At 46.9% G+C, this 72,089-nt stretch overlaps 2 protein-coding genes and 2 pseudogenes across 3 annotated transcripts; 3 read left to right on the plus strand and 1 right to left on the minus strand.

Moving 5' to 3' along the window:
• The first annotated feature begins 4,632 nt into the window (after positions 1–4,632).
• Positions 4,633–5,403, plus strand: LOC136514127 (uncharacterized). Its single transcript, XM_066508115.1, has one exon. The coding sequence runs from the start codon at positions 4,742–4,744 to the stop codon at positions 5,087–5,089; it is 348 nt and encodes a 115-aa protein (XP_066364212.1). The 5' UTR covers positions 4,633–4,741; the 3' UTR covers positions 5,090–5,403.
• A 5,532-nt stretch (positions 5,404–10,935) lies between these two features.
• Positions 10,936–11,826, minus strand: LOC136509872 (protein AUXIN-REGULATED GENE INVOLVED IN ORGAN SIZE-like; annotated as a pseudogene).
• Positions 11,827–37,389: 25,563 nt separating this feature from the next.
• Positions 37,390–42,091, plus strand: LOC136510095 (guanosine nucleotide diphosphate dissociation inhibitor 2-like; annotated as a pseudogene).
• A 1,418-nt stretch (positions 42,092–43,509) lies between these two features.
• On the plus strand, positions 43,510–49,633 carry LOC136512414 (guanosine nucleotide diphosphate dissociation inhibitor 2-like). 2 transcript variants are annotated; one of them, XR_010773083.1, is made up of 14 exons: positions 43,510–43,782; positions 45,682–45,744; positions 45,883–45,966; positions 46,342–46,449; positions 46,560–46,732; positions 47,396–47,507; positions 47,625–47,705; positions 47,795–47,857; positions 47,939–48,040; positions 48,237–48,361; positions 48,489–48,699; positions 48,788–48,862; positions 49,276–49,403; positions 49,486–49,633. XR_010773083.1 is itself a non-coding variant. In XM_066506380.1 (13 exons), exons 1-13 carry the CDS (start codon positions 43,696–43,698, stop codon positions 49,327–49,329), a joined length of 1,338 nt encoding a protein of 445 aa, XP_066362477.1. In that variant the 5' UTR covers positions 43,510–43,695; the 3' UTR covers positions 49,330–49,633. The 2 variants fall into 2 exon arrangements, 1 of the variants encoding a protein (XP_066362477.1); XM_066506380.1 differs by having other exon boundaries at positions 49,276–49,633.
• The last annotated feature ends 22,456 nt before the right edge of the window (positions 49,634–72,089 follow it).

The raw sequence follows: 72,089 nt of genomic DNA on the forward strand, positions 1-72,089 counted from the left end.
TACTAGTACAGGTCGAGTAGCTGCTATGCTCAGGATATCGGTAGCGTGAGTAACCTGCCGTTACTCGCAAATAGGTGATAAAATATGATCAATTATGGTAAAATGGTGGAAAGGTAAATGGTGATCCGGGCAGGGATATGGTTTGGGTATTGATGGGTGTAAACGGTTGTGTCCTGCGGCCAACTAGGGCATAGCTCAGGTTACACTTTTTTTCCTGTCCGTGTTGATTAAGGACCGGTCGTTGCATATGACTCTAGGCAAGTCACAGATTTATTGTCCTCGAGCGCATACTTGGGTATGGGCGTAGGGAAGACTTGTTGCTCTCTTGTCACGGATCCGGCTCTTTCTAGACCGACTGATTGGAGGCGGAGATGGTGGAGGTCCTTGCACCACACTGAGTCCGGAACTCAGGAGTGGGGGCTTGTAGTCCAAGTTTGGACGGGGACCTAGACACTCGGGACAGGAGAGTGATGGGTTAGTCCTGCTTGTGCTTGGGATACAAGCAGGGCGTGTGTTTTTAGGGCACCCAGCTGGGCACATTGATTCACGAATCGCCGGGCGATCCGGTACGGCTTGTCTACGGTTTAGCACCGTAGTAAGAACTGAAAGTTGAAAGGAGAAGAAATGGAACTGATTGCTCCACTCTTGCTTGAAAATAGAACAGGTGCTTATATAGATGGGCTAGGTGATAACTTAATACGGCTGATAATAATACATAAATAAGGACTCACTATTAGTATGGCTTTCTGCAAAAAGAAACCAGCAAACCATAAAGCTTATCATATTCCTTGGAGTCGGGAAATTATTTCCACTAGTCGGATAAGTCTTGCGAGTACATTGTGTACTCAGGGTTTATTTACCCCCGTTGCAGGTGATGCTTGAGAAGTACCTTGTGTGGAGGATTCTTCTGGTGGGCTCAGACGGATCCTCGTCCCTATCGCTAGATGTATATTTTTAAATTCTGCTATTTATCATTCCGCACTCTGATATTTGGTATTGTAATAATGTACTTTTTAAGAAACTCTGATGTACAAAATAGACTTGTATTGTAACTCGTTCTCATTATTGGATCCTTGGGAAAAATGTGGATCTTTTGGGTTCTCCCTTGGGGTGTGCCCGACGGATACCGCCCGCTGTAGCTTGCGTTCGGAGTACTTAGTGTCTGGTGGAAGACGAGCGCCTCTGTAAGTGTGCTAATTTGGACGGTTCTGCCACACGCACTATGTTCTGGATCCCACTCGCCTCCTCCTGCCACACCGCCATCGCCCCCAACCACCCTCAGCCACATCCTAGCCACTCACAAAATGGATTCCTCATCGTCTGGCAGCCACCACCCAGACGCTAGGAGCCTCTCTAGTCAGCTAGGGGCAACCTCTAGTTGCCCAATCGATGGCCAGTCGAGACACCTCATACTTAGAGATAATAATCATGCTTTCGACTTGCTATAATAAACTTAGTTTATTAGTCATGGGTGACCCTTCATGGTTTAATAATATGATTGGAGTAGAACCTTTCTTAATTATAGTTTTTTTGTTGTGTTTGTTTCTGCTATTTACACTATTTATAGGTTTATGCCGCTGGATTTTATACTTTGGTTTGTGGGAAGCGACGTTTAGTGACAGCCTAGGATTTTTTACGCCTCGGGTGTTACAGGTTTTGGTAAGTAGGTTTTAGAGATCATTAATTTTTAAGTTGTCTAATTCGCCTCTCCCCTCTTAGTTAGCGTCACTGTATCTTCACCTATGGTTATTTTACTAAGAAAGGTGACTACTATGTTGGCCTCTAGGGTTGCATGTCTAAGGCGTAGCAAAATTCATTAAGTTTTGGTCAACGTGAGACTAGGGAAACCAATCTTGAGGTATTATGGCGTGGGTCCTTTCTTCTTGCTTCTCCTCCTTGTGCATCTTCTCCAGCAAATGGAATGGGGTGAAAGCATTCATTGCTCTCCCCTTTGCTCTAGTACCACTAAGCCTCAAGCCTGGCTCAAAATCTTGCCATAGCAATATTAGAGAAGATGAACAATTTATAGTACATGGAAGCTCGTCCACGCAAGAATGAAAAATATGCGTGCGCGTGTGTATATATGGATGGGTTTTATGTGGGTGTTGACAAGGGTGTGTCTGTAACATGATTCAAAAAAAAATGTCTTCACCATCTTATAAATTTGCCCCGTTTTGTTTTATCATTTACCAAGTTGTTTGTTTAGCAAGTCCCTACTCACAATTTTGAGCTGTGATAACTATGCTTTAGTTAGGTTCCATTTAGATGTGCTTTTACTTGAGTAGTGTTTGGTTCAGGGCATCATTTGGGATGGACTGGGACGGTCTTGGGATCTCTGGTGTTTGGATGAGGGGCAGTTGGGGTGGAAATTTTTGGGTCCGAACGGCCGGACCCGAAGCTCGCGTCGAACGACGCGCGGGAGCCCAAGGATATTAGTACGTTAGTTTTTCTCTTTTTTCTCTTATTCTTCTCATTTCTTTCCTTTTCTTTTTCTTTTCTTTTCTTTTCTTTCCTTTTCTTTTCATTTTTCTCTCTCCTTTTTTTGTGCTTTTATTTTTATTTCTTTTATATTTTATGTGATTTTTATTATTATTTTCATTTTTATATTTTTATGTTTCTTTTATTAATTTTTTCTTTTCTTTTCTTTCCTTTCCTTTCCTTTCCTTTCCTTTTCTTTTCTTTTCTTTTCTTTCCTTTCCTTTTCTTATTGTTTTTTATTTCCTTTCTTCAATTTATTTTTAATTTTGTTTATTTTTTGTTTCATGTGATTTTCATTATTTTTTCATTTTTATATTTTTTTATTTTCTTTTCTTTTTGTTTTACTATAATTAATTATTTTGTTTGTCTTATTTTATTTTACTTTTCATTTTTTTTATTTTTTGTTTCCTTTTTTGCCTTTATGTTTTCTGTTTATTTTTTATTTTCTATTTTACCTTACTTAATTATTTTTTCATGTTTTCTTTTTCATTTTCTATATTCAATGAGATACTTTGTTCATATAATATATATGTGATGTTCTATAATTTATTTTGCGATATTAAAATGGTATGTAGTGTCATGTGCTTTGATGTTTTTTTTTGTGATGTTCGTGTAGCATACATGTGATGTTTTTAAGATTTTTGATGTTCACATGTTATACATGTGATGTTCTATGATGTTTTTTGGTGATGTTCGTGTAGTATACATGCGATGTTCACGTAATATAGAATGATGTTTTATGATGTATTATGTGATGTTCACGTAGTATACATGTGATGTTTTATGATGTTTTTTATAATGTTCACGTGTTATACATGTGATGTTCTATGATGTATTTTGTGATGTTTGGGTAGTATACATGTGATGTTCACGTAGTATACAATGATGTTCTATGATATATTGTGTGATGTTCACGTAGTATACATGTGATGTTCTATTATGTTTTTTATGATGTTCACATGATATAAATGCGATGTTCTATGATGTATTTTTATAATCTATTTTATTTTCTTTTTATTTTCATGTTTGCTTTTTTATTTTTCTATATTCCATTTCTTTTATTATATAATTCTATATATTTATATTTTTTGTATTTTACGGATATTATAGTACCAATCACTTAAATCTATAACATTTTTCTCTTAGATCTGGAATATTATTTTTCTAAATCAAGAACATTTTTCTTGTGAAGGCGGAACATTATTTTTTGAACCTAGAATATCACCTTTGCTCAATAATAAAAGAAAATATTCAATCTTTATGAAATAAATGTTCGTTAATGAAAGTTTTTCTAAATATATTCATGTGCCATTTGTTGTAAGAAACATAATGGTGCAATTGAAATTTAATTTGGATACACGGTTGAGGAGTTACGACTTTTTTTAATTTATAGACCATTCATTATATGACGATGTTAGCAATTCTGTTTCTTTTGTCTGTTGGTGCACATGGCCCACCGTGGCTTCATGCTTGCGCACGCTGCTTCCTGCCAGACCGCGAAAATTTTGGCACGAACCTACTGGCGCGGGGAATCGTCCGAACGCACGGAACCTAGGAGCTCCCGTAGTCGAGGCGGGTCAGTCCCTGTGGGGAATATACCCCTTAGATTCGGGGCACCCTCGTCCCACGAAATCGAGGGGACAGGGTCATCCCCGGTACACGGCATGGTCCTCCGTCTTCGTGTTGGGGGAGCGGGCAGGCGGCTACGTCTGGAATGGGTAGACGTGGTCCTAGGGCGAGCGGCGCCGACGCTTGAGCGGGTGGACACGGCTCTTGGGGCAGGTGGCGGCGGTGCCTGGGGCGGGTAACCACGGCGTGGGTGGCTAAAAGCGAAGACGGTGCAGGGAAGATAACCTTGTCTTGTGGGGCCCACTGCTAAGGTGTTAAAATTCCTTTCATCCTCTAACCCTTCGATCCTCCTACTAAACAGAACGATCCCGTCCAGTCAACCAAACAGATAACAAGGGGCTTGTTCGGCTAGTATTAAAATCGGCTGATAAACCGGCTGAAATTGTTTTATTGTGAGAGAAAAATATTGTAGAAGCCGACTGATAAGTTCAAGCGAACAGGCCCAAGGACCGTGACATTCCTATAATCTGACCCATAAAAACTGACCTCATATGGAATAAGAGGAGTGTTGCGAAGAAGGTCCGAGCCAACCAAACCAAACTCCCCCTGGACCGAGACCAAAAACTGGTGAGTAGTGATCGAACACAACCATTTCCCACCAACTACCTTTCACCTCACACGTCGCGATTCGCTGATGGAAGGCCTCATCCCGCTCCTCTACAAGGCCATCAAAGACCGGCGGAGCCACGCCGGTGGCGGCGGCCGTGCCTACCGCACCGGAGGTGCCCTCCCCTCCTCCGCGGCGCCCGTGGACCTGGACGACCCCGAGCAGAGGAGGCGGTGGCTGCAGCAGGAGCTGCGGTCCCCAGTCCACGCGGCGACGACGGCGGCCGAGGCAGAGGGGTCGCTGCTGCACCGGCGGACCCTGTCGCTGGAGGAGCTGGCGGGCGAGGTGGGGCTCTCGCCCGACCGGCGGCTCATCCGGGTGCCGCTGCCCAAGGCCCGGAGCGTCCGCGCCTTCGCCTGCATCGGCGCCGCCTGATCGCCGCCTGAATCGAGCGCGCGCGGGCGCTGGGCGGAGGCATACGTTAGGATTGTTCATGAGCATAGCAAGTTCGTCAAGTTTACGATTACGTATACAGTATATAGGTGTTGTTGTTAATTGTGTTGGAATTGGAGAACTCGAGATTGTATTGTATATGCAAACTAGTGCCCTTTTATTTCGGTTTGTTTTCACGTTCTTGATGAGAGCAGCTGGTAGCTGTGATCTTTTCGTGATTCTTCTCAGTTGTTAAGTACTGTAGTACTCATTGTTAAAGATGGCAACTTTTGTTCAGGCTTCTTTGATTCGAATTGAAGCGAGCCTGCCAAAATCTTGCACCCAGACCCAGCCTGGCAAAGTTTGCACAACAAAAACAAACAGCTTGATTTAATTTGCAGTATGTTTCCACTGGGCGGTGGGCACACCGATCTCGAGTTCTCGACCGCGTATGAATAAACACCGATTTCATCTGGCTGTGCAACACTGGTAGAGATTTCTCCCAGACTCAAAACGCCAAAGCGTTACCAGTATAGCAGTAAGCAACTTACTTTGGCCCTTTCTGGAGGAAGTTGCAAAACCTCCACTCCCTTCTCATTTGCTTCTCTCTTATTTGGCGTGCGTGAAGCTAACGTAGCGGCGCAAGTTTGCGCCCAACAAGCAATTCATACTCGTCGTGTCGTATCTTTAAACTGCCATACCCATATCTCATATCTCTTAGATAGAATAGAATACGATCATGAGTTGAACACCGATTTCCCCTAGAGAGAAAAAAAAACTTTCGAATTTCCAAACACCAGTCTGGCCAGATTTGCGTTTGCTGAATTTTCAGAGGAATTTGCGTCTCTATACAACTTACATGTAAAAATACAACTGTACCTGGCTGGTTGGTCTTGTTCTGTGATGGAGAAGAGAAAAGGAGGCGGCGTGACCGGCCCAGTGAGCCCAGCAGCCGCTCCAGGCGCTACTGGGCCTTGATGACGAGCAAGCCAAGGGCCAACCGGTTGGTGGGTTGGGGATGAGCGACGCGTGAGCTGGCTCCCAGCAAAACCAGGGGTGGCATTGCATTGGCAATGGCATTCAGTAGCGCACACAAGTGTCACACCGCTTGCAGAGTTGGAATTGCAAGGCTCATGTGACCATCTCAACCGTATTTGTCGACATACGGGGAAAATCCCAGTGACACCCTCCCCGGTTAATTACTTTCCGCGTAACGGGGTACTAGGCAAACTTGCATTGCAACCCAAAATATCACCCGTAGTTCCCATTTTACCCCTTCCCCTCCTAATTCCTATTAAACCAAGCCATAGACGGAGGCTGGACCAAAACACCAGAAAAGAAGATACTTTGCAGAGAGAGAGAGAAGAGAGACAACGGGCGTGTACCTGTGTAGGGCTGGAGGTAGGGATCCTCCTGGTGAACGAGCATGTCGCCAAGGGAGTGGATCCACCATGTCGGCAATGGTCCTTTCATTGGGGTCATGATTTTCATCGTGGCGATCACGGCCGGATCCGTGCTCTTCGCCAAGTACTGTGTCGGGGACCGGGCGTTTATGCACACTGGTTATGACTTCGAAGGCTATATGATGCGCAAGTGCCCCGTTTGTGTCGGCCTTCCCAAGCGAACACATCCCCATGTAATGGAGGTAGGCCCTCTTGAGGTTGAGGTTGAGGTTGAGGTTGTGGGAGTAGAAGGGGCATCAGAGCCCCTGCTGCTGCTGCTGCACCTGCTCCTCCTCCTGCTGCTATAGCAGTAGCAGTACCAGCAGCCGCCAGGAGGAGGAGGAGGAGGAGGAGGAGGACAACAAGGACTGGGAGGAGGACGACCACGAGGAGTTGATTTTGAGGCAGCGGAAGCTCTAGGTCTATGAGCTAGGTTTGCATAATTTCTGGGGTCCCTTGAAACTAGTCTTCATGTATTTCTTAAAATATATCTTTTTGGAAGGCATTCAAGGGCCAACAAATCTGATCTTGGAGGATCAAGAATAATGATAAGAATTGGAAGTGTTATCAATTTCCTTATGCATGTGTTTGGGTCATGAAATGATTTGCCTCTTTGTATTCATCTATCGCTTAATTCAAACCGCGAGAGGTAGGTTCGCGCCATCTTGATCTATTTAGCGCCGTTGGATTAAGATCTGGATGGCTAACGCGAGCGCGGGAGGGATGCGTTTGAACAATATATGCATACATGGAATTTACACTTCCCCCCCTCCTCAAACCATAAATTCTAACTTTGAACCACATAGACTTCTTAATCGATGCCGCCTCACACTCCGAGTATGCAACTAAGCTCGTATTATTATACAACACATCTAAATATTGTTTGAATTTGATCTTGGATCAAGAATAATAAAAATTGAGATGTTATCAATTATGTTTGCAGCTAAACTCTGAAAAATATATTTCATCATATATTTATTGAAGCTCATTTGGTACTGAAAATATTATTGTTCTCTTCTACAAACATGGTTAAACTTATGATGATTTAATTTAGGACAATTGAAAAAATCTATTATATTTTAGGACGGAGGGAATATGTATCTATGTGCCATAAATCGTTTATATTCTAGTGTTCATGTGTTGCACCTTGATCCGTTTTGCATTATTTGGATTAAGATGGGTGACTAACGTAGGTGCCCAGGATCGAGGCCTCGCATGTAAACTCCACATATGTGTTGCACCTACACTTTCTTTCTTTCTTTTTTGAAACAAGCATCTACACTTCTATTTTCACCCTACTAAGGTGTTTGGGATCCGGTGACTAAAATTTAGGAGATGTCACGTAAGGGTGTCGTATGGGGTGTTCGGATACTAATAAAAAAATAAATTACAGAATCCGTCAATACTCCACGAGACGAATTTATTAAGCATAATTAACCCGTCATTAGCGCATGTTTACTGTAGCACTATATTGTCAAATCATGGACTAATTAGGCTTAAAAGATTCATCTCGTAAATTAGTCGTAAGCTGTGCAATTAGTTTCGTAATTAGTCTATATTTAATACTCCATGTATGTGTCAAACATCCGATGTGACAGCGACTAAAATTTAGGAGGAGAAATCAAACACCCATAGGCTCTGGTTTTGAGTCACCTACTATTTTTTGCGAGACCTAACTTCTTAATTGATGCCACTGAGTATGCAATTACTACCTCCTTGCCTAAAATAAAGTTATTCTAGTTATTCCTACGGAAGTGATGCTAGTGGTGAGCCCTGCCCAGGTGAATACGGAAAGCATTTTGTTCCCACATAGCCGATGGTGTTAGGAGGGGCAAGCCTTACACTTACTCACCAGTATATTGCCGATTTCTAACGGTACGTGGAACATAATAAAGGTCATGTTTGGATCCTGGGGCTAGAGCTAGTTTGTGCTAGTTTAAGCTCAACTAGCCCAAAAGTATCTAAATAGAAGGGCTAGAGTGGGTTATTTGTAACTAGCTCACCCCAAAAAACTATCCCCAAAAGAGGTGATTATTTGGGCTAGTTCTGGTGGGGCCCACTGAAAACTCTTATTTTTTTTATTACTCCACCCGCACCGGATCCTCGCGACTCCCATCCCCCCGTCGCTTCCCACGCCGAGCGCACCAACGGACGCCTTTGCGACGCTTTTTTGCGGTGACCGGCCGTCCTAGCCGAGCGACCAGAAATCCGCTGGGTTCACAGTTTTCACCTCGCGTTGCCGGGCACGCACAGGCTGCTCCTCGGGCTGTGTAAGCATGCGTGGTTCATGCCGCTACAGACTAGAGTGACAGACAGGAGCCGTGAAGGCTGCAGTTGCTTTCCAGCGGTTCGCGGGCCCCCCTGCCATGCCTGAGATGCTGCAGGGGGCGTTTTCTGATAGCGCTGCGCGGCTGCAATTTGCTTGTGTTTGGTAGAACGTGTGGACGGCGGATTTCGCGCCTCCAAGTGGGTCTCCAGCGCCCGCAGGTCAGTGTGCGGGAGGAGGCCACACAAGAGCCTGCCACACCAAATCCGGCTGCAAAGATGGTTTAAATGAGCCAAATGATTAGAAAAGTACATTTATTGTTAATCTAACCCTTGCATTCAAACACCTCTTGGGCTAGAGTTAGTTCAGGGCTAGTCTAAAGCTAGAAACTAGCTCTAACCTCTAGCCGAGCTAGAGTATCCAAACAGGGCCAAAGTCAAGTAATAGTGGTGATAGAGAGGTAATCACGAAAGTAATATTAATTATAAGAAAATAACAAAGAATAACCAATTTGGAAGGTAATTAATGCATTGAGTGGCACCCAAAGCATGATTTGGAAATTGTAATCAACATGTGGTCAACACAGTAGTAACATAAGTGAGTTGGAAGGAGTTATGATGATCCAGCATCCAGGGCCATCAGATTTGAGGAGACTGCGCGGCCATATCCCAGAAAATCATCTCAATACACGTGGCTTTGTTCGGCTGCTCTAATAAGCCGGCTTATGAGCCTGCTTATCAGTCATGGTACAGTGTTTTTCTCTTTCTACAAATCAGCTGTACAAATCAGCACAAGCGGCTTATAGACCAGCCGAACAGAGCCGAGTCATTTCATCGGTGAAATATTCTTGGGTTAGAAAAAAGAGTGCACATTAAGGATAGACACTTCCATGCTGGGTTTTTCTTTTCTTTTTTCTTCTTCTCGAATACGCAAAAGATTTGCATATCATTGCATTAAGAAAGAAGAGTTTAAACATACAGATAACACACTTCTACCGAACGTCGAAGGAGGTCGACTTAAAACAGCCACAGCTGGACCATACTAGCAAAAGACCTCTAGTTTTGATATTACATAAATGAAAAACCATCAAAACCGACGTAGCGGTGCGAACTAGAAAGTGGCCTTGCATCTTCGTGGCTGTGTTTTTTTTTTCTGTTGTGACAATATTGTGAAAAACTACTTCTAAAACCTTGAGCTTAAGGTAGAAGATTTCAGCCTTGCATGCCCAAAAAATCCACAACGTTTTGATATGGAGTTGGGCCTACTAAAGCTCGTGCAACCACTATGCACCTTATTCAAATAGTTTCTTTTTTCTAAAACTTCTTATATACTTATTAAAGAAAAATAAACGGTGGGTGTTATAAATCGGGTTTGTTTGATATAACTTATAAGCTGCTTAGCCAGATGATGCATTTTTTTTTATAGATTTTTTTAGCCACATTTGTCCCCACATTACCTATCTGTACTAAAACACATGAGCTATGTTAGGGCAGTCCCAATGGTGTATTGATGATGGTTTCTATTCTCATTAAATGACTTGCCACGTAGGTAAAATGCTGACATGGCAACGTAATTAATGAAGAAAGAGAGCACAAATTTTAGAAATGGTTTCCTCATGAAGAAATCAGGTCTTCTCTTGACCCAATGCACCAAGAAACTATGAAATCGTCATTGGGGAGAAACCACCAGTTTTTAGCGGGCTCGTGCCGCACTCCCATTGAAGAAAGAAGATAGAGTTGGGAGAGAGAAAGAGAAAATAATTATTGCTTATAGAAACCATAGGTTGGAAAACAGTATTTTTTTAGTGCGGTATCCTATGTTATAGAAACTACTAGTTTCTTTCATTGGGACGGCACTTAGAGTAGCTTATTTTAACTGTGGTTTTACTTTATTTGACCGCTCTCCTAAACAGCTGGGCATGGGACACTAGTTGCAGCGGTTTAGCACAAAGTAGCAACCGGGAGCAGTAATAGTGGGACCGAGCTTTTCAGAGACGTGGCGTGAAACTATGGTACTACCGTTTCATCTTCTTCTTTTTTTTTTTGAGAGAGGATACTGCCGTTTCATCTTGGAGCAATGAAAACCGCGGGACTGCCTCAGGATTAACAGCTGAAAGATCATTTCGAACCAAAGGGGGAAAAAGGAGGAAGTTGCTATACCTTATATCAAAATAACAAATAACAAAAAAAATTAAAAAAGAGAGAAAATGTTAAACCCCCACATTTTTACAGTACACACTCTCCACGTGTCTAGCGCACGTGCGACGCGTCGCGGCGTCGGCCGTCTTCAGCACACGCACGACGACGCGACGGCGCCCCGGCCGTCGGACGGCACGAGCGCCAGCGCCAGCAGTACGGCCATGAGGCCCACCGGCACGAGCAGCAGCAGCAACGGTGGCGGCGGCAGCGGGGGCAGCACGAGCGGCAGGAACACCAGCAGCGCGGTGAGGCAGAGGAACAGCGCCGCCAGCCCCGCCGTGAAGTACCCCTGGCCCGGCGGCGCCAGTACGGCCCTTGCCTTTGCCTGATGACGGCCCCGCAGCTTGCCACCCTCGGCGCCGCGCATTCGCCCGCCGCCGCTGCCGCCGGCGGGCCAGCGGGAAACCGCCTTCCTCTCCGCCGCCATGCACGGACTCTCGCTCGCTCGCTCGATCGGTCGGCTTGGTCACCTCGCTCACCTCGCTGCCGCCGACTGCAACTGCAGCCCCGAGACTGAAACTGAAGTGCTGGAGCAGTGGAGCTGGGAGGCGGCGGCACATATAGAAGTTGATTGCCTCGCCTGTAATGGCTTTGTTGGAATCAAGCGAAGGCGATCTTGATTCGAGTGGCGCGGTGGCCGAGGATGGATCCTGATGTGGCTGCAGAGACAGACGAGGAAGATTTGGAAGGCCGGATGCAATGTATGCAGATCAAATGCTGGTGTAGCAGTACGAGTGGGTGGACCGTTTCAACAAAATAACAGTGTAACATCCGTTGTTTTTCCGAGCCAGCCGAAGACTACGTACCTTCGTTGGTGTTCCAGGTCTAGGTGTGGTGCACCTTGGTGGATGCTGGACGACATCTCGACAGGCTGGAGGCCAAGCTGGTCGTCTTCAAGAACGATCCAAAAAATACTTTTCCTGCTGAGTGTGACTGTGTGAGGCAGGCAGGTCATCAGTCAGACTGGTGATACACCCTCGATTCGCATGCAAATTCGGGGATTTGGTCCAAATTCCAAGGACTTAGGTACCTACGTGCGGAGAGAAGAGAGTAAAATCTCGTATTATCACTTTTAGGCTTTTCAGCCTATGCTAATAGGCTAATGGAGTGACATCTTCTTTTAGCCCTCATGTTTGGATCAAGAACTAAAAAGTGGCTAAAAGAGCTGGGGTAATCTTTAGCCTGTTAGATCAAATAGGGCTTGAGAGAGCTCCTTTCCGCTATGGATTCACTTGGAGATTTATTATTGGAAAAAGAATAGGGGCCGTAGTGCCGATGAGAAAAAAGAAAGAAAGAAAAAAGCAAAAAAAAAACAAAAAAGTGAACAGCGGGGTGGTTAAGGGAAGTAATTATAATTATTAATATATTGTTTATATCACTGTATATTTATTAGATCTATGTTACTAAGTTAAACTGTTTTCTTTTTTTTCAAAAAAAAATGTTTTCCCTTTGACTAGCAATCGTTGTGATTTCACGCAGACTGATAATTGTCAATGCTATTACACTTTACTCAAAGAAATAATGCTTGAATTGAGTTTTAAGGTGGATATATATAGTTTTGATCTAAATTGATGTGATTATTGGTCTGATTCTCTTGGTCATAATGGATGAAGCCGGTTTTTTATTCCAATGTTAGAGCTAGAGGAGCAGTATCAAGCGACAAGAGGTAGAAAAGCACTTCTGCACTGCACCAGTGGAAAAAAAAAAGAATCAGAGCTATTTTATATAAAAGAAGTTTTTTTTTTGCTTCAGCCGAGTGCTTCAGCTACGTCTGGAGCTGGTGAAGCTAGAGCAAACCAGCGGGAAAGTGCACTTGCGTTGTGGGTATATAGATATGTTGTGCATATATAATGGAATTTTAGATATAATTACTATTTTTGCATTATTTAGTTAGGGGGTTGTATTTCCACCTCTAATCCACGTGTAGCTTCGTCTCTGGATGGAGCCGGCAAAGGGGGCACTTGAGCAAAACAAAATCTGCTTTTTATTATTAGATCTACTGTGATCATGGGACGGACGACTTATGTACGCAATCGACGATCCATCTGCGCTGAGTGTGAGTAGCCTCAAGATGAAGCAAGATCGATGACCACACACAGTACAAATCTCGCCTGCGAGACACGCACGCACCACATATTTGGGTCAGTTAAACAATACAGGACTATGCCCGCACGAGGGTGCCTACTATCTTCTTTTTTTTACGGGATCGGATCACCAGTCGATCGATCGGCATTTGCATGTCTGCTGCAGTCTGCACGCGTATCATCACTTTTGGGAAAAGCGAGCGTAACAAGTTGGCCTGCCGCTCTCAGCTCTCTGTCTCTGTCTCCGGTCCGGTTCCGGCGCGGCCAAACGCCCAAAGGTGTCGTGCACGCGTGGTTGCCACTTGCGACGGCGACTGGACGCCCACCGTGCCGTAGGTTCACAAGACAGCGAACCAAACGCGAACCGTGCTGCCGGCGCGCGCTCGATCGTCTCCTCTACCTCCCACAGTGCCCATGCCTGCGGAATGGCGGGTGAGCGTTGCAAGTTTTTTTTTATTGGCACCATTACGATTTTCAAAGTACGGAGAAATACAATTATTATTCACCTATTTTGAAGCATGCCATTATAACATTTCGGTTGATTCAAATACGCCATGGTGTACGGTTGGGAAGGACTTGGACCCACTTGCAAGCGTACGGGACATACCGGTATTTTCGTCTGGACGATATTGCCCTCCTCTACTTCCCTCTCTTTAGTCACTGACGTGTAGGCCCCACTTGTCATCCCCTTCCTCTCATTCTCTTACCAATGGTCGTCGCTAGGGGCTGCACATCTCAGGCCAACTGCTCGCCTGCCTCCTCACCGGCGGCGGCGGCGGCGTGCCCCTGCCCGTGCTGGGGCCAGCGTCGGCGCGCTCCGGGGGCGTGCTCATGGAGTCCGTGCTCACCTTCTCGCGGCCATGGCGGGCGGAGCTCTAGGCGCACGCGCTCGCCGTTACCATGGGCAGCCGGGGGCGAGGCCGACCACCATCTGCGCGAGGCCAAGCGTCTTGGGGGTGTCCGCGTTGTCGTCGTCCTTAGGGGAGTCCTCGGCTGCTAGCGGCGTTGACGCCGTCCTCGGTCCTTCTAGCTATGCCGCGCCGCCATCTCGCACCTACTCCGCCCGCTGTTGCGCGCTCGCCGGTGATGGCGCGGCCGCCTCCTCGTCCGGTGGCGCCATAGCCCCCCCCCCCCTCCCCCCCGCGCGAGCCAGGCGGCGGCTCGGTTGGACCAACGTGGAAGCTCTCACGCTCTTGCCCCACAACAGCGCGCGCGGCCGGCTCGCATGCGCTCGCCAGCCATGGCGCGACCGCCTTCTCGTCCGGAGTTGGCGAGGGAGTCACAGCGGCGTCACCGACAAGCAGCTTCTTCTTGGTCTTCCCTGCTGTAACACCCTCGGTGTTACATTGTACAGTCTTTTGGTAAAACACTGCATGAGTATCATACTTATATGTAAATGTATGAAATATAATGTGTAAATAAATTCCTGTGACTTGAAACATTTATCGGAAACGCGAAACAAATGTTATATTTTATGTCGCGTTACATCGATTAGAGTTCTAAACGAATTTTTATTGAACGAAAATGCTATAGAACGCATACCCGACACTTTAATAAAGTTTGTAGTACAAACTTCGTAGGTGGCGATGAAATACTTGCGGTCGAGAATGAGATTCGCTAGATAGCTTGCTTAATAGCTTGGAAATCGAAGTTGACGCGAATCCGAACAAACTTAGCCATTTTCTTAAGTCGGAGAATGGGTCGACGAAGCTAAGATCAGCAATTTTCGTAGAAGAATCAGGCTAAGTAGTGTCATGGTCTTAGGGTTTGTTTTAGTAGCATGATATGCCATCTCGAGCATAAAATAGTTGGTTTAGCAATTGAAGCATTGAGGTGGGTTTTGGGACGCTTTAAAAAGCATGCAAGACACGTTGATCGGTGCCAGCGTCTAACCACGGTCACCGGGTTTGGTTCGGCTTGGGCGCTGCATTAGCCTGCACCTGGCGCGCATGCGCGCACTGCCGCGTGGGTCCACACCACTATTGCCATGCCCTGCCACACGCTCATGCACGCATGCGCACCGCGCTAGCGAGCCTGGCTGCTCTGCCCGCCATCGCATCCGCCTGAGCCACGTTGCTCGCCATCATGTCGAGCTATGCACCCGGTTGCACTGTGCTCCGACCGTCACTGCCGCGCGGTCACTGCTGTCATTGACCCCTCGTGGCTCCACACGCGTGGCTTACCTGCCTGCCCTCGCCATCACGTCCGCCACGCTACTACCTCCCTGAACCGGCGTTAGTCTTTGCAGCGCGCTGTGTCGAGCCACCGTCGTCTTGCGAGTCATGGCACTGCGGTCGCACGTAGTTGTGTTGGACTCATATGCGCACGTGGAGCCATCGCCGTCGCGCTGCCGTCCTCTCTCAATTAGAAAATGCGGCACGCCAAGCTTCCCGTCCCATCGCTTTGAATCGCGCCGGCCGAGCCGCGCCAAGGCAAAACCGCAGAGCTGGCCCATCTCCGTAATTGTGCATGTCTAGAGGTCAAGTTGGAGTCCTACTTTGCACCAAGCTTGCCACTATTACCACCGTACGGTGTCGGGGCTTCAATTGGAGTTCCCCCCCCGCCGTTGACCCCTTAAGTCCGAACACCATCATCCATCCAATTAGCCTTGCGTAGTCCACCTCCTTCCAATTAACCGTGCACCCAACTAGCCATGTGAGTTAGCCAGCGATTGGAGTCGTCCCGGTGAGCTTCCATCCTACAGTGAGATAATGCGGGGCATTCTCCTCGTGGCGGTCCGCCATGGCCGTCGAGGTGGGTGCTCGGCCAGGGCATCGCACCTTGATCCTTTATCTCAATTGAGCGGTGCAATTACATCTCCTTGACTCGGTTGACTTGCCCGTGCAACAGTTTCGCCGACGGAGCAGTTGGTCGCCGGGAACCAGAGCCACCCCGCGCTCGAGGCCAACCATCTTGCCGAGCCCCACGACGTCTTCCAGTCTGTCCTACACGTATTTGGTGAGGTCCTCTTGCTCCTAGGGTAGGTGATTGAGCTGGTTAGGGCCAAGGCTCGTTGGAGCGCGTGGTCGCCTCCGGCGAACATAGTGTAGATGCGGTGTATGTGGCCGGCTCGTTTGGGAGTTTAACGGGAATGTCTAGGACCTCTAGGATGTTACCAGTACGCTAGGCATGGAGTCTAGGTAGTGATGGTAGTGTGGTGTTAGGTGATTTCGTCGGCGTTGGTGTTGCCGCGGCCAGACCCTGCCGCGGTGTATGGCCACACCTATGCGTTGCACCATTTTTAGTGTATAATACCTTTATCGATGGTGCTTCACTCGTAGAGTGCTAGGGAGGTGTTGGTTGAGGCTGAGGAGGCCCATGCTCATCGGTGTTTGGCCGGAGATGCCGCGGCCTCTGTTGAGTTCCGGCCAGGGACTTTGTAACGCGAATTCAAAGTGAACCGGGGGGTTAAGTGCGAGAGTCAGTGAGAGAGGGGAATAGTGGAAAGGGCTGCAGTTCCATTTGATTGGAAGCCGAGGGCTCTTTTGCATAATGTGGTGCGCGCGGGTCTTCCCTCCGTGGGCCGCTGTCGCGCGTGGGTCGTGCCACGCTGGGGCACGCCGGTGTGTTGCACGTGTGCACGCGCGAGCATTGCGCTGGAGTGGGCCAAGCCGCTCGCTCACGGGCCGCGCGGGTAGAAATCGCTTTTCATTTTCCAGTGACTTAACAATATTTATTCAATTTAGTTTTGAGCTAAACTTTGAAAAATGATAGTAAATTCTGTAGATGTCCAAAAATAGTGAAACAAAATTTGTTAGATTCACAAAAATGCCATCTATCTGTTAGTGTAGTTGGTTTACAGTTAGTTGCGATAATGATAGGTTCATAAATTCAAATTAGAGAGCTTAGAATTATATAGATTAATATTTGTAGGAATTTTTGTGGCAAATTGATGATAGCTTTAGCCATAAAATTTTTATAGTAACATCATTAGATTATTATGTACTCACTGTAATTTTTGTAGCCCTAGAGTAGGTTGATAAATAGAGTAGCTAGTACCCCTTATTTTATCATATATAGAGTAAATCGGTATTAAGAGTAAGAATACCTTTAGTTGCTAAGATAATATATGTCATGCTTCATACTTGGTAGTGGTAACAGTAGGTAACTTAGCACCTTAGTCGGTAGGACTAGCTTTCTAGCTTGATAGATGTATTTTATTTTAAGAGCTGCTGTTGCCATATTACTAAGTGTTGCATCATCATTTCATGCATATAGATCACGAGTTGGTAGAGTTCGTGCCCGTGGACGAACAGGACTACGAGGAGGTCATTAAGGAGTACAAGGAGGAGATCCTCATGTAGGAGGGAGCCTCGAAGCCTTTTGGTGCTGACTTTGTTGACCCATCGCCTACCCAAGGCAATCCCTAGTGCATAACCCGTATTTTTAATGATCACTGAATATATATATGATGTGCATTTACGTTATAGGCATTTTATGGAAACTACATACATAAATATATCTACATATGAGTCCTACTAGTATAGGTCGATTAGCTGCTATGCTCAGGGTATCGGTAGCGTGAGTAACCTTCTGATGAGTACAGGCCCGATCTTCCGAGAGGTAGCCGGTAAGTTTGATTTGTGGAGATCTCGACGTTGGCGATCCGGCTTCAAATCAGACACGATTCGAACCCTGCAACCGTTACACCATTGCTCCGTTGGTTATAAACCAAGCACAACTTGATTGACCTCGCCAAGAAGGCTTTTCCTGCAAGCGAATCGAAGAGCACAAGCAAGAAGGTAAAACATGCAATCTGATATTGCAAATATGAATGACGCGAATATCAATAGAGGGTTCTAGAACTCGGTTCCAAAGAACTAATCGACACAGTGGAGGAGATCAAGAACGGGGGCCCTGGATCACTGTAAAAGGATTTGTCACCACAATTACAATGAACGATTCAGTTTCTCGATGGAAAACTAAACTCTAAACAAAACCCAATTGTGTAGCAGCGGTGACGGCTGTGTTTATAGTCTAAGACTTGACCTAGGGTTGGGGACGGCCAGGGGTTGGGCGCCCACAACTTGGGCTTAAGGCCCAACACGATACATGGCCAAGTTGGCCCAAATAGGTGACGCAGCACCTTGCCGTGGTCACACAGAATTATCCACAGACCTTCTAGAGCTGGGACCAGATTCAAAACGATGGCGTCGTCGTCCCCTTTCCAACGCATCCAAGAACGGCCCGTTTCGATGTCGTATGAGAAAGTTATGACCGAAACAGTGACGACGTGTCTGCTGAATCCGAGGGCGACGTGGCAGCTGAGTTGGGAACGAATTGCAACTTGGGGAAGACCATGGCGTCGGTGTGTCCAGCATGGCAATGTCCTCATCATCCTCCCCTTCTCGAATTGGAGTCGTCCTCGACTCCATCCCATCATCAGCGAACTCCTGCAAAAGGTTAGTGAAAGCAGGCAATGCACCAGACATAAAAGGTTGACAAAATATAGTATAACATGGTGCATCAGGATTATCACATAACTCAGCAGTAGCAGAAGTTGTAGCAAGAAAAGCACCTCCTTTTAACTTAATCCCATTATTTTTAGCAATGTCTGTTGGAGGTTTATTTTTAATCTCATTAGCATGTTTAATAATATCCGTAGGAGACAAAGGCAGCAATGTAATTTTCTTGTCCTTATGTATGATAGTGTATGTATTAGTTCTACCATGGTGTAAATCATCATTATCAAATTCCCATGGTCGACCTAACGAAATGGAACAAGCTTGCATAGGGACAACATCAAAATCAGCAGTATCATGATAAGAGCCTGTGAAAAAGCTAATGCGTGCTGATTTAGTTACCTTAGTCTTACCACTATTATTGAACCATTGAAGTTTATATGGATACGAATGTTGTCGTGTGGTCAAGCCAAGCTTGTCAACCAAATCTGAACTCACCAAGTTGTTGCAACTCCCGCTATCAATGATAGTGAGAACACGACAACCCTGCACAATGAGATACATATGGAACAAATTATGGCGTTGGATCTTCATCTCTTCTTCATGTCCCACACGTGTACTCAACACACGCTGCACAAGAAGACTAGGGTAGTCCACGGCAGCAGCCACGGAGTCAATGGTGATGGCCTCCTTGTCTTGATCGCCCTCGGTGGGATCTGCATCAATGTTAGCAGCAAGGGCTAAATCATCTTCAACATCACTAGCACTTACATATCCATCCTCGGTAGCAATGAAAGCGCGACGACTGGGGCACTCCTTCATGACATGTCCCATGCCTTTGCATCGGTGGCAAATGATTTTAGAGCTGGACGAGGAGGAGCTAGTAGAAGCACCCGGAGTGGCACCTTTCTTCAGTTGTGGAAACTGCACATTAGACAATTTACTTACCCCGGAAGAAAATGGAGGTGTAGATGGCTGTGGTGCAACAGGAAGCTTGGGCGTCTCCGGCTCGAAACGCTGCTGAAAATTCCTCCCATTGTTAGACCTGAAAGGCTGGTGTTGTTTGCGTCCCTGTACTTCTCGTTCTGCCTTAATAGCAAGATGATACAATTGGGAAAAATTGCGCCATTCTTTGTAATCAAGTATGTTCTGTATATCATGGTTTAAAGCACCAAAAAATCTAGCACTAGCATCATTATCATCTTCATTTATACTACAACATGCTAAACCAATAAGCAATTCTTGATAGTATGCTTCTACTCTTTTATCACCTTATTTTAAAGTTTGTAGTTTCAAACGTAAATCACGTTGGTAATAAGGAGGAACAAAACGAGATTTCATACGTTGCTTTAAAACATTCCAAGTTTGAGGCACAACTGCAGCATTATTGGCATTGGAAAGATCACTCCACCAGAACAAAGTAAAATTAGTAAACTCACTAGTAGCAAGTCTAACTCTATGCTCAGCAGGAACATTATGAGAATCAAATTTTTGTTGAACAGCAAACTCCCAATCTAAATATGCCTCTGGATCAACATTACCAGTAAAAGGAGGTAGACTAAATTTAATTTTAGCAAAAGGATCATTATTACCATGATTATTACCTTCCATACCGCGACGATTGAAGTTGAGACGGCGACGGGCACCACCGTCAGCATACGCATCTTCATCACCAAAAGCATCCGCATCTTCATCATCAGCACGATAAGGTGGAGGGCGTTGCTCAAGCTGTTCAATGCGGGTGACCAGATTGTTCACGTTGCGCGTCAGCTCGGTCATAAGATTGCGTTGTTCAGTCATGAATGTTGTAAGCTCGCCCTTGGACACGCACTCATTGAAGTCCGTCGGAGTTCCTGCCATGGTTAGAAGATAGAAAAAGACAACACCAAAGTATTATCCCTATCAACTAAAAGGAAACAAGTGGTGGTGGTGGTGATGGTGGTGAAAGTGGAATGCAAAATCACAAGCGGCTTACCACCGTCTTGCCTGTATTCTTACCAACGCCAAACAGGAGCAAAACCAAAGTGGCGAAGCAATCTGTTGTTGAGCGTGGGTAATAGTTGTAAGATGAACCTGTGCTGACAGAAGAATATGTGGAGCTATGGGTAGGCACACAATATGACAGCAAGGATTAGCAATTAACGAGTGCAGATTAATGATTGTTCAATCCGGATCCAAAGGACAAATCATAGGTGCTGGCTAAGACGTGTCGAGACATAGCGCAACAAGGTGAAAACAAAGGACGATCGAAAGAACTCACAGAACAAGCAAATAGCCCGGATTTCTCCTTTTTTTCCTGAATTTTTTTCCCAGATTTTTCCAAAAGGCACTAGTAGGAAACAAACTTTTTTTATTTTTTAACTATTTTTTATATACTTTTCTCTGAACAAGGATCACAAAAGATGCAGCCACAAAAATTGGCACCTACAACTGAGGTGGGATGTGGTCTACAGAAATTCAGCACGTTCTCTGAAAAAGCGTGCAAAAACTTTGACAATTTTTTTCTATATTTTCCCGAATTTTTTTGGCAATTATGATGAAACCAAACAGGGCGAAGCCGAGTTTGGGTCGGCTCCAAATGGTGTCAAGAAGCTGCTGAAAAAATTTCAGATTTTTCGGATAAACGAGCGAAAAGTTATGCCTGTTTTACCGAAGGTATCTCAAGGTATGTTTTCCGGGAGGCACAACACGGCGGTGGCAGTTAGGGCAAAGCGTCCCAAAACTCTAACACCGATCACAGGATCATCACTGTGACTAACAGCAGTAGGTATTCGCCTGATGGTGTAAGGAGGGCTGCGATGCAGGCAAAATAAGAGCGGCTGGCAACCTGTCTAGGGTTTGCGCGGCGGCGAGAAGTTACACAAGGCGGCTAGCGGGGCAAGTCGAGTAATGTGGTGGCTTCGACTTGTTGTTTGGGAACGGTGGATGGGATAGCGGCGGAAAACAAAAATCACAGCAACGGGCGATTGAATTATGACCACGAACACAATCCTAAACCAGCAACAAGACTCGACCACGTACACAAACTCAACAACACGAATCTGAAACGAAATTGCAAAGGCACAAAGGGCGATAGGACAGCGGAAATTGAAATATTTTTGGGCTTTTTGTAGACTCTAGGTAATGAACAAATATGAATCTAAGGCAAACGAGATTATACCTCGCAGTAAACCTGAAATATCTGATACCAATTGATGAGTACAGGCCCGATCTTCTGAGAGGTAGCCGGTAAGTTCGATTTGTGAAGATCTCGACGTTGGCGATCCGGCTTCAAATCAGACGCGATTCGAACCCTGCAACCGTTACACCACTGCTCCGTTGGTTATCAACCAAGCACAACTTGATTGACCTCGCCAAGAAGGCTTTTCCTGCAAGCGAATCGAAGAGCACAAGCAAGAAGGTAAAACACGTAATCTGATATTGCAAATATGAATGACGCGAATATCAATAGAGGGTTCTAGAACTCGGTTCCAAAGGACTAATCGACACAGTGGAGGAGATCAAGAACTGGGGCCCTGGATCACTGTAAAAGGATTTGTCACCACAGTTACAATGAACGATTCAGTTTCTCGATGGAAAACTAAACTCTAAACAAAACCCAATTGTGTAGCAGTGGCGACGGCTGTGTTTACAGTCTAAGACTCGACCTAGGGTTGGGGACGGCCAGGGGTTGGGCGCCCACAACTTGGGCTTAAGGCCCGACACGATACATGGCCAAGTTGGCCCAAATAGGTGACGCAGCACCTTGCCGTGGTCACACAGAATGATCCACGGACCTTCTGGAGCTCGGACCAGATCCAAAACGACAGCGTCGTCGTCCCCTTTCCAACGCATCCAAGAACGGCCCGTTTCGATGTCGTATGAGAAAGTTATGACTGAAACAGTGACGATGTGTCTGCTGAATCCGAGGGCGACGTGGTAGCTGAGTTGGGAACGAATTGCAACTTGGGGAAGACCATGGCGTCGGTGTGTCCAGCATGGTGATGTCCTCATCACCTTCTGTTACTCACAATAGGTGATAATTATGATTACTCAGGATAAAATGGTAGAAAGGAAAAATGGTGAACGGGCAGGGATATGGTTTGGGTACTGGTGGGTGTAAGAGGTTGTGTCCTATGGCCAACAGGGCATAGATTGGTTACCCTTTTTCCCTGTCTGTGTTGGTTAAGGACCGACCGTTGCATAAGTCTCGAGGCAAGTCATAGATTTATAATCTCGAGCACATAGTTGGGTATGGGCATAGGAAAGACTTGTTGCTCTCTTATCGTGGGTTCTGGCTCTTTTCGGACTGACTGATTGGAGGTGGGGATGGTGGAGGTCCTTGCACCGCACTAAGTTCGGGACATAGAAGAGGGGGCTTGGAGTCTAAGTTTGGACAAGGACCTGGACCCCATGATAGGAGGGTGATGGGTTGGTCCTGCTTGTGCCTAGGGTACAAGCGGAGCGTGTGTTTTCAGGATACCTAGCTGGGGGCATTGATTCATGAATCGTCGGGCAATCCGGTATGGCTTGTTTTGGGACTAGCACCGTAGTAAGAACTGAAAGATGGAAGGTTATGAGATGGGACTGATTGCTCGACTCTTGCTTGAAAGTAGAATAGGTGCTTACATAGAATGGCTAGATAATAAATTAATCATGGCTGCTAATAATAACATCAATAAGGACTCACTATTAGTATTGCTTTCTGCAAAAGAAACCCAGCAAACCATAAAGCCTTGCATATACCTTGGAGTCGGGAAATTATTCTCACTAGTCGGATAAGTCTTGCGAGTACATTGTGTACTTAGGGTTTATTTACCCCTGTTGCAGGTAATGCTTGAGTAGTACCATTGTGTGAAGAATTCTTCTGGTGGGCATAGATGAATCCTTGTTTATTATCGCTAGATGCTTATTTTTAATTCTGCTGTTTAATATTCCGCACTCTCGACATTTGGCAATGTAATAATGAATTTCTAAGAACTCTGGATGTATGAAATGTATTAAGTATTGTAACTCGTTCTCATTATTGGATCCTTAGAAAAAATGTGGATCTTTCGAGTTCTCCCTTAGGGTGTGCCCAACGGAAACCGCCCGCTACAGCATGCTTATGAAGTGCTTAGTGTTTGGTGGAAGACGAGCGCCTCCGTAAGTGCGTTATTTTGGGCGGTTCTGCCACACCTGTCGTCGCCGTGATGGCCGTCTTGGAGAAGATAGGAAGAGGAGGAAGAAGATAGGAAGAGGAGGAAGAAGATGACATGTGGGGTCTGTACGTTAGTGATAGAGAGAGGGAGCTGCCATGGACCCTATTCACTTGGAGCCGAGGGCATTTGAGTCCATACGAGAATACACGTCATTATATACGCCTGCAACTAGGCCCATATCGTCCTCATAAGTATTCTATGTGTCGGGTTCATAAACCTGGGGTCCCTCGAGGACCGTCTTCCACACCCGAGCTCGGCCCAGGAAAACAACATATATTTCATGGGCCAGCCCAAAAAACTAAAACACAGCAGGCCAGAAGGGAAGTTCGGTCATCGACCGGAAGGTCTACCCTTAAGAACAGGCGCCCGCTCGTCAACTTCTTCGGCCCACCTCTCCGATCGGAGCACTCGCTTTAGGCACCAGCCGTCTCTAAGCAGTCTCTCCAATCAGAAGGCTTGGCCCAAAACGCTTCTTCCTACTTCGACCCCGTGACTCCGACCCCACGACCGGGGCTCGTGGGAAGCCTGCTCACCGCTCTTCTCCGACCGACGCACTGAGAGCCAACTAGAGTCATCCGACCGGGGGCTCCCCATTCGAAAGGAACCAGAAGACGTGCGGAGAAAGGCAAGGCATGGCTCACAAGTCAAAACCACTATACCAGGGACCATACCCTGCACGAAACAGTGCTCTGCAACCACCCTAACACAAAGTATTGTAGAGGCCACTAGAAACTCCCATATGGTAAGCCCCCCGCGTGTCTCTAGACATCGATCGCGGTATGGGCTCCAGGATTTGTCATACCGGGTGAACATAGCGCGGCTCCTCACATGCCACTAGGCATCCAGAAGTATTTGCAGGTACCAGCATCCATCCTTCCTGAAGAAGATAGCTCGACCCCCCGTGCACATCTGACATCCTATAGCGACATCGATAGTATTGGGGGGCTTCAACCATTATCCAGTTTTCATCGCCGTAGGCAGCAAGGTTTAGAAATATATGTACTCTCTCCCTCTCACCTGTAAAAGCCATCCCCTTCATCTATAAAAGGGGATGCGCTCCCTCCAACAAGGGGAGATCGACTTCAAAAAGCTTAGACTCGCTAGATCGACATCAACCCCTTACAACCGTAGGACCACCAAGTTCCGACCGCAACCCTTCCGGTCGGAGCCATCCGAACCTCTTGTATACCCCCTCCTTTCTCCTTCTCGTTTGTAACCCCACTACAGACTTCGAGCACCTGGCTCAGGAATAAAGTCACCGACCGACCCTGATTGGACGTAGGGCACGTTGCCTAAACCAGTATAAATTATGTGTCATTGAGTGCTAGGCCACCTCTGATCACAACGTACAGCAAAACTACAAATATTTACCAGTTGGTCACTTTCTGCACCGACAGTTGGCGCCGTCCGTGGGGAAGACGCTGTACATTCAACACTCTTTTGGTCATCGGATGGCCCATTTTTCTGCCACCCCCGCCATGGTGGGCTCGGGCAATACGATTCGCTTCGGCTCACTGGAGTTCCCTGCACTCTCGCCTGCCGGGATGCGGGTTCCACCCATCTTCGAGCCATCCTAGGCCTTCCGCTTCGGGAGCCTGGACTTCATCACCGACTGGTTCACGTACTCCACCTCCACGAGGAAGCTCGCGACCCGACACCCATCGAAGGGACATCCTCCATCGACTTCGGGACGCACGACTTTGATGGCGCGGCATCTGCCCTTCATTCTGAGCAAACTCTCTACTCAAACCCCGCTGTGAGTAATATACATGCTGTTATTTACTTACTATGCTCTATCTTCCACCAAATATCCGGTGGGTTACCGTTGTCCCCGTCGCAGCCGCCATACGGCCGGTTCCCCTATGGCCTCGCGTCTTCTGTGGACGCATACGCCTGGGGACTCCAAAAGGTGCTGGCGCCGCACCCTCTCATGTCTAAGTTTGTGGGGATGGCGAGCTATGCTCTCACCTATTTCCTCGACATCATGGATGACGATGTCGGGAGCGACAGCTCCAGCATCGGCAACGTGGCGCCTAGCCACCGTCGGTCCCGGGAATACGCTGTGGTGGATGCCCCAGAACAGCCGCTAGGGGTAACAAAGTCCTTCTAGACCCACGCCCCACCGGACCCTCACGCAGAGACCCCTGAGCTCACACGCGAGCACGGGGAGGATCTACGATGACAGTGGCCGCATCAGCCACCAACTGCACCAACACGCTCGATGGACCACACTACGCCCCGTGCGCATAGACCTGCGAGCGGCGCTTGGGGTCGCACCTGTCAGCCCTAGAGCAACGCTCCAGTTCAGGGGACCGACCCCCCATAGTTCGCTCGGGCCAGTCAGAACGTTGCCGCCATGGTAATGCTCCTGCGTGACCTACCCGAGTCGAACGACCCTCGCAGACGGGCAATCCACCAGAACCTCTGGGCACTATTGGAGACCGCCGCCATTCAACAGGCGGAGTACTCCATATCACGACGCCGACTTGCGACCTCACTCCTCGTCCGGGGAACAGGGACATAGCAGATGGGGCACTACACCCTGGCATCGTCTCAACCACTGATTGCGGCACAAGAAGCCACAACCGCTCCTTGTTTTGACTTGATGACCGCCCCATGCCGACCGCCTATCTACACGTGGCTCGGGCTGAACCAAGACGCGCGCAGCGTCGACTGGAGTCCCAGCCCTGATAGTCTGGAACCACGGACCTTTGTCCAACACCTCCAGCAAGCGCCTTTTCTACCGTGCTTCAACGGGGGCTGCGACAAAGGTAAGGCCAAGTGCCAGGATCAAGACGAGGGCCCCTCCACGCAGAGGGGAAAAAAGAATAGAAAGGATCACCGACAACTGGCTAACTTCACGTCGGTCGCCGCGGCCGATCACACGGGCATGCAGCCCTAGCAAGACCCTCCAAGCCACTTCCACAATCTCATGGAGAGCCCGTGCACCAACCACAACTATCCTATCAACCATCTCTACAAGGACTGCCAGCTCCTCAGGCGCCTGCTGAGGTAGGCCGGCAGGCCAAAGGAAGAAAAGGCGAGGAGGCAGCGACCGAAGAAGAGGGCGCGGTGGACAAGGATCCAAACGACTGGAGCATGAAGGGATCCGACCGGAAGCCTATCGACTAAAGGACAACGACAACGACACTCTCTCCGACGACCTTGGAATAGCTATGTCTTTTCTTCTTTTCCTAAGTTTTAGTCTTACCTTTACTTAGCGAACGCTCCTATAAGAGCACCCCGACCCGAATACTTTTCGGCTCAGGGCACTTGGGGGCTCCACTAGGGGGCTCTACTACCCCTTTGTTTTTGTTTTTACCTTAAGTACTCTTTTGGTTTTGTATGAAGAAACTCCTTCCTACCTGAACAAAAGGGTAGTTCGTTCCTTTGTTTTACCTTACGTAACTTTGCTTTGGAACATTCTGACTGATCACACCCCACCTTTTCCTACGGCTACGACCAGCCGAGCCTCGTGGGCCACGCCCCGGGCTCACAAAGTTGCGACCTACAGAACAAATAGGCAGGTACGAGATAGAAAGAAATTTAAAATAAAATTATGCTAAGGGAGAACTAAGGAACGAAAGGGAACAAGCTTCCCCGAACGGAGCAACTCCATCACAAAAACAAAAACCGATTGCAGTCATTAAAACACACACGAACATTTTACACAGGGGTTCCCCCCATGAACTTAAACTTCTTACATTTACTAACTACTTGTATTTAAAAAAGGTATTAAACCGACCCGGCGGCATCTGCTGACGGCGCGACCGACGAAGGCGCAGGCTGCTCGCTCTCCGGCAGCACGACGTTTGGCTTGATCAGGGCTGAGGCGACATTACCCCCTGAACCAGGCTCCGTGCTATCTGTAGGCTCGGAGGCATCCTCTCCATGCATGCTTTGGGCCATGTCCTAACGGTGAACATCCATCACCCACTCAGCGGAGACCTGCTCTGACACCAACCGCGCGTGCGGCAGCATGCTCACCCCGATTGACTGGATGTCCACCATGCTCATGCCTTTAGCATACCCACCGCAGATAGTGGCGAAGTCTAGGCTCGGGTGGTACGTCGCCATCAAGGTTAGCACCCCCAACGCTCCATAAAACAGCCCGCTCCTGACAAGGTCCTTGACCGTGTCTGGGACCTCCGCTAGCTGAACCGCAGGCGCACTGGTACTTGGCACCGACCCGAAGACTTCCGAGATGATGAGCTAGGCAGCGTTGCGAATCTGACCAAGCTCCCCCTCGAGAGCACATCGCTCTTCACGGGACTTGGCTAGCTCCTCGACATTTCGGCTAAAGTTTGCCTTGGTTGTCTCCATGTCTCACTCTAGCGCCTTCACCTTTTCTCCTAGCTCTGCGAGAAGGGCGACAAGCTCAGAAATAGGTTGGGGGAAAAGGAATCAACACCACGAGAAAACAAAAAGGTATGCACCGACGCGAGAGGCCTCAAGGGTGGAGAGATCCTTCGCCTGCCTAGCCGCCTGCTTGCGCAGCCGGGCACTCGCGTCCTCCATCCCCATCACCTAGTCTCAGAGCGTGAGCACCTCCCGATCCGCCTTCGACCGGGCCCTCTGCTCTGCCTCCAGGGCCTTCTGTGCCGACTCTAGGGCGGCTCGCTCCGGCTCAAGGGCTGCCAAAGCCTCTTGGAGCACCGCCTCGGTGCTCGCCAGGGACGTGCGCAGCCCCGCCTCAGTCTCCGCCTGGCAGACCTCTGCCGCCTCGAGCCCTTGCTCGACAGCAGTCGCCCGCTCTACCGCACGCTGCTCCTCTGCCCACGCCGTAGCCACCTCGACCGCTCGGACCTGGGACTCACGGCAAGCGAACTCCACCCAGTGCTCAAGCTCGGCCATCCAGGCATGTTCTGCCCGGAGGAAGTGAGACTTGCGGGACGACACCTTCCTTATTTCCTATGGAAAATAGGCGTTATAAAAACAACCGACGAAGGATTCAAAGGGCAAGGAGAAGTACTAGAAACTCACCTCCATGGCAAGCTGTAGGTTGACCTCAACCAGCTGCCGAGCAAACTAAGCCTGCTTTCGGGCGCTCTCTAGTTTCATGGACAGCTCGGTGAGCTCGGACACCACGACATGGCCTTGTCCGCCAAAAATTTCCCAAAGCTGGTGCTCCCGGGAATCCCGGAGGATGAACCTCGCCTTCGATGGGTCCTCAGGGAAGGGCCACTCTAGGTCACCCACCGATGAACCGCCGGAGGGCCCAGCCTCCAATCAGACCACCGCCAGCTCCCGCGGCGACACCGGCGGATTCGCCACGGTATCCACCTCATCGTCAGACGGGATCTCCACCACCACATTTGCATGAGACGCCGCCTGGCATCCCAACTCCATTCCGGCGACGCTTCCCTCCTGTGACTTCGGCTCCGACAGCAGGGATGGGGCGTGCAGCCCTCCACCCGGCACGGTGGGGAGCTCGCCCCCCCTTGTCTCCTCCACCGCGACCGACGGAGGAGGGGTCGCAAGGGTTACCTCCACCACCAGCATCGGGATCGCCACCAACAACGTCGCTGCTGCTGTCACGTTACCAGCAGCCGCCCTGAGGGACACCACCCTCGGGAGGGAAGGGTTCGTCGCTGCCACCCTGTTGCCCCCCTCGCTCGCCGCAACGTGCTGCAGAGTGGGCCTCCAAACCTCCTACACGGAGGCCAAGGCGATGCTCAACCCCGGCGTCCCCCAGCCACTGACAAAAATCGTGGTAAGCCACACTCCAAAAAGACTCGACCACCAAAAGTCGAAGAAGCAACAAAAGAAAGCATACCAGGTGGTGAGTGGCACTACTCTGAAGACAGGCTCCGACGACAATGAGTCCACAGGACGAGGACCGCTCCCGGACTGCGACCCGCGCCCCCTCACTTCAGACGAGGTCGGAGTCGTCCCAACCCGCTCCTGCTCGGCCTACGAGTCGCTACGACCTCTGGTTCGGGGCTTCCCGACCGGAGCAGCGGGCGAGGCATCCCCCGACAGCGAGTCACGCATCGACTGGGCGCTAGTCTGCCCCTTAGACCGCCCGGACTGATCGGCCGCACCCACGGCAGGCGGGGCCTTCTCCAACCGCAAGTTTAGTGTTGGCACCGGTCTTATCGCCACACATTCACTGGGCCGCCCCTCGGACTACCCGGCTCGTCCGGCCGCGTCCGCCACAGGCAACGACGGAGTTGGCAACGCTGTTGAGGGGCACGGTGACCACGTCCGCTTCACCGCTCGCTCACCAACGGCATCCATGCTAGCCGCACGCTTCCTCAATGTAGGAACCTCCACGCGCCATGCGACCTCCTGCTCCTCACCAGCAGACGTTGCCATAGGGTCACAACGCACTGCCGAGGTCGCAACGACTTCCTGACTCTCCTCCTCATCAGAGAAGGCCATGTCGTCCAAATCCGTAGGATCATCCGATGCGAGTTCCGACTCGACGTTGCTCGCACTTCCCCGGCCCTCACGCGCCGGGCGACCTCCTTCTTCTTCTCTTCCTTCCGCTGAACCTTTTTGGTTTTCTTCTTCTTTCGGGTGTCTGCCGCCTCCTTCTGGGCGGCCTGCCGGGCCTAGCCCGCCGCCCCCTTGGGAAGGTGTGGCCAGGACTTGTACCTCCCAAGCCCCTATGGAACGAATGAACCAAAATCAAAAAAGAAGAGGGGCAGAGGAAAAAGCACGAGCAAAGTGAGGGAGCATACCAGCGAGGGCACGATCGAGGCATTAAACGGTATGGGTTTTCCCACCACGGTCTCGTTAGGCCTCAGCTGCAGCACTCAGCCGACACAACTCCAGATCTCATCGTCCGGCAGCTCCTCCAGTGACGCGCAGTCGGGGTCCGACCAGCCATCGTACTTCCACATCGGGTGCGTCCTCTCCGCCAACGGTGCGACCCGGCGGCGGTAAAGGGTGTGGAACACCCGCACCCTGTCAAGGCCATCCCTTATGAGCTTCTGAAGCTCCTCCTCAATGGCCTCCACCTTGTGCCTCTCCATGTGGGCGCAGCCCCACGACCAACTCTTCTGCTTCACCGGCCTCCCGCCGGTAAACGTCGGAAACGGCACCCCCATCGGATTCCTAATGTAGAACCACTCCCCATGCCATCCCCGATTGGAGTCACATGGGGAGTACACGGGATACGATCCTCCCACGCGTGGCTTCCGCTGTAGGGCAAAGCCTCCGACCGGAGCGATCTCGGCCGAACTCTAGTCCACCATGGCTCTCCCGGAGAAGAAGAGCTGGAAGAGGTCCACGTGCGGCTCCATCCTGAGGAAAGCCTCGCAGACGGTGACAAAGCCAGTGGTGTGCAGCACCCCCGTTGGGTTGAGGTGCTGTAGTTCTAGACCCCACTCATTGAGGAGCCCATGCAGGAACCAGTGCGCGGGGTATCCTAATCCACGCTTGTGGAAGGTAAGGAAAGACACCACCTCATCGGGATGAGGTTGCGGGAACTCCTCCTTCCCGGGGACCCTCCAGTGCACCACCTCCTGCGGTGGCAGGAACCCCTTCGCGATGAACGCCTCCAGCACCGACACCCTCATGGTGGACGACCTCCAGTCTGACATTTTGTGAGTACCTCTCTTCTCCCTTGCTCTCTCCCCTTCTTTCCTAGAAACCTCCACAGCTCTCAGGGACGCTCACGGCAAAGAGGAGGAGAGAAGGCGGTGGCAGACGAAGAACAGGCAAGAGAGCGGAATGAAAACCTTCTCCCCTCTCCGACTTAAGGAAAAGGGAGCGGCGGTTATGGAGGGATGCACCGATCAGGGAAGCTAGAATGACGGGGCGAGATTCTTTCTCTTTCTTTCATTTAATGCAGATAAGACATACCTTGCTCAATGGAACGGCTCCTGATCGGACGGGACATGGCCTGGCCATGGCCCACCACTACCGCACGATCAACCACTACCGTGCGCCGGGCACGAAAACCAAAGTGCCACCGCACGCGGATGACTCCCCATCTCCCTAGGCTAGACCTAGAGAGATCCAACAGCGAAATCTCCGCCGGGAGAGATCAACCGGCCTCCTAAGTCGATCGATTCACTATGGATAAACACCTGAGATACAGGTCCCGGTCGGACATCTCCGACTGGAGCTCTTTGAACCCCGTCCTCAGGTCACCAAGGTGAGCATGTGTTCATTAATATAAACAGTTCACACAAGGGCTAACCCACGATTGACAAGCGCAGGTACCAGTCGGACGTTTCTGGCTGGAGCTCTTCGAACTCCGTCACTCCAGTCGTGTAGGCACCACCACATGAAATCTCCGCTGAGAGACAACCAGACCTCCCTGAGTCAATCGAGTCACCCATGATAGATCAACCGGCCTCCTGAGTTGATCGATTCACTCAGGATAAGCACATGAGATACAGGTAGGAAGCGAAGGGGCGCCCCATGCGGGCCATGCCGACTCCATCTCGAATGACGAGCATGGGTCCTGGTCGGACATTTCCGACTGAAGCTCTCCGAACCCCATCTCTCAGGTAATCAAGGTAAGCATATGTTTATTAAATACAAAACTGTTCACATGAGGGCTAACCCACGATTGACAAGCGCAGGTCCTGGACGGACGTTTCCGACTGGAGCCCGATGAACCCCGTCTCTCCAGTCTTCAGGGTAAAACACTATCAAAGCCCCTCTATTTTCAATTTAAAACATTCATACATCCATACGCGCATTTCATTCCATATGCCTGAATCCCCCGGACGGTTAGGGCATGAACCACCTAGGGCTTAGGAACTAAGCATCGCACATGCAGCGAAATGCATCCGTGTTGCGCCACGAAGCGGCTGCTTGCCTCATTCGATATGAGCAACCGAACAGAGCCAGGGGAGAAAACCGTAGATAAGCACCGTGCGGCCTTTGCCCGGTCTGGCAAACCGGGTCATCTCAACCTTCTCGTTCGATCCTGAACCTCTCGCTAAGCCCATAGAATCTCCATCAAGGGGAGGCCATTAGGCCACTAGGGTCGGTCTCCGGAACAACCTAGGCATCTACCGGGCTGCAGGTAAAGGAGTAGTGGAATGCCACAAGAGGGCTATGCTGACCCCGTCACGAATGACGGACCCGGATTCTGCTCGATCACACCCGTTAGTGAGCTCACCGAGTTAGTCTTCGAGCCTGAGCGATCGGGACAGGCGACGAACCTCAGCCCCTCCGGTTGTGAGGAACCGGATGGGGTAGCGCAAAACAACTCACAACCCCCACAAAGGCCCGACAAGGCTCGGGGGCTTAAATGCCATGGGACCGCGACTCCGAACTCACGTCGACGGGTTAGGCGACATCCGGCTATGGCTCTTGGGACCGCAACTCCTAAACTCGTGTCGACGGGATAGGCGACATCTGGCTACGGCTCTTGGGACCACGACTCCTAAACTCGCATCGATAGGATCAACGACATTCGGCTACGGCTCTTGGGACCGTGACTCCGAACTCGCGTCGACGGGATAGGCGACATCTAGCTACGGCTATTGGGACCGTGACTCCTAAACTCGCGTCGATAGGATCGGCGACATCCGGCTACGGCTCCTGGGACCGTGACTCCTAAACTCATGTAATGGCTTCACTAACTAAAACTAACTCTCTCGATCCACGGCGAGCACCGACGCCTGGGTCTGCTCGCGACTCCACCTTACCCGATCCCACGGCGCGCACCGACGTCAAAGATCGAACTCTGTTACATCCAAAACTAAACTTCATCGCCCGATCCCCGGTGCGCACCGATGCCGGGATCAATAAGTTCTGTCTCAATCCAATCCCCACGCTTAAAAACACCTCGGCTGCACAACGACGCCATGGTTAAACAAAATCATGTCTTAAAACTCAAAACACGTGCACCCACAGACACAACACAAAGAACCCCCCAGCCGGTTCCGCCCGAACCACCTGGGTGCTCGGGGGCTACACCCGTGGGTGCGCTCGCGCGCACTCGCTAGCAAGACAAAAAATCCCCCGGACGATTCGGCTCAAATCGCCTGGGGGCTCGAGGGCTCCTGTCGGGTTCATAAACCCAGGGTCCCTCGAGGACCATCTTCCACGCCCGGGCTCGGCCTAGGAAAACAACATATATTTCATGGGTCGGCCCAAAAAACTAAAACACAGCGGGCCGGAAGGGAAGTCCGGTCATCGACCGAAAGGTCTACCCTTAAGAACAGGTGCCCGCTCGTCAACTTCTTCAGCCCACCTCTCCAATCAGAGCACTCGCTTTAGGCACCAGCCGTCTCCAAGCAGTCTCTCCAATCGGAAGGCTTGGCCCAAAACGCTGCTTCCTACTCCGACCCTGCGACTCTGACCCAGCGACCGGGGCTCGTGGGAAGCCTGCTCACCGCTCTTCTCTGACCGACGCACTAAGAGCTGACTGGAGTCATCCGACCGGGGGCTCCCTGTTCGGAAGGAACCAGAAGACGTGCGGAGAAAGGCAAGGCATGGCTCACAAGTCAAAACCACTGTACCAGGGACCATACCCTGCACAAAACAGTGCTCTACAGCCACCCAGACACAAAGTATTGTAGGGGCCGCTAGAAACTCCCATATGGTAAGCCCCCCTGCGTGTCTCTAGACATCGATCGCGGTATGGGCTCCAGGATTTGCCATACCGGGTGAACATAGTGTGGCTCCTCACATGCCACTAGGCATCCAGAAGTATTTGCAGGTACCGGCGTTCATCCTTCCTGAAGAAGATAGCTCAACCCCCCGTGCACATCTGACATCCTACAGCGACATCGACAGTATTGGGGGGCTTCAACCATTATCTAGTTTTCATTACCGTAGGCAGCAAGGCTTAGAAATATCTGTACTCTCTCCCTCTCACCTGTAAAAGCCATCCCCTTTATCTATAAAAGGGGATGCGCTCCCTCCAACGAGGGGAGATCGACTTCAAAAAGCTCAGACTCACTAGATCAACATCAACCCCTTACAACCGCCGAACCACCAAGTTCCGACCGCAACCCTTCCGGTCGGAGCCATCCGAACCTCTTGTATACCCCCTCCTTTCTCCTTCTCGTTTGTAATCCCACTACAGACTTTGAGCACCTGGCTCAGGAATAAAGTCACCGACCGACCCTGACTGGACGTAGGTCACATTGCCTGAACCAGTATAAATCCTGTGTCATTGAGTGCTAGGCCACCTCCGATCACAACGTACAACAAAACTACAAATATTTACTAGTTGGTCACTTTCTTGACCGACACTATGGTATTTTTGTGAGGAACAAAGAATTGCGATGGTATGCTTCAAAATAGGTGAATAGTAATGGTGTTTCTCCATACTTCGAAAATTGTAATGGTCCCAATCCAAAAAACCCAAACTTAAATGTTGTTTGGTTGGGCCTTTTTAGCCCGTAATAGGTTCAGGCACAAACTGATCCCACTGCTTTGTGTTTGGTTACGTCTTCTTGTAACGGATCACAATGTTAATGGATATATGGCCAAACACAATGCCGATACCACTCATTTTTCAGCGCTATCTGACCCCCTCACGTAGTCACAAGAAAACGGTAATGCTCTCTTCAAGGCGTCCGATGCTCCAGACACGCCTTTCGTGGGCCTGTGGAGCCTAATATGAAGCCTGCTCCCAGCTTCTTAAAAAAACTATTCCACCACCTCCTTCTCCAACTCAACCACCCGCTGCTGGCTGTTCTTGGCGGCGTTGAACTCAGGCGGAGGCACACGTTCTCGGCTTGGAGCCACGACATCGGTCTCGAGGAACAACACAATGATGATTGTCTCCTTGAGGATCTTATGCTCTAGCAGCTTGGTGCGGAGGCGGAACTCCTGCTCTTGGAGCTCCTCGACGACGGCCCGAGCGGCCAAGTCGCATGCATCGGTTGCACTACACGTACGAGAATGGCCCATTAGGGCTGTGCAATCATCCACTCGCTAGTATCTCCCTCCACTCCGCGGCATCAAGCTCCGCGTCGATGAGCTTCCATTCATCCAAGCAGCAAGTAGATGCTATGCTGAAAGCGTATGTTGCAAGAGTATGTTTCAAGTGTTTTAGATGTTTCAGAGGTATATTGCAAGTGTTGTATATTTATGTTACAAAAGTAGATCGGGATGTTGCACATGTTCTAATGGCTATACATGTATGTTTCAAGTGTATGTTCCAAATGTTTCATCTGTTACAGATGTATGTTGCAAGCGTTTTATCTAGATGTTGTAAAAGTAGATCTGAATGTTGCATGTACATGCATGTTGCAAACATATGTTTCAAATGTTCTAGGTGTTTTCATACTCATGTTTGCAAGTGTTTCATCTGGATGTTGCATACGTTTCCAATGGTTTTCAAGTATTTTTCAAGGGTTTTACACAAGTGTTTCAGACGCTCGAGTGTTTCATCTGCCTTCAGACATATGTTGCAAGTGTTGCATCTAGATGTTTCAAAAGTAGATCAAATGTTACTTCTCCCTGCTCGCTTTATGTTGTCCCACCTTGGTGTTTCCTCCTCCTCCTAGCACCGACTGGACATCCGCCACCGCCTCCCTCTTTCTCGATGCTCATGACGTTCGGGATGATGTGGGCCCCACGTGGACGTGCGAAAAATGGCTATAGGCGCGGGTGTCCGGATGCCCCATTCGTCCGGACGTTCGGGTGCTAGCAAAACCACAAGAAAAATCCTCACTCGAGGCACTAAACAAAAGACCTCGTCCTCGTGTCCATACGCCGCCATGCCTCTAGTGCGTCATCGACGCTTTGTCGCTAACCCCGCCATGGTTTGGATTTCTTGCATGGTATCCTCCTCGACCCAGACGTATGTGAACCTCTCCCTCCTCTTCATCTTCTCGGTGACTTGGGGCCATTGGCCAGTTTGTACCCCTAGATTTAGGGTCAATATGATGTCCTAGCCATTCTGCTTCACCTCAGCTTCCTATATCTGCCCCCCTCGATTTTGTGTTTCTGCAACGAGGGACTTCAGCGCACCTTCGCGGTCGCCGGGCACCAGACAAAGCCTTGTGTCCAAGCATGGCAAGTTAAGTTCAAAATGGGATTCTTCGATTATCTTAGTTTCTGAACCAAACACGTGGATGTCAGTTGAAACCACTACCACGAGCAAACAAACAATCTCCGCTTCCGATTACAGTGTAGTAAGCATTAGGCGTTGCAATTGGATCTCATTTACCTCACCATTTACAGAGTCGAACCAAACACCACCTTAGTTTCACGTGTTTGATTCGAGGAACCAACTTATTCTTGTAATGTGATGTGTCATAAGTTTATTTTATGAATTTAGTGAAATCATCGTATTTCTCATAAACAATGTATTAGAAAAGGCCAAAACGTCTTATAATCTAGAACATAGGTTGTATATTCTTATTTATTGTAGTCTATTGTATTGTTTGAAATCCAATTTCAAACTGAATTGAATGAGATGAACCTAACAAATCGATCCGTGGTTGAATTTCATTCAAATCAGCTAATTTTAATTTGGAAGGAAAAACAAATACAATCGAAGCATTTCTGAGACAGGCCACCGTCATTTGTTGAAGAAGAAGAAATATTTAGCCTAGCAGACTGGCCTTTAAACCCAAAGCCAGCCCAGTCAGAATATCCGACCTTGACCTTACACGGCGCCGGTCCGAGCCGGCCCATGTACAAGGCAACCTCAGTCCTCGGATCCATTGCCATGTGCTCGAGCACTACTCGACCACGCCGGCCGGCGTCGCCGAAAGCGGCAAAGACGCCACGAAACATCGTCACCACTCACTGAGTCACACCAGAGAGAGGCAGATAGAGAGGGAGAGACAGCGCGCATCTCGGCAAAGCCCTCGCGTGCAATTATCGCACGACACTGCCGGTAGTTTGCAAAATTGCAAGACTGCGCACCGTGTTCCGGGCAAATCGGTGACGCACACCGGCACACGGCACACGCACCGCTCCGTCCCTCCGTAGTCCGGACTCCCGCACCCCACGGCCCTTACTACCCTCCCCACCTGCGACGCCGTTGCTTCAACTCGACTCCAGCACTCCTCGTCTCCGCATCGCCGCGCCCGCGCCGCCGCCACTCCGCTCGCTTTTGCTCCCGGAGACCCGGACCCGCCGACGCCGAGCCGCCATGGACGAGGAGTACGACGTGATCGTTCTGGGCACGGGGCTCAAGGAGTGCATCCTCAGCGGCCTCCTCTCCGTCGACGGCCTCAAGGTGAGCACCGACCACCCCGCCTCCCGGTAACGACACTCGGACCTCTCACTCCGGTCCCCGAGTCCGATCCGCCACTCTCCCCCCGTACCCAGACGCTGCTCGGGGCCTGCACGGTGGGTCCGGTAGTAGAGTGCGTCGTGGTAGTAGATCAGGCGGCGCTGGTCTGGCCCCTGTCTGATCCGGGACTGGTGCGCTCGGATGGGTGCTTGTCTAAGCTATCTGCGCATCTGGCTCCATCTGGCTCCTGGCATTGGTCTGGGGAGTTAGCCAGTTGATGCAGAACATCGTGAAATCCTGCCAGTGTTGCCACAATTTCTTGAATTCTGTAGACCGGAAAGATCAGGGCAAGGTTAGATTCTTAAATGAGGAGACAACTAATCTACTAGGAACAACTATTTAGATTCAGGTGAGATTCATTGCTTTGAATTCTGATCTATCGTACTTCTTTGTTTCTGTGACTAAAAAATGCTGTTCCCATCGATAAGATGGCATCTATCCTCTGATATCAGTGAGGTGAGACGGGGGTAACTGAAAGGAGGGAGAAAGCTGCTTAAGTTTAATAGTCAACTTACTGCTTTAACATGACCAATGGTGGATTCCTTTTTTAATGGATTCTGAAGAATTTTGTGTGATGCCTTTGCAGGTTCTACACATGGATAGAAATGACTACTATGGAGGAGATTCCACCTCCCTAAACCTGAATCAGCCAAGAACCTATAAATCTATGATTTTTATTCTTTTTGAAACTGAAACATGTACTGAGTAATATGATCCAATTTTTTGTGTGTGTTGGCAACTCGTTCAGTTGGTTTGTATACTTAATGACTGATGAAGTACTCTCTTATTTTCCATTGTATTCCCTTTAATCACCCTTATCTTCTTTGTGAACAGCTCTGGAAGAGGTTTAGAGGGGAAGACAGGCCACCGGCACATCTAGGTGCGAGCAGAGATTACAATGTAGACATGGTTCCAAAGGTGTGATAATCCCCCATGGATTGTAGCTATCTATGTGCTTATTATTTCTTGCCACAGCCTCGTCATACATATATTTTCATATTCTTGCGCACTAATTAGTTCCTTAATTGTTTTATATATTTGTTACAATACCATATACATCCTTTGTGCTGCTTAGTCTCGTCCTGACTGGAACCCTGGTCCAGATAGCGTTTCATGTCAATGTATTTATTTTTAGTGTTGTTAAAGAACAATAGTTTTATTTAGAATTCAGCCCATGAAATGCTTCAAACCTACAATCAATATATATGCTTATGTTAATTTCTTGATGATAAAGTATGTCGATATCAAACTCTCTTTCTCTCTGACCAGTTTATGATGGCGAACGGTACTTTGGTCCGTACTCTCATTCACACTGATGTGACAAAATATTTGTCATTCAAAGCTGTTCATGGAAGCTATGTCTTCAGCAAAGGGAAGGTAATGTCTTGAGTTTACACTCATCCATCCTAGTTCTATCTTGTAAGTTCAGATTTTGCTGGGTTTCTCACAAGTGGTTTCTATATTCTAATCATGCTCCCTTATTTTCATTTTCATCAGATCCACAAGGTTCCTGCCACCGACATGGAGGCTCTAAAATCTCCTTTGATGGGTCTATTTGAGAAACGTAGAGCAAGGAACTTTTTTGTTTATGTCCAAAATTACAATGAAGCTGATCCAGTAACACATCAGGGGTTGGACCTCACAAGGATTACAACTAGAGAATTGATTTCGTGAGTATCTTGACCATCCTGGCATCGTAGTAGTTGCTGTGATTGTTGTTCCTTGTTGCCATGTTATTATGTGTTGTATGATTCTTGTATCACTCCGCCTCATGTTGCTGCATGGATCTTATATGATTCTTCACCTACTTTGGCCTCTTTCTGCTTTCATACAGTATGATGATATTTTGTGCATCAATAATGTACACAAGTTAATTGTTGTAGTGTTATATTGATGAACAGCTAAACAAAACTGCTATAACCGTTCAACTTCTAAATGCTACACTTTTTCTTAAAAACTTTAAAGAGGATGTATAATACTTGGCATGTCCTCCTGCTGTCCTGCATTATAAGTAACCTTATTTGTCATTTTGTTTTCAGGAAACATGGATTGAGTGATGACACTGGATTTTATTGGCCACGCACTCGCTCTGCTCAGGGATGATCGTTACCTAAATGAACCAGCCCTTGATACTGTAAAAAGGATGAAGGTATGTTTTGAGTGAAAATTTGTTAAACTATTGTTCCTTTTTCATATTATATTGTAATTTTGTCAAATCTACTTCCTGGCATATGCATCAGTATTCTTGGATGGGAACATGATAAAATTTCATTGGCTATCTTCTCTTAGCTTTATGCCGAGTCTCTTGCACGTTTTCAAGGAGGCTCGCCTTATATTTATCCATTATATGGTTTGGGTGAGCTGCCACAGGTCAGTTGTTTCTCAATTCCTTGCACTGACTTTAGTCACTTTGATGCTTCTAAGAAGCTTCCATTCTAAGGTGATATCTTATGGTTCAGGCTTTTGCACGTCTAAGTGCTGTTTATGGTGGTACATATATGTTAAATAAACCAGAGTGCAAGGTAGTGGCTTGACCCTTTTTTACTCCTAATTATCATAGTCTGCGAAAACAACTTATCAAATATGCTCTTTTCTGATTTCACTATATCGTTTGCAGGTTGAATTTGATATGGAAGGGAAAGTGTGTGGTATTACTTCAGAAGGTGAAACGGCTAAATGCAAAAAAGTTGTCTGTGATCCTTCTTACTTGCCTAGCAAGGTAAATGCCACTGCCCATATAAAATTGAATTACTTTGTTTATGTGTAGGAGGAATTCACTGAAATCTTGATATATGTCAACCAAATTTACTTGAATTTTAAACCTTCCTGCTACAATATCTCTGTTGACTGCTTTCCTGGTGCTCTCCTGCTTTGGGGTTCACTTTGTGTTTGTGAATAGGTAAGGAAGATTGGAAAAGTTGCACGTGCAATCGCTATTATGAGCCACCCAATTCCAAACACAAATGAGTCCCACTCGATTCAGATTATTTTGCCGCAGAAGCAACTTGGGCGCAAGTCAGACATGTGGGTCTCTTACTCGTATTTCAAATAGTTTTCATTGGCTGAGTGCCTAAATTCAGTTTGCATCGTTTGGTTGTGACATGCATTCTGAAAATGTTTCTTAGGTATGTGTTCTGTTGCTCATATACACATAATGTTGCGCCAAAAGGGAAGTTCATTGCATTTGTGTCTGCGGAAGCTGAGACCGATAATCTGCAGTCCGAACTAAAGCCTGGAATTGATCTACTTGGCCAAGTAGATGAACTGTTTTTTGATATGTATGACAGATACGAACCTGTCAATGAACCATCTCTTGATAATTGCTTTGTTTCAACGGTAAGTTTAGCATTCTGTAATAACAAAGTGATTACAAGTCTCAGATATTTTAGATGTTTATGGAAGCTTTCTTTGCAGAGTTATGATGCTACTACACACTTTGAGACAACTGTGACAGATGTTCTTAGTATGTACACAGTGATTACTGGAAAGGTAAGGTTCATGTCATGTCTCTTTTTACTTATTTTTTGTGGTCAGCAAAGCAGATGCATGTATCAAATATTAATTTCTTCAATGTTGTATTGGGCCGAGAGTTCAAAATCTACAAGTGAATTTTGCTAGCTTTACACTGAATGGTCAATTGTTTGTTAACCTTCTCAGCAATAGATGATTTGCCTCAAAACAAAATTAATCCCTAACTAGACATCTATCTCTTTATTATTAGCAGTTTGACATTACTATTTTATGTTTACTGGTTCAAAGATGGAGTGCACATCTTTAACTCTCTGCATGTCTGTCTCGCAGACCGTTGATCTCAGTGTTGACCTGAGCGCTGCCAGCGCTGCTGAAGAATACTAGAGATTTTCCTATTAAACATAACATTTCCTCGAGATACCATACTTTAAAGAAGAACGACGTAAGACAGGCCCTGCCTGGTGGCTTGCCAGGTTACCACAGTACTGTGCTGCAGGTGCAGCCGATTAAACGGACAGAAACAGCATATCACCGTATATCATTTATATGGTGTTTAAACGGGCTGGAGACCGTTTATGCGAACAGTGGACGATGATGGTGGTTCCTTTGTTCCTTACATGATTGATCGGATGGATAACTTTAAACTGTGTTCACGTTTTGCTAGAACCAGCTCGTTCTTGTCACTAATGTATCGTGATCACTTCTCAGATATGCATATCAGCATTTCCGTTTCTTGCTCTTCGCTAAATACCTCAGTAGTTAATGGGAGAGGGGAGATCCAAAGCACCCTAGTTCCGCTTTATGAATTCGAGATGGTTTTGGGACTTCTTGTATCGCCTAGATGTGGGTCTTTTTATTTTTTAAATAAAGGCACCCAAAGAAGTGTCCCGTACCTATATACATCAAGAGAAGAAAATGCTAGTACAAAAGGTGGACAAACGACCTAATAAGAAATAAAAGTATGTGAAACTTTGCAACAGTTAGTATAGTGTGGAACTTCCACGCAATGTTGTAAAACATCTGCAGAACAACAGAATAACATGAAGTTCACTACGCCCGGGGAGATCAAACACAAGTTTAAGATGTCCAATAACAAGTTCATGAAGTATATGCATTTACAAAACATACACAACCAAGTAGATCGAGTGAAAAGGAAATATTGCAATTCAAAATATAAGAGAAATGATTTGTTTAACTCAAGTTCGGGTTCCACTTGAACCCTATGCCTCCATTGAGGTGTCAGTGAGCAACTCACGAAGTTCGTGCTCATGCCAGGTCCCTCACAACCACTTTCCTCTTCTCCATAGTTGATCTTTTTCCTTATGTGGCAATATCGCAATCCTCATAGACTTTCCCATGGCTCACCACGAGCATGGGAGCTCACCGGGTGACGTCTAGCTGTCGAGGAGCTTCATTTCCAAGAGTAACAAATGTTATATGTGCTCAAGATTTGGTTTGCTCTCTAACTCGAAATCATCAACCCAACACTTTGGTTTGACAACTAAAACTCAATCTCACAAAGAGAGGGTCCGGGAGTGTTCCACGAGCAGTGGCAGAGCTTGGACACTTGAACGGAAGGGGCCAATCAAATGTGATCAACAATAGTAGGACCATATTAACATTTTCTTATAACAACTAAATGGTAGAATTAAATATTTACTTGAGAAATCTTGTAGGGCCATGGCCCACTTTGGCCCTAAGGAAGCTCTGGCTCTGTTCACAAGGCTTATGATAGTTCTCTCATCCATCAGCACATGTGTTTATACAAGTTAAAACAACTCACGACGAGCGATGATACGGAATCTGATCCCTATGCGTTTTTGGTTCTGTTGCAGTGCACTTTCGATGCTAGGATAGGGGCCTACCTTGGTGATCACGGGTGACGTAGAATTAGGGTTCGATTCCGATGAAGGATCCTAATCCAAGGAAGGTAGCAGGCACGCAAATTACCCAATGCTAACACTAAGAGGTAGTAACAATAAATAACAATACCGGGTATATTAGTGTCTGGTAATTGAAATAAGGTCAATCTAAATCTCTTAACGAGAATCTATTGGAAGGTAAGTCTGGTGCCAGCGGCCCTAATTTTGGACCGGGTCGGCCGGTCCGGCTCACAGTGAGAACGACACGTATGCTAGGAAACAAAAAATAAGAGAGCCGCAATTATTTGGTAAGCCGAGGACCTGCGCTCGAAAGCGACCAGCTGCATCCCATCCGCATCCGCGGCATCCGGCATCCGGCTCCTCCCTCTCGGATTCCCAATCGCCAGAATCCCATTCCCACCCCCGACGCGCCGCACCGTTCGCTTCCTTTCGTCAACTCCACTTCTCTTCTCCGCCGCGTCATCTCCCCTTCGCCGCCGTCGCCGCCGCTTCACCTGGCAGCCAGCCATGGATGAGGAGTACGACGTGATCGTGCTAGGCACGGGGCTCAAGGAGTGCATCCTCAGCGGTCTCCTCTCGGTCGACGGCCTCAAGGTGAGCCCGCCGCTCGCCCGCTCGCTTCCCCTACAGCCGCCGCTAGTATGATCCGTAGCTGCCGTGCTCGGATTTCGGTTCCGCGTACAAGTCCGGTCCTCCAAGGTCGCTTGCATCTCTTGGAGTGGGCTGGGTCGCTGGAGCACACGAGCTCCTAGATCGGGTGCCCCAGCCCCTTTGATCTGGACGTTGCGCGCTGCGATTAGATGCATGCTTCGCTTTGCTGTGGTATGCTGATCTATAGTGTTCGTCTACCTACGAGCCCCCCAGCTCCTTAAGCCCTTGGTGGATCCATAGGGGCGGACCAGCCATTGATGCAATTGAGTATAGTCTGAGCTTAGCAAGGAGTGGTTCTCTACTGCGAGCAGCCGTGCTTAATCGGGAAGTGGCACTTAATCGTACTGTTTACCAGCAATTCGGTGGAAGAACATGTAATACGAATTAAAGCGAGGACTAAGGAGAGGGAGGAGGGTGGCCATTCTTGCCCAAACTAATTGTACTTCGTTGTGTTGCTTGCCCACACTTGTTGCTTTTCATAAACCAATGTTTTTCAATTTCCATATTATCCTAATAAGTGGGTTTCCCTATTTGTTGCACATACACAGGTGGCAGCATGTCACTTGCAAAACGATGTCGTTGATAGAACATAGAAGTTAGGGTTAGGATTTCTGGGTTTCCCAAGCCACCCTGACCTTTGGCCTCAGCTTCAAGGAGGAAGCTGAACTGTGGTTGGTATTGGTGCTGCTGTGGCAGGGGCAGCATGGGTGTTGTTACCATAGGTTTGCTGCTGAGCAACTATGGGGCAGCTGGTAGAATGGGTGCTTCCTGGTAGCAGCCTGGTTGTTAATGGGTAAGGTGAGGAAGCAGCGGCGGTGGTAACGTACCAGAGTTGTAGGGCATGCCAGGTTGCCTTCAACTGCTGACGGTAGCAGTGGAGCTGGTGACAGTAGCCACCTGCAGCTGGTACCAGCTAGGGGCATGGTAGATGGTGTTGTGGGAGAAGGTCATCTAGAACATGGGGCTGGCAATGGAACGCTAGAGGTTAAGGGTTGTTTGTTTTGCTTCCCAACAACACCAAGCCGCAAGTGCGGCCATGCTAGAAGTTTGGCGGACAAAATGTCCGCCACACTCTTGGCGGGCTTTTTCAGCCAAATGCACTAACAAACAGCCAAACAAGGTGCAACAGTCAAATGTTTGGCCACGAAACAAATAACAGCCTAATCGAGTGTGGCGCTCTGATCTTGCAGCATGGCAACCTCGGACGCCATGCAAACACGACTAGTCTCTAATAAGCTAGCTACCAAGAGTCCAAACCAAGAAGGATGGAATTAAAAGTCCCTTTCATTAAACAGTGAACCCTTATGACGTAGAGATGCTTTGGCCCTGTTTAGCAGAGCTCCAGCTCCAATAAATCTGTGGACTTTTTGGAGCTAGGTATTCCTAGCTCCATAAATCTGTGAATCTGGAGCTGTGGGTACATTTAAGTTGTTCGGATGAGTTGTTTCTTTCAGTTCTAGACAAATTATAGTCTTGAGGTTCTTGATTTTGGTATACAAACTCCAGATCTGAGGTGAATCTTGGAGCTAGAGTTGTGCCAACAGGCAATGGGGCCTTGTATTAAGAGCTTTTAAGTGGATGTATAATGAGAATGCTGTATGAGGAGTCAATTTAAGAGTACATAGGATATCCAGAAGTTGCCACAACCCCTCGCAAACACCTCTCTCTTTTCTCAGTGCACTATGCATGTATGCATGAGTTGAATTATTCTGTGCCACCTGGTCTGTAATTGCTTTTGATCCTTATGCCATTTTTAGAACCTTCCTTAAGGTGTGGTATTTGAAGTCTACATGTAAGTGTAGGAAATTCACTTTTGAGGACGTGGTTTCGATGATATTGTAGGTTTTGCATATGGACAGAAATGACTACTATGGAGGAGATTCCACCTCGCTCAACCTTAATCAGGTAAGCAACTCCTACAACTTCTGTTTAAGTACAGAGGGCTCTAGATTTGTGCATCGATTTCTTGTCATAACAAAGCTTTTGATTGATTTTGCTGGAACTTTTAGACTGACATGCTTTTCACTCTACCTTTTGGAATAGCTCTGGAAGAGGTTTAGAGGGGAAGACAAGCCCCCAGCACATCTAGGTGCAAGCAGAGACTACAATGTGGACATGGTGCCAAAGGTGCAACACCAACAGCCTTTATCCTATGCAAACATGTCTTTCTAGCACCTTTATCAGCACAGCTTATATTTGTGGAAATACCTGCGAGATGATAAATATAACACAAACCCTGTGATCATGCATTATTTTGACTTGGTAGGAATCATTTGTAGTCTTTTAATGTGATTTATGTATTGATTTTTGCTTCAGAAAGTTATGAAAATCCCTTGCAGAACTGTTTGTAAAAAGAAGTCTGCGAAGTACTCCTGCTAGATTTATGACTTATTTGTTAATAGTTTGCCTTTTTTACTATTTATACCACCGTGTACCATAATTATGTTTTTTGTTGATTTAGTTGATTCATTGTTAAAAAAAAGACTGTTTCTGTTATATCAGTTTATGATGGCAAATGGGACATTGGTTCGAACCCTCATCCACACTGATGTGACAAAGTACTTGTCATTCAAAGCTGTTGATGGGAGCTATGTTTTCAGCAAAGGGAAGGTAGTCATCAGTCTATGTTCTCGTCCTGTTTTTCATCAACATTACGTTTCCTAAATTTTCTTAGATCTAGTAGGGTAACATGCCTTTTCTCTGTTATTATATTCAATCAGATTTACAAGGTCCCTGCCACTGATATGGAGGCTCTGAAGTCCCCTTTGATGGGCCTATTTGAGAAGCGCAGAGCAAGGAACTTCTTCATTTATGTCCAAGATTACAATGAAGCTGATCCAAGGACACATCAAGGATTGGACCTTACTAGGGTGACAACTAGAGAACTTATAGCGTAAGTACCTCTCTGCTTGTTGCATTATACTCATTCCATTGCTAGTTTACTCTAATAGAAAAACAGTAACCCCCCCCCCCCCCCCCCCCCCCCCCCCCCCCCCACCCACCCACACACACACACCCCACCACCACCACCACACACCCCTGCGTAGACAAAAAAAAAATAACATACCTGTAAACCTGGATAACCCTTTTAAAGGTGTGAGTTATGACTTACCTGTAGTATTAGGGTGTCTCACCAATATGATTCTTATTGTGAATTTTCAAATCCATTGTAGACATTGCTTGGTGTTGCATCTTACAGTACCTATGAACTAAATTTGTTGTAGTTAGCATCTAAGGTTTTCCTAGTGCACTCTTGCTACATTCAGCCATTCAGGGTTGTGCTCCTACAAGATCCATTGTGAACTTTGCTGCCTCGCAGATTATACATGGATACCAGTATATTCCATATGTTGTGCAAAGACATTTCTTTTGCATGTTGCTTTTATGTTCTTGTGTAAAATTCAACCTATGCATGTTCCAATCCCCTTAATGTGTTCATGACATGTGGGCCCATGATCCACATGTCAGTTACACATTTTGGGATTGCAATTTTGCAATGGCAAATAACTAACCTCTTTCTGCACAAAGGTAACTCCATGTTCCATGTGTATTTCAGAAAATATGGTTTAAGTGACGATACAGTGGATTTCGTTGGACATGCACTTGCTCTTCATAGAGATGATCGTTATCTTGATGAACCAGCACTTGATACAGTGAAAAGGATGAAAGTAAGTCTTGGCCAAAGCTGCTTCCTAGTTGCTATAGATAAACTTGTGTGCTTCCTAATGGTTTGAATATGATTCCTTTATATAGTGCAGTTATATTTACCTATTGTGTGCTTTTAGCTATATTCAGAGTCTCTTGCACGCTTTCAAGGAGGCTCGCCATATATCTATCCACTATATGGGCTGGGTGAGCTACCACAGGTCAGTCAAAATCGAATCTGTTAATACAATACTTCTTGAGTGGGCATTGTGTTCCCTGTTGATGATACAGTGCTTGTTTTGGGCTACAGGGTTTTGCGCGACTGAGTGCTGTTTATGGTGGTACTTACATGTTAAACAAGCCAGAGTGCAAGGTCTTCTTTTTCACCTCTCTTCACATAATTTGGATGACTAGAAAATTCTCTCCTTTTTACCTGTGTTGCCTCATTTTATAGGTTGAATTCGATATGGAGGGGAAAGTGTGTGGTGTCACATCTGAAGGTGAAACTGCAAAGTGCAAGAAGGTGGTCTGTGATCCTTCGTATTTACCAAACAAGGTGAATACTCTCTATATCCAGATTTTAAAGGGCTTGGTCATTTTGGTGCCAAATACTTATATTTTGCTAGATGACAAGCTAATTTACTGAACTTTTTTCCCCCATCTTGAGAAGGTATTTGTTATTATATGGCCTTCTGGTGTTTTTGTTAAACTTTTTTTCCTCATTTTTTTGCCACACTAATGTTTCTCCACAGGTTAGGAAGATCGGTAGAGTTGTACGTGCAATTGCTATCATGAGCCACCCAATCCCTAATACAAATGAGTCCCACTCGGTTCAAATTATTTTACCTCAGAAACAACTTGGACGCAGATCAGACATGTGAGGCCTTCTCTCATGATGAAATAGTTTTCGTTTCACTAATGACTAGATTCACTTAAACACTTCTATGAAGTGGATCACTATGCTTGACACAATTATGATATTTCTGTCCATATCCTCTTTTTAGGTATGTTTTCTGTTGCTCATACACGCACAATGTTGCGCCAAGAGGGAAGTTCATTGCATTTGTGTCTGCAGAAGCAGAGACTGATAATCCCCAGTCTGAGCTACAGCCTGGAATTGATCTACTTGGTTCTGTAGATGAGATATTCTATGATATTTATGACAGATATGAACCAGTGAATGAGCCATCTCTTGATAATTGCTTTGTCTCGACGGTAAGATGTGCAGTATGCTAATAGAATGAACATATAACTTCACTGTTTAAACATTCTACTAAATCTTTGTGGCTGCTTCACTGTGCAGAGCTATGATGCCACCACACATTTTGAGACAACTGTAACAGATGTTCTGAACATGTATACAATGATCACTGGAAAGGTAACATGGACTTCATCTTTATTTTTATGATTGGAGTGATGTAGCCTGCAGTAGTCTTTGGTTAGTGTACTGTGCTAAAATGTTGGTCAAACTTAAGTCCATTTTTTTTTGAGTTTTAACTTAAGTCCAATTAAACGAAGACTTGTGAATCTGTATCTGTGATATTTTTATCGAGTAGTTACAACTAACTGAGCATTGTTTAATCATGACTTGAAGCACACCTTATTTTGAGCAGATCTAGATACCTAGAGTCGGAACTGTGTGTGTTCCACACTTCCACTGTTTATATTTGCTAACGGAAAATGTCGCCTATGCTCTAATTTCAAGATTTAATGAATCTAGTTCCTCGATCTACTACTTTATGTTGCAAATATGGATCAAACATGTGCATCCTAACTCTGATCTCATTGCAGACTTTGGATCTTAGTGTGGATCTGAGTGCTGCTAGTGCTGCTGAAGAATACTGATTTCAGTCATAATGTCATGTTTATCAAAGATCACATTGTCGGGGATAGCACATGGAAATTTTAATGAATGGCTGGTATGAGTTTATTCTGGTCCAGATTATATCATGCCCCTTCTACTGTTCTGCGAAATGTTTACTGGGTACTTGTTGCTGGCAGAACTATGCACAACATTGACTCAAATTGATGGTTGGTGATGGTTGTATTATTTACTAGTTGATCGAATGGTGTAAAACGCTATACAGTGACCATCATGGTTGTGTGATGTATCATAACTGTTCAGTAAATTTGGGTTCTTTACTGTCGAGTTCTGCTTGATGCTATTGAGCGCTGCCCGATCTGCTTGTTCTACTGCATCAACTGGGTACTTGTTGCTGGCAGAACTATGGACAATATTGACTCAAGTTGATGGACGGTGGTGGTTCTATTATTTACTAGTTGATCGAATGGTGTAAAACGTTATACAGTGACCATCATGGTTGTGATGTATCATAACTGTTCAGTAAATTTGGGTTCTTCACTGTCGAGTTCTGCTTGATGCTGCTGAACGAAGTTTGTCACCCATCGAGTTCAAAGATTTTTTAGGGACGAATGCCAAAAATCTTTTTGGTCTGATGTGTCAGAACATGACCTTTGGCTCTTGTGATAGGGGTTGTTCGCCAAATTATGCAATTTTTTTTTTCTGGCAGGTGGAGTCTGGCGACTGAAATTTGTGGCACATGATATGGTGTTGAAAGGTTTGGGTCTTGTTGAATTTCATTTGTATTTTATACACCAGTTTAGTTGAGACTAAAAGTTCTGGTGTTGCTGGTGTTGGTGGTGTCAGTGTCATCGCAATCAAAAGGCCGTTTTGTTGTGTCAAGCAAGAAAGGGGATGAGAGCTGCAGCTCTGAAGATAATCACTGTGTTCGCTGTGGCTGAAATTTGGCTTATGCTGATGCTTATGCTGAAACGTTGTGAGGGAAAAACGCTGTTTCATAGCTGAAAAGTAGTTCTAAATAAGCTAAACAGAACAGGGCGAATGATTGATTCTTGTCTTGCCTCCATGGTTAGATTGGGAAAGACCATAGGTTTTGCGGAGTCACTGTAATGGCTAGATATTATAATGGAGAGGCTAGCGCTTGGACGATCGGACTCAACGTCCGGACGTAGCTCCAGCCGTTCGATACGAGGCACAGTAACCATCTGATACGAGCGACATGCCGTGCTTTCCCATAGCGTGTGGCTCGCTCCGCCTTCCAGCGCGGCTGTCCGCCTGCCCTAGCGCGTCGTGCGTAGTCCGCAGGCTCCTGGCTCGCCATGCGCCCTATCCGCTAGCCCTTACTCGTCCCGTCCGCCCTATCCGCTAGCCCTTACTCGTCCCGTCCGCAGGCCCTCGGCTCGCCACGCTCCATCCTCTGAAACAAATAAAACATTTGAAACATACACTTACAACATATGTGTGAAACATATAAACATTCAAATAAAACACTTGCAACATGCATTTGAAATAGATAAAACATTTTTTTATACGTATTACAACATATGCAACATCTAGATGTATTTTATCCAGATAAACAACTTGAAACAGTTGAAATACCTAGAACATACACTTACAATATGCGGTTGCAACGCAATTAATGTCACCTTGCTGCTTGGGCAGATGGATACTCGTCGTTGCGGAGTTCGACACCGGCGTGGTAGCAGCGCGGGCAGCTCGCCGAGGGGGGGGGGGGGGGGGGGGGGGTCACACGAAGCTCCTCCCCTCGCCTGCTTGCTGCAACATCCGTCGTGGAGGCTCGCCGGCTCGGTGACACATGCGTGGAGCTCGACAACGCGCCGATGGCTGGTAGCGTGTGCAAAGCTTGCCGGCACGACTGTCGCAACCTCTCCGTATCGAAGTCATCGACGCGAATGGATAAGTACAAAGGCCGCAACGGGCGAGGAGGAAAGGGAATGCCAAATGCGTCCAGTTTTTTTAGATGGAGAAGCCATGAGTGTTGGGTCGGTCCATGGGCCCAGCAAGGTGCATCCTGGCGTACGGACACCTTGCACAGACCATTATCGATATTATAAATATATCATCTGTCTTTTCTGGCTGCTATGAGTGATGCTACCTGCAAAAACGCTAGTACGTTAAAAGAAAAACTAAGCAACCTAGGAAGAACTTGACGTTCTTTTAGTTAATCATTTAGAAGAAAAAAAAGTAGACATCCGAATACTGAATTGACGAGAACTCGAAACTGAATGGTCGGATGTATAACTTCATTTCCCACCCAATTAGATGAGCTAGCCTCACATTCTATGCTGGTTGCAAGCCACTGTCGTAGAGTACACATGATGTTTTGGCAGGATGAAGTATGTAGGGGTGTTTGGTTCTTTAGTCGTTCCTAAAATTCATGTTACATTGAATATTTAGATACTAATAAGGAGTATTAAATATAAATTAATTATAAAACCAATTACATAGATGGAGGCTAATTTTCAAGACGAATTTTTAAGCCTAATTAATATGTCATTAGCGTATATTACTGTAGCACTATTGTCAAATCATGGACTAATTAGGCTTAAAAGATTCGTCTCACAAATTAGTCGTAAGTTATGCAATTAGTTTCGTAATTAGTCTATATTTAATACTCTATATATATGTCTAAATATTTGATGTGAAAGGAATTTTAGAAGTTTGTGCAGGAACCAATTTGTTTCTACCTCGCCGGTGTTTGGTCTCATCGTAAAACAAAGACACGTAGCTCTCATGTGTTCGAGAGGCTTGTTGCTGTCGCTGCCTGCCTCGTGCGAGAATCGTAGCGCTGTCGTGCTACCTCCAGAGCCAGAGGTCAGAGTGACCTAGTCACTTCGTTTCTCTTATAATTCGTTTTTTAGTTTGTTTTTAGTTGGAATAATATTTTTCTCTCACAACAAATTAGTCGGAACAATATTTTGTCTTGTTTTTTCAGCGAAGTGAACGGGCCCATTCTTATCTTTACCACCGCGTAGTCATTGGTCCTGTTCGTTTGTCCTATAAACCGTACTTTTCAACGAATAAATAGTATTTTTCTCTTACAATAAATCAGTCAACAGTACTTTTCTGCCTAGCTTATCAGCCAAATGAACATGGCGATTGTCACTGTGGCAGAACCACCCGAAATAACACACCTTCGGAGGCGTTTATTTTTCGCTAGACACTGAGCACCCCAAAAGTTGGCTACATCGGACAGTTCTGTCGAGCACACCCTAAGAGAGAACTCGAACAATCCATGTTTTTCATCGAGAATCCAATAATGAGAACGAGTTTACAATACTTAGTCCATTTCATACAACAAGAGTTCTCGAAAATACATTATTACAATACCAAGTTCAGAGTGTGGAATTTAAACAATGGAATTGAAATAAACATCCAACGATAAGATACAAGGATCTGTCTGTGCCTACTGTTCGCATAAACGGCCATTTAGCCCGTTTACACACCGTTTAAACGCTACATAGTGGTACACCGTTTCCGTTTAATCGGTTGTTTTGACCGTTTAAACGGTCATTTTCCCGTTTAAACACCCGTTTTGCCCAAATAATGGGCTAAACGGTAAGTGACCAACTGTTTACCGTTTAACATTTAGGATAACACTGTCTGTGCCCATCAGAAGAATCCTCCACACAACAACCACTGCTCAAGCTACACCTGCAACAGGGGTAAATAAACCCTGAGTACACAATGTACTCATGATTCTTACCTGACTAATGGGAATAATTTCTCGACTCCAAAGGATATAATAAGCTTTATGGTTTACTGGGTTTCTTTTTTGCGAAAAGCATTACTAGTAGTGAATCATTATGTATGTATTTTATTAGCAGTCATGAATAGTTCATCAGCTAACCATTCTATGTAAGCACCTACTCTACTTTTAAGCAAGAGTTGAACAATCAGATCCATTCATCCCCTTTTATCTTTCAGTTCTTACTACGGTGCTAGACCATAGCCAAGTCGTACCGTATCATACGACGATTCACGAACCAATGTATCCCAGCTGGGTACCCCGAAACACATGCCCTGCTTGTACCCAGGCACAAACAAGACCAACCCATCACTCTCCTGTCAAGGGGTCCAGGTCCTCGTCCAAACTTGGACTCCAAGCCCCCACTCCTGAGTCCCGGACTCAGTGAAGGGACCGTGACGCCAAAGAGGGGGGGAGGGGTGAATTAGGCAACTTAAAATTCTAGCTCCTAAAACTATGGCCTCTTTTTCTAACCCTAGCAAAACCTATGTAATAGATAAACTATCTAGATGTGCAACTATGGTTTTGCTAGTGTGTTGCTATCTCTACCGCAAACGTAGTAAAGTAATCAATGTAAATGCGGAAGCTAAAGAGCAAGGTAGAGATATACAAACTCCCGTCGACGACTCCGGTATTTTTACCGAGGTATCGAGAAGCGCGCAAGCTTCCCCCTAGTCCTCGTTGGAGCCCCTCGCAAGGGCCAAGCTCCCGGTCGGGTAACTCCGTGGATAGCCTCGGGCCTTCCCCACGCGCAAGTGGGTCTCCGACGTGCCTCTCGGCAAGGCTCTCCCGGATGCTCCCCGCCGTCTTCACTATCAAGCTTTCGGCCGAAACGCCACGGGCCTTGTTCCCTCCGGTACACGGTGGCGGCCACACCACAAATGCGGTTGGTGTGATCTCGCAAGACTTCAAGCCCCTCCGATGTACAACAATGGTGCTCGCAAGCACCGAGTGGTAAGAGGTATGCAAACCTCACTAAACACTAGGTCTAAACCTAGAGCAAGCGCATAAGCGGTGGTCTAATCAACCTAAGCACTTCGCAAAGCACCTACGCTAATCACCTGATGAATCACTAAGCACTATGCAAGTGGAGATCACTAAAATGGTGTATCAACAACCTTGGTATGTTTTCTCAGCTCCACACACCTCAAATGGCCGGTTGGGGGTTGTATTTATAAGCCCCACTGAGAAAGTAGCCGTTGGGGTTGAATTCCCGCGAAACTGCTACTGACCGGACGCTGAATCGTCCTGACCGGACGCGTCCGGTCGTCCCGACCGTTGAGCCGACAATATACTGATCGGACGCTGGCCAGCGTTCGGTCGCCTGCCACTGGACGCGTTCGATCGCAGATTTGTCGCTATGGAACCTTACTGTACTCGATCGGACGCTACTGTCCTGCGTCCGGTCGGTTGCCGCCAGCGTCCGGTCTAGTGTCCGGTTGCCTGTCTGCTGAGTCCTCTGCCCAGCGTCCGGTTGCTTGTCCAGCATCCGGTCCGGTCGCTTGTCCAGCGTCCGGTCACCTCAGTGAGCTCGTTTCTTCGCGATCTTGCGTACGGCTTGGTTTCAATCTTCGTGCTTGGACTTTGCTTGATATCTTGGGTCTTCTCTTGTGCTTCTAAGGTCTTTCTTAAGGTGTTGATCATCGGATCACCACGTCGCCTTCGTCCAAGTCACGTCTTGCACCCTATTGAACTATAAAATAAACACTTGCAAATTCATTAGTCTAATTTGGTTGTGTTGGTCATCAAACACCAAAATCCAAAATAAATGGGCCAAGGGTCCATTTTCCTTACAATCTCCCCCTTTTTGGTGATTGATGACAACACGACCAAAGCAAACAAATGATAAGAATTTGGAGATTAAAAACTATCTACTTGCTAGAATGCAATGCAAATGGCAAGGTTGTATGATACTAATTGACAGATACCAATAAAAACTTTACGTAAAAGCTTGTCTTGCCCTTGCAAATGTCCCCATGTGATATTATGGATTAAAGCCTAGCTTTCTAAAAAAAAATTCTCCCATTACTTAGACTAATCCATAATTCACTTTCCTCCCTTTCTCGGACCATTACTATTTGTAACTAAATGCTTGTCTTTGGTCCTTCAAATTCTCCCCCTTTGGCATCAAACACCCAAAAAGGAATACATTAGTAGCACAAGGGAGGGTCAAACTTTGTGAACCAAATGAAGGATTTGATTAGCATGGAATAGGTCACAAAACTTGACTATCACATTATATAGACTAAGCTCCCCCTAAATTTATGCATACATATGATAAAAAGCAAAGCATATGCATAATTAGCAATTTATTGCACAAGAGGGGTTAATCTATATAATGTATGGAGAAAGCAAATAAATATCAAAGTGAGATCAACATGGTGATATCGGTTTAGAAATACCACATGTGAAAATCAATTTGATTTCTACCAATTAAAGTATAATGCTTTCCTTTGGGGACTCCATTTTCCTTGCAATGAGACTACTACACACAAGATAAGCTTGAAAAGGTGTTAGTCTCAAAGCACCCAACTTGTAGATTAAGCCCCCCCCCTAAATTTGTGCACACAAGTGTTGAATACTTGTAAAATGTGTGCACATTGATTTAAGTATCAAAATACCACTTGAAAGATGATATTTGGGAGAGATTATCTACAATTTGGACTTTGGCACATATTAGATAAATAATTGTAAAACAAGCTATGTGCCGTGCTCCTAAATAATTTTAAACCATGTAGGTTTGCTCCAAGGGTTGACAATGAAACCAAGCAAGTCTACCATATGTTATACCTATTGAATGCATGACAAAAGATTTAAGCATGTAAATGCAAACATAGGCATGAAAGATAACTAGATGCTTTAAGAGTATATCAATTGAAAAACAATACCAATTGAAAGTAATGACATCTAGTTACCTAACATGGGAAGGGGAATTTGGGTTCATAGTATTCACTAACCTACTTGACAATTACTTTGTCCATCATGATGCACCCCATGAAATGCACCCAAACTTTGCCAAGTTTCCAAATTCCCTGAAGTCCAACGGGCTTCTCACTTCCCTTTCAGGATCCAAACCTTCTTGGGCTTTTCATGTTTGAAATGATTTCCTTTGGCACCCAAAAGCATTTGACCCCATTGTTGGCTTGCTTGTTCACCTTGATGGCCACCACCTTGTCATTTTTCTTCTTCTTCAAGAGATAAGGTGTGGAGGCCTTCTTGTCCACCTTGTTGGTGTAGGTGTTGGAGAGCTTGCTTGTTTGCTTTTTCTCCTTCTTTGCTCCTCCCCCATTCTTCACCTTGCACTCATAGGACTTGTGACCTTCCTTGTGGCATACGTAACAAACCATGGTTTGTCCTTCATCAAGCTTCTTCACTCCCTTGATGGTGTTATCTTGATGAAGTTGGGTTTGCTTCGCCTTGCCTTTCACTTGAGTCAAGTCGTTGGTGAGGCGAGCTACTTCTTGCTTGAGTTGCTCATTCTCCTTTGCAACCTCTTGTGTGCATGTATCTACAACAACTTTCTCAACACAAGCTTGGTTGCACAAAGGTGAGTCTAAACATAAATCATTACAAGAAGTAGAGGCATCCTTTTTAGACATGTTAAAGATAGAACTTTTCTTTTTAGATGCCTTGATGGGGGTTGTGCTAACGGCTTTAAGATTAACAACTTTATTAGTTAGCTCTTCACAATGTTTGCACATGGTTTCTATTTTAGCAAGCAAACTATTATATGCTTCTTGTGAGCTAGCTAGCTTTTCTTTTAATTTTTCATTTTTCTTTAAAAGTTGCTCATCATTTATTGTGCATGCATTTGTTGTTGCACTAGTCTCAAGTTTCTCGATTTTAGTAGATAGTTCAACATTGAGATTAGCAAAGTTCTCATATTGTTCAAGCAAGGTTTTGTATGCTTTTTGTGAACTATCTAGCTTTTCTTTTAAACTTTTGAGCTTCTTGTGTTGACTAGTGCAAGCTTTAGCATAATTAAGATTTTCTTGCACAAGATCATGATAAGAAGGCATATCATCATCACTATCACTCTCACTAGAGGAAGAGCTTTCGTTACCTCATGCCATAAGGCACACACGAGAAGAGCTTGATAATGAGTGCTTGCGGCCTCGCCTCTTATGATGGGGTTCTTCTTCACTTGAAGAATCATCCCATGATCTTATTGATGTGAGGGCTTGGTTCTTGCATGCCTTCTTCTTTGTCTTGGGTGTGGGCTTGTTTGGACAAACTTCCACAAAGTGCCCCAACTCGCCGTATCCATAGCATCCTTTCTTTCTTTGCTCATTTCTTTGATTAGTGAAAACGAGGTCTTGAATTTGGATGGGTGTACCCTTGACATTGAGCCTTACGATCATCTTCTCCACCTTTTTGATAAGTTTGATTGATTCTTCATCAAGGTCGGAGGTGGAGGAGGAAGATTGATCATCATCACTTGATTCTTGTTCATCATCATCATCATCATCTTCTTCTTCTTCACTTGAGGAGCTTGAGCTTGACTCAACTTTCTTGCCCTTCATCTTTTTCTTCTCGCTACAAGCGAGAGCTTTGCCTTTGCTTGATGAAGAAGCTTCTTCTTGACCCATCTTACATGATATTTCAAATGCCACTAACTTGCCAATGGCTATGCCTAGGGTCATGTTACTCAAATCCTCCATGTTGTGAAGGATGGTGATGATGCTTGCATATTTCTTTTATGGTAGCACGGAGATGATCTTCCTCACGATGTCCGCATCATCTAGCTTTAATAATCCTATTGAATGGAGCTCATTGATAATTAGATTCAATCGAGAATACATATCACGAACAAGCTCATCATCATTCATAGCAAAGGAATCATAATTTTGCTTAGCTAGACAATGTTTTTGCTCATGGACATTACTTGTGCCGTCATGGAGCTCTTGGAGTTTTAACCAAATTTCATGTGCCGTATTTAAAGTGAATACTTGGTTAAAAACATCCGTACTAAGTGATTCAAACAAGCAATTTTTAGCTCTAGCATTGAAGTGCATTTCTTTTTCATCACTCTTTGTGGGTTTTTCAGGATTCTTGATGGGTTTCATCCCGTCACGAGTGACTCTACATACACCCAAATCAACCGCCTCAAGGTGGCAAGCCATTCTAGCTTTATAGTATGGGAAGTTAGTGCTGTCAAAGTGCAGAGGCCTAGCGGTATCCATCCCAACCACTCTAAATAGCGTCGGCTCAATGGCGGTTAAGCCAAAGGTCCAAATTGAGCCAACCGGCTCTGATACCAATTGAAGGGACCGTGACGCCTAAGAGGGGGGGGGGGGTGAATTAGGCAACTTAAAATTCTAGCTCCTAAAACTATGGCCTCTTTTTCTAACCCTAGCAAAACCTATGTAATAGATAAACTATCTAGATGTGCAACTATGGTTTTGCTAGTGTGTTGCTATCTCTACCGCAAACGTAGTAAAGTAATCAATGTAAATGCAGAAGCTAAAGAGCAATGTAGAGATATGCAAACTCCCATCGACAACTTCGGTATTTTTACCGAGGTATTGAGAAGCGCGCAAGCTTCCCCCTAGTCCTTGTTGGAGCCCCTCGCAAGGAATCCCTCACAAGGGCCAAGCTCTCGGTCGGGTAACTCCGTGGATAGCCTCGGGCCTTCCCCACGTGCAAGTGGGTCTCCGACGTGCCTCTCGGCAAGCCTCTCCCGGATGCTCCCCGCCGTCTTCACTATCAAGCTTTCGGCCGAAACGCCGCGGGCCTTGTTCCCTCTGGTACACGATGGCGGCCATACCACAAACGCGGTTGGTGTGATCTCACAAGACTTCAAGCCCCTCCGATGTACAACAATGGTGCTCGCAAGCACCGAGTGGTAAGAGGTATGCAAACCTCACTAAACACTAGGCCTAAACCTAGAGCAAGCGTATAAGCGGTGGTCTAATCAACCTAAGCACTTTGCAAAGCACCTACACTAATCACCTGATGAATCACTAAGCACTATGCAAGTGGAGATCACTAAAATGGTGTATCAACACCCTTGGTATGTTTCCTCAGCTCCACATACCTCAAATGGCCGGTTGGGGGTTGTATTTATAAGCCCCACTGAGAAAGTAGCCGTTGGGGTCGAATTCTCATGAAACTGCTACTGACCGGATGCTGAATCGTCCTGACCGGATGCGTCCGGTCGTCCCGACCATTGAGCCGGCAATATACTGATCGGACGCTGGCCAGCGTCCGGTCGCCTACCACTGGACGTGTCCGGTCACAGATTTGCCGCTCTGGAACCTTACTATACTCGATCAGACACTGCTATCCAGCGTCCGGTCGGTTGCCGCCAGCGTCCAATCTAGTGTCCGGTCACCTGTCTGCCGAGTCCTCTGCCCAGCGTCCGGTCTGGTCGCTTGTCCAGCGTCTAGTCACCTTAGTGAGCTCGTTTCTTCGCGATCTTGCGTACGGCTTGGTTCCAATCTTCATGCTTAGACTTTGCTTGATATCTTGGGTCTTCTCTTGTGCTTCTAAGGTCTTTCTTAAGGTGTTGATCATCGGATCACCATGTCGCCTTCGTCCAAGTCACGTCTTGCACCCTATTGAACTACAAAATAAACACTTGCAAATTCATTAGTCCAATTTGGTTGTGTTGGTCATCAAACACCAAAATCCAAAGTAAATGGGCCAAGGGTCCATTTTCCTTACACTCAGTGTGGTGCTTAGACCTCCACCATCCCCGTCTCCAATCAGTCGGTCTAGAAAGAGCCGAAACCCATGACAAGATAGCAACGAGCCTTCCTGCTCCCATAAGCAAGTATGTGCTCAGGATAATAAGTCTGTGACCTAACTATCATCCACAACAATGGATGGTCCTTAACCGACAGGACAGGGAAAACAGTGTAACCAAGCTATGCCCCGTTGGCCACGGACACAACCTATTACACCCACCAATACTCATACCATATCCCTGCCCTATCTCCATTTCCTTTCACCATTTTATCTTGAGAATAATAATAATAATCACCTATTATGAGTAAAGGCAGGTTACTCACGCTACCAATAGCCTAAGCATAGCAGCTACTCGACCTATGCTAGTATGGCTCATAGGTAGGTTTATCTATGCATGTAGTTTCAATATAAATCCTGTAACGTAAATGCACATCACATATATATATCTAGTGATTATTCAAAATAAGGGTTTTGCACCGGGGCTTGTCTTGTGTAGGCGTATTGTCAGCTATGTCAGTCGTCGGTGGCTCCGAGCCTTCCTCCTATATGAGGACCTCCTCCTCATACTCCTTGATCACCTCCTCATACTCCTGCTCTCTAGTGGTCATGAACTCCACCAACTCGTTCTCTACATGCATGCGATGATGATGCAACACTTAACATTTATGCAATAGCAACTCTTAAAATAAGAATACACATACTAAGCTACTAAGCTAGCTCTAATGACTAAGGCACTAAGCTAACAATCATCTTTACCAAGCAAAGTGTTGGGTTCAACTAACAAACACCTAGCTTTACAAATGAAGGATATATCTTTATTTCTACTAATGATTTAATGCATATTTGAAACAAAAAGCATTTAAATACCCTTATGTTTAGTCTATTCTAAAGCTACAAAAATTACAGTGAACACATAATAATACCATGATGCTGCTATAAAATTTTTAGGGCTAAAGCTATCACCAATTTACCACAAAAATTCCTACAATAATTCTACTAACAATATTAAACATTTTCAAATGATTTAATAGCTCCTAGTATCAACATGTACATATATGAACTAAGTACACTAATAGACAGAGCACAATTTTAGGAACATAACAAAATTTGTTTTATAATTTTTGGACACCTACCTAATTTTATATGATTTACCAAAGATCAGCTGCAAATTTATATTGGAAAACTATTTCTAATTCCTTTTGAAAAAGAAAAATGAATTCTCCCGCGTGGCCCACACGCGACGCAGCACGCGCGCGAGTGCACGACGGCCCGCACCGCCAGCCCACTCGAAGACGGCCCACGATGGGGAAACCCCGTGCGTGCTGATGTTTTTGCAAAATAGACCTCACACTTCTCTCGAATCACAACTAAGTACTAACACTATTTCTCCCTCTCTCATAACTTCTCACTTAACCCCCTGGCCTTTCCCTAATTCACCCGCGTGCACCCCCGACGACTCAGTGCATAGCGGCACAACGAGCGGTAGTACTGAGCGCCTACGTCGACCACCTAGGACCTACGCGAGCCCACCTAATGGGTCAATCACCATCCCTGACCTGAGCGGCTACGCTAAGAGGTGGTGCAGGGTGACACAACTGGCTGGGGAAGGCTGCAGCGGCGCGCGGCGCCACTGTTCCGGTGGGCTAGGGTAGCTATAGGCGTAATTGATTAGCGCATGAGCATCATGAGGCTACCATGGACTAGGACAAGGTGATAGTTGGGGCAGAAGATGACGGAGGAAGGCTGACCACGTGCGGCTGAGCCGTGCGGTGGTGTCCGCGGTGGCACGGTCGCGTTAGCGATGAAGGGGAGGTGGTAGCAGTTCAACTAAGGTGCGCAAGGTGGACAGAGAGTCAAGGTGATGCTAGTGGTGTAGGTGAATTGGCTCGGGAGGGACGATGGGAGAGCTGCCGACACCCACGGCCGAATGCGGCCTTATCGGCATGGCGGCGGGGAAACTCCAAAATTGGAGCTCGACCGGGCGCCATTCAAGGCGGGGATGGGTAGCTAGGTAGTTGTGCGACGGAGCCAACAATGCGATGAATCGACTTGAGATGATCTCTCCCTGATGAATTTAATGGCGTGGCTCGATGGCGGTAGCAGAGAGAGAGAACAGAGAGGGAGGGCGAGGGAGCGGTGGGGGAGGGGCAGCCAGCGACTCAGCAAGGGTGTGCCTTGGCAGGACACGGTTGGCGTGACTGTTTTAGTAAATGATTTAGGGTGTAACACCGAGGGTGTTACAACTCTCCCCCCTTAAACAAAATCTCATCCCGATATTTCATGTGAGTGCCTAGTGTAGGAAAAGGGTAAAAGTGAGCTTTTAACATAAACTATTACCTCGGCACACCGGGGAGAAGATGGGGATAATGCTCCAAAATATAACTCTACTGTTCCCATGTTGCTTTGTCCTCTGAATGGTTTTGCCACTGGACTTTATAAAATTTCACCACTCTATTTCTAGTAACTCTTTCTTTTTCATCCAAGATTTTGATAGGATGCTCAATATAAGAAATATCAGGTTGGAGAGGGAGTCCTTCAATTTCCACCACTTCCTCAAGAACTCATAAACACTTCTTTAATTGGGAAACATGAAAGACATTATGTACTGCAAACAAGATATCTAGAAGTTGGAGACAATAAGTAACCGAACCACATCATTCCAAAACTTTATAAGGTCCGACATAACGAGGAGCTAACTTTCCATGGACTCTGAACCGATGCACACCTCTCATCGGGGATACCTTTAGGTACACATGGTTACCAACTTCAAACTATAAGGGCCTTCTTCGCTTGTCCGCATAAGTTTTATGATGATTCTGAGCTGCCTTCAAATGACTCTGAATAACGCTAACTTGCTCTCGAGCTTCCTTGATAAAATTAGGTCCAAAGTACCCACGATCACCCACTTCAACCCAGTTAAGGGGTGTTCTACATCTCTTACCATACATGGCCTCAAAAGGTGCCATACGAATGCTTTCTTGATAGCTATTGTTATAAGAAAACTCAGCTAGAGTCAAGCATTCATCCCACTTTTCTGGATAAGAAATGACACAAGCCCTCAACATATCCTCAAGTACCTGATTGACTCTTTCTGTCTGACCGCCAGTTTGCAGGTGATAAGCTGAACTCCTTAGGAGACGGGTACCAAGACATTTCTAGAGTTGCTCCTAGAAACAAGAGACAAAGACTGACCCTCTATCAGAAACAATGGTAAGAGGAACTCCATGTAGGGTCACAACCCGATCAAAATATAACTTGGCATACTTCTTGGCTGAATACCTTATATCCACCGGGAGAAAATGAGCGGACTTGGTAAGGAGATCCACAATGACCCAAATAGAGTCATACCCCTTTGCTGCGCGAGGCAAACCCACAACAAAGTCCATGGAAATATCCTCCCATTTCCAAATAGGGATAGGCAAGGGCTGTAGAAATCTAGGCCTACGCATATGGTCCGCCTTAACCCTTCCACAAATGTCACATTCTAAGATGTATTTGGTAATGTCCTGTTTCATATTTGGCCACCAATACAAGTGACGCAAATAATGATACATCTTGTTACTTCCCAGATGAATGGATAATTTGGAGTTGTGAGCTTCATCCAAAATCTTTCTCCTAAGCTTCTCACTTGATGGAACAACCAATCTATTCTTGAACCTCACTACACCTTGATCATTAATACTAAAATGTGGACCATGCTCTTCGGCAATTAACTTCTTGATATGTGGAATTTCTAAAACATCTTGCCTTTGCTCTATAATAATTTGCTCAAGTAAATCCGAGAATAGAGCAATATGGGCTAACACCTCAGAATGATTGAGAGACAAAGATTCTTCTTCAACTTGATGTAACTTCCGACTTAAGGCATCAGCTACCACATTAGCTTTTTCAGGGTGATAATGCAGTTCTAAGTTATAATCTTTGATTAACTCAAGCCATCTCCGTTGCCTCATGTTCATCTCGGACTGAGTGAAAATATATTTGAGACTCTTGTGATCCATATAAATATGCACTTTATTTCCTAACAAATAATGCCTCCAAATTTTTACAACGTGCACGACAGCAGCCAGCTCTAAATCATGGGTGGGATAATTCACCTCTTGCTTTTTCAACTGGCGTGAAGCATAAGCTATCACACATCCATCCTACATAAGCATGTATCCCAATTTAGTCCTTGAGGCATCATAATACACATCAAATGGCCTGTCAATATCTAGTTGGGCAAGAATAGGAGCAGTGGTAAGAAAATGCTTCAGAGCTTGGAAAGCTTCTTCACAAGCCGGACTCCATACAAACTTGACATCTTTCTGGAGCAACTTGGTCATTGGTTGGGCTATTTTGGAGAAGTCAGGAATGAAGCATCGATAATAACCAGCAAGACCAAGGAACTAATGGATCTGATGCACTGACTTTGGAGACTTCCAATTTAACACATCTTGCACCTTGCTTGGGTCCATAGAGATACCCTCAGGTGCAGAACTTGTCCCAAAAACTGCACTCGATCTAACCAAAACGCACACTTGCTGAATTTGGCATACAACTTATGTTCCCTTAATCGAGTCAGTACTATCCGAAGATGTTGTGCATGCTCTTCTTTGTTCTTGGAGTATATCAAAATGTCATCAATGAACACTACTACAAACTTATCCAACTCCGGCATGAAGACTAAATTCATGAGATACATGAAGAATGTAGGAGCATTGCTGAGACCAAAGGAAATGACTAGGTATTCATACAGCCCATACCTAGTAGAGAAAGTTGTCTTTGTTATATCTTGTGGTTTGATCTTAATTTGATGATAACCCGAACGAAGATCAATCTTAGAAAATACCTTTGCACCAGCCAACTAAATGAACAAAGTATCAATACGAGGCAAGGGATACTTTTCTTAATGGTTACCGCATTGAGAGAGCGGTAATCGACACACATCCACAGAGTAACATCCTTCTTCTTCACAAAAATTTATGGGCAACCCCATGGTGAAGAGCTAGGACGGATAAAGCCCTTCTCCAATAATTCTGCTAACTGCTTCTTCATTTCTACTAGTTCTTTAGGACCCATGTGGTAGGGATGCCATGAAATAGGAGTAGTGCTAGGTTCTAACTCAATAGTAAACTCCACGTCCCTATCCAGTGGCAACCCAGGTAGATCTCCAAGAAAGACATCTGGAAACTCACAGACCACAGGAATAGAAGCAAGATCAAGAGAAGCTTCAACATGAGCAACAACTGGTACAGCTGGATCTAAGGGCATAAGGAGAGACAACCTATCCTCGGAAGAAGGAAGCCATAACTGAACAACTCTCTACTTAAGGTTCAAGACTACCCCATAAACTTGCAACCAGTTCATGCCCAGAATTATATCTATGCCTTGCCTAGGCAGCACCATGAACTAGAGGCGGTAAGTGTGAGTGGCTAGCACTAATCTAACTGTGTCCATCTGAGTATTAACGCACAACTACGCATCCAGAGTACTGATTCTATAGGCAATAGGAATAGCCATAAGAGATATATTGTGCCTCTATGCAAACCCCATGCTCATGAATGAATGTGATGCACCAGAATCAAACAACACATATGCTGGGTGGGAATCAATGGTAAACATACCATCCATCACATTTTCATTTTGCAAAAATCTCCTCAGCCTCAGTGAAGTTGACTTGTCCAGAGTGACTTATGGGCACCTTCTCATGATAATCATCTTCTTGACCAGACGGGAGTTGGCTGAAGGCTGGAAAGTCTACGTAGGCTGGTTCTGTGGACACTCTCGAGCATAGTGGCCCTCCTTGCCACACTTGAAACAAGCACCAGACTTGTTCCCCTGTCCCTGATGAGGCAGAACCCACTATCCCTGAGGCTATTGTTGCACCTGCTGAGTAGGTGCACGATACTGGGTGGGAGGTGCCTAGTAAGCCCGCTGAGACTGACGGGACGACTATCCACTCAGAGAGTGATAGGACATCCTCCTAACAACTTGCACCTTCTGAGCCTGTGGGTGACTAGAAGATCTAGTGATCACCCACTTGTGCTTCCACTCTGCCTGAGAATCATGCTGAAGTCCCTCCATAGCAATGGCTGCATTCATCAAAGCACCAAAAGTCTAATATCCCCTAGTGTACATCTCCTTTTGCAAGATGCAAGAGAGGCCGTGGTAGAAACGGTCCCTCTTCTTCTCATCAGTATCTACATGGGTCCCAGCATACTGTGCAAGATGGTTGAACTTGTTCACATAATCCATCATAGTCATACTCCCTTGCTTCAAATCCAGGAACTCAGTCAACTTCCTATTCAGCAAACCAGCAGGAATATAGTATTCACGAAAAGCAGTAGTAAACTCCTACCAAGTCACACGGTGGTCCACCGGCTGTATGGCATTGAAAGTATCCCACCACGCACTGACAGACCCCATAAGCTGCTGTGCGGCAAAGCGCACCTTCTGCTCTTCAGTCATAGTGAGCAGCTAAAACTTCTGCTCCAGAATACGAAGCCAATGCTCCACATCCAGAGGCTTAGCAATTGGCGTGAACGTGGGTGGTTGTGTCTTTAGGAAGTCCTGGTAGAAACAGGGCCCCACGGGAGCGCGGACACCACCCTCATTCCCACCATTGCCACCGGGGCCTCCACGGGCGAAGGCACCAATAGCCTAGGCAAGCATCCCCAAGGCACAGGCTAACTCACGCCGAGCAGCCAGCATCTCCACATAGGTCATCGGAGGTGGTGGTGGCGGAGGAGGAGCCAGAAGTGGGCCTTGTGGCTATCCCCATTGGTGTTGCCATTGTCCTCACCACGACCGTTATCACCCTGGTCTGCCCCAGCGCTGGTACTCCCCTGACTAGACCTCAGGTTCATCTATAAATAGATAAGAACCAACCATTCGGGACAACCCTCCAGATTAGGAACAAGAGACTTAGAGAAATGATAAGGCTTTTATTAAAGCATTCTTTTAGGTTATCCAATCAATTCACTAATCCAAATTATATGTGTGGGAGGAGTTTAGTTTAAGCAAGATTCTCTTTTCATGATGCATGCATCGGCCTACCCGTTCACTCAAGCCGGAATATAGCGGCATTCGCAAAAGTTTTCAGCACATCGCACACTCACTTTCCACTTGCTAAATGATTCTTACGTAGCATAAGTGAGTGTATCTATAGAAAATTGATTAGATAAAACCAGTGCCATAATCCTAGATAGACCATATTGCTAGGGCTTATACTTATTTACATAATTTTATCGCATCCTACTTTTCGCAAAACTTTTGTTGGTCAAATTTTAGGTTTCAAAAAGAGTTATGAAACTCGTAACTCATTATTGGCTCTGATACCACCTGTGGAAGAATCACCCAAAATAACACACCTTCAAAGGCGCTCATCTTCCACTAGACACTAAGCACCCCGAAAGTTGGCTACATCGGACAGTTCCGTCGAGCACACTCCAAGGGAGAACTCGAACAATCCATGTTTTTCATCTAGAATCCAATAATGAGAACGAGTTTACAATACTTAGTCCATTTCATACAACAAGAGTTCTCAGAAATACATTATTACAATACCAAGTTTAGAGTGCGGAATTTAAACAGTGGAATTGAAATAAACATCTAATGAACTATGCCCACTAGAAGAATCCTCCACACAACAACCACTCCTCAAGCTGCACCTACAATAGGGGTAAATAAACCCTAAGTACACAATGTACTCATGATTCTTACCCGACTAGTGGGAATAATTTCCCCACTCCAAAGGATATGATAAGATTTATGGTTTGCTGGGTTTCCTTTTTGCGAAAAGCATTACTAGTAGTGAATCCTTATGTATGTGTTTTATTAGCAGTCATGATTAGTTCATTAGCTAACCATTCTATGTAAGCACCTGTTCTACTTTTAAGCAAGAGTTGAGCAATCAGATCCATTCATCCCCTTTCATCTTCCAATTTTTACTATGATGCTAGACCATAGCCAAGTCGTACCGTATCACATGGCAATTCGTGAACCAATGTATCCCAGCTAGGTACCCTGAAACACACGCCCGCTTGTACCCTAGGCACACGCAAGACCAACCCACCACTCTCCTGTCAAGGGGTCTAGGTCCTTGTCCAAACTTGGACTCCAAGCCCCCACTCCTGAGTCCTGAACTTAATGTGGTGCTTAGACCTCCACCATCCTCGCCTCTAATCAGTTGATCCAGAAAGAGACAGAACCCACGACAAGAGAGCAATGAGCCTTCCCTCTCCCATAAGCAAGTATATACTCAGGATAATAAGTGTGTGACCTGACTACCATCCACAGCAATGGACGGTCCTTAACCGACACGGACAAGGAAAACATTATAACCAAGCTATGCCCCGTTGGCCGTGGGACACAACCTATCACACCCACCAATACCCATACCATATCCCTACCCGGTCTCCATTTCCTTTCACCATTTTATCATGATAGTAATAATAATAATCACCTATTGTGAGTAACGGTAGGTTACTCATGCTACCAATAGCCTAAGCATAGCAGCTACTCGACCTATGCTAGTAAGACTCATAGGTAGGTTTATCTTTGCATGTAGTTTCAATATAAATCCTGTAATGTAAATGTACATCACATATATATCTAGTGATTATTCAAAATAAGGGTTATGCACCGGGGTTGGCCTTGGGCAGGTGGATTGTTAGCTATGTTAGTCGTCAATGGCTCTGAGGCTTCCTCCTATACAAGGACCTCCTCCTCGTACTCCTTGATCACCTCCTTGTACTCTTGCTCTCCGGTGGTCACAAACTCCACCAACTCATTCTCTACATGCATGCGATGATGATGCAACATTTAGCATTTATGCAATAGCAACTCTTAAAATAAGAATACGCATACTGTCGGGTTCATAAACATAGGGTCCCTCGTGGATCTGCTTCCCAGCAAAAGCTTAGCCTAGTAGACGATGTTGCGAATGATGCGCAACTCTAGGGCCGTCCCAAAAACCTAACGATAGGCCATAAGAATGATCTAGTCTCCGATGGAAAGGCCTTGCCAAAGAAGAATGATGCTCGCTTTTGACTCTAGCATGCCTCTTCGATCGAAAGGCCTGTCCAAGGAGGAATGATGCTCACTTTCGACTCCGGCCCGCCTCTCCGACTAAAAGGCCTGGCCAAGGAGGAATGACACTTGCCTCTGACTCCAGCCCACCTCTCCGACCGGATGGCCTAGCCAGTTCACCTCTGACTCGGGCGCTTGCTTCTGACTCTAGCCTGCCTCTCCGACCAGAAGGCATAGCCAAAGAGGAATGACGCTCGCCTCCAACTCCGACTCGCTTCTCCGACCGGGAGTACATCAAACCTATGCTAACATCTCTTCTCCGTCTGGAAGGCCGGAGCCGACTGGGGAATGATCGATCGAGGATGCCCGCTCGGTCAAGACCTAGGAAACGAATAGAGCAAGTAAGGCAGGGCGCTCTAGTCAACCACAATATCAAGGGTCGTACCCTACACACCTGTAGGATAGTACTGTCAGGCCATGTCAGAAGGATGCACCGCAACCTTCTAGACATTTCAGAACATGAACAGTGTTGTGGGTGCTGACACTTATCCTACAGTATGGTAGGCGCCGACGTCTGCCATACCAGAAGAAGACGGTGGAACCAACCACTTGCATCCAAACACCAACATTGTTATGGGCACCGACAAACCGCCTTGTACCCAACAAGACTAGGTACCACACACACTCATTCTCTCACACTCTCTCTTATAAGGCCATCCCCTTTATCTATAAAAGGGATGCACTCTCTCCAAAAGACGGACAATTTAACCACTAGGATCGATTCACGAACGATTCGATCCAATCGATTGGAACACCCAATGAATGACTCCAACAGAGCACACACTCAAATACTTAGCACACATAGGAGCTCCCGTCTCTCTCGGCCCTATGGTCTAGAGTCTGACTGGACCTCTTGCACCCTCCATCTTACTCCCTCTCATTTGTAACCCCACAGCAAACTTCGAGCTCCTGGGCTCGGCAATAAAAGTCACCGACCGACTCAAACTAGATGTAGGGCACATTGCCTAAACCAGTATAAACCACGTGTCATTGAGTGCTAGGCCACATCCGATCACAACGTACAGCAAAACTACAAATATTTATGTGTTGGTCACTTTCTGCACCGACAGTTGGCGCCGTCTATGGGGAAGATGTCGTACGTTCACGCTTTTGATCATTGGATGGCCCACCTTTCCGCCACCTTCGCCATGGTGGGCTCAAGCGATACGACTCGCTTTGGCTCACTAGAGTTTCCCGCTCTCCCACCTATTGGGATGTGGGTTCCTCCCATCTTCGAGCCATCCCAAGCCATCCTCTTTGGAAGCATGGACTTCATCGCCGACCGACTCAGTGTGCTTCACCTCCACGAGGAGGCACTTGTCTCGGCACTCGTCAGAGGAGGAGCGCCCTCTGTCGGCATCGGGTGACCCGACGACCTCAATGATGAGGTGCCTATGCTTCACTCCGAGCCTATGCTAGGCTCAAACCCCACTGTGAATAATGTACATACTGTTATTTACTCGCTATTTACTATTTTTCGCCGATTCTCCGGAGGGACCCTGTTGTCCCTACCATGACCGTCGTGCGACCGGTTCCCCTATGGCCTTGCGTCCCCCATAGACGTGTATGCACGAGGGCTCCAAAAGATGCTGGCGCTGCCCCCTCTCACATCCAAATTCATGGGGATAGCGAACTATGCTCCCGCCTCTTTTCACGACCTCATGGATGATGATGTTGAGAGCGACGGCTCCAGCATCAGCGATGTCGTGGCACCTAGCCACCCTCTATCCCATGAGTGTGCTATGGCGGACGCCCTGGGATAGCCACTAGTGGTGGTGGAGTCTCTTTAGACCCACACCCCTCTGGACCCTCGCACGGATGCCCTCACATGTGCCTAGGAGCATGATGAGGAGCTATGACAAAGGCGGCAGAACCAGCCGCCACCTACGCCAGCACACTTGGCACACCACGATGCACCCTATGCGTGTAACCCGGTGAGCGGCGCCCGGGGTCGCGCCCGCTAGGTTCAGCGCAACATCATCGATAGGGGAACGATCCCCCACAATTCACTCAGTCTAGTCAGAACATCGTCGTGGTGGTGATGCTTTTGCGCGGGCTTCCCAAGCCTATCGACCCACATGAGCAGGTGATCCACCGGAATCTCCGGGTGCTAGTGGAGACCGCCATCGTTCAATAGGCAAAGAGCTCCATGTCGCAACACTGACTCACGGCCTCTCTCCCCATCAGGGGGCAGGGATGCACTAGACGCATCGCTCCATCCACCCATCGCTATAGCCGCCGAGCGCAAAACAGGAGGCCACGGCCACACCATGACCTAACTCGACGCCTGCTCCACACTGGCTGCCTGTGCGCGAATGCCTTGAGCCGAACCGAGATGCTCACAGCATCATCAAAAACCGGCATTAGGCCCGGCATGACAATGATGTCCATCGAGCAGCGGTGAGAGCAGACAGCATGGGCTTCGACCATACCATCAAGGGAACCAGCGAGACGCACCCTAGGAATGGTCATTGACCCGACGACCGGACTCCCAGCTCGGATGGCCTAGGACCACGGGCCTTTGGCCGATGCATCCAGAGAGCGCTGTTCCCATAGTGCTTCCAACCGCCTACCAACATCGCAAAGTATACTAGGGAGACGAACCCCGATATATGGCTCGAGGAGTTCTGGCTTGCCTGCTGAGCTGGAGGAGTGGATGATAATTACTTCATCATTGAGTACCTCCCCATCTGCGTGGGGGAACATGTTCAAGCATGGCATGAATTTCTTCCGCACAACAGCATCCCTGACTAGGCAGACCTTAAGAGGATCTTTGTCGGGAATTTCTAGGGGACGTTTGTCCACCCAGGGAACTCCTGGGACCTCAAGAGCTGCCAGTAGGAGCCCAATGAGTCCCTATGGGACTACATCCGTAGGTTGTCAAAGCGGTGCAACTCCCTCCCTGATGTTGTCGAAGCAGACGTCATCAGCTCATTCCTCTCAGGGACAACCTGCGAGTCCCTGATCCATAAGCTTGGCTGCCTAAAGCCCCAAACCACCCATGACCTGCTCGATGTTGCCATGAACCATGCCTCCAGCGAGGAGGCGGTCCGAGCAGTCTTCAATGGAGGCTAGGACAAGGGCAAGGCCAAACGCAAGGATCAAGATGAGGGTCCCTTGTGGCAGAACCTCCTAAATCATAGGGCCCACATGCACCTGTCACTGTCCAATGACCTCTGATGACTATGCATATGTTCCTAGTAACTTAAGAAGACTATCGGGTGTCCCCAGGGAACCCCGAATCATCCATGA

Source organism: Miscanthus floridulus, chromosome 16 (genome assembly GCF_019320115.1).
Source record: "Miscanthus floridulus cultivar M001 chromosome 16, ASM1932011v1, whole genome shotgun sequence".
NCBI classification, from domain to species: domain Eukaryota; kingdom Viridiplantae; phylum Streptophyta; class Magnoliopsida; order Poales; family Poaceae; genus Miscanthus; species Miscanthus floridulus.

What these genes read in the sequence shown, in the direction of transcription:
- LOC136514127 (XM_066508115.1), top strand. Translation starts at nt 4,742, where the DNA reads ATGGAAGGCCTCATCCCGCTCCTCTACAAGGCCATCAAAGACCGGCGG.
- LOC136512414 (XM_066506380.1), top strand. Translation starts at nt 43,696, where the DNA reads ATGGATGAGGAGTACGACGTGATCGTGCTAGGCACGGGGCTCAAGGAG. An exon ending in CCTCGCTCAACCTTAATCAG is followed by an intron (nt 45,745 to 45,882) that starts GTAAGCAACTCC and finishes CTTTTGGAATAG; the next exon opens with CTCTGGAAGAGGTTTAGAGG. An exon ending in GGCTGGGTGAGCTACCACAG is followed by an intron (nt 47,706 to 47,794) that starts GTCAGTCAAAAT and finishes TTTGGGCTACAG; the next exon opens with GGTTTTGCGCGACTGAGTGC.